At 31.5% G+C, this 72,089-nt stretch overlaps 2 protein-coding genes across 2 annotated transcripts; both read right to left on the reverse strand.

The window, feature by feature from the left end:
- Window positions 1–21,578: 21,578 nt before the first annotated feature.
- On the reverse strand, window positions 21,579–31,443 carry LOC132732916 (uncharacterized). The gene is made up of 6 exons (XM_060719444.1): window positions 30,935–31,443; window positions 30,304–30,343; window positions 29,431–29,496; window positions 28,448–28,873; window positions 27,123–27,240; window positions 21,579–22,625 (listed from the first exon to the last, which is right to left on the reverse strand). Exons 1-6 carry the CDS (start codon window positions 31,136–31,138, stop codon window positions 21,764–21,766), a joined length of 1,716 nt encoding a protein of 571 aa, XP_060575427.1. The 5' UTR covers window positions 31,139–31,443; the 3' UTR covers window positions 21,579–21,763.
- A 266-nt stretch (window positions 31,444–31,709) lies between these two features.
- LOC132732915 (uncharacterized) lies at window positions 31,710–53,837 on the reverse strand. The gene is made up of 7 exons (XM_060719443.1): window positions 53,702–53,837; window positions 35,581–35,643; window positions 34,693–35,323; window positions 33,527–33,790; window positions 32,862–33,131; window positions 32,092–32,645; window positions 31,710–31,898 (listed from the first exon to the last, which is right to left on the reverse strand). Exons 2-7 carry the CDS (start codon window positions 35,590–35,592, stop codon window positions 31,710–31,712), a joined length of 1,920 nt encoding a protein of 639 aa, XP_060575426.1. The 5' UTR covers window positions 35,593–35,643; window positions 53,702–53,837.
- Between the last annotated feature and the right edge of the window lie 18,252 nt (window positions 53,838–72,089).

Raw genomic sequence — 72,089 nt, forward strand, 5'->3', positions numbered from 1 at the left:
AAGTATATCTTTTTAAAATAAAATCACAAAACATTCTTAATTGTATTAAATTCTTCTCCTAAATAGCAAAAATTCTTTATTATATCTTGAATAATTATCAAGTTATGAATAGCGTCCACGATATTGGAATAATCGATTAGCTTGACAACATCTAAATAGAATTTATCATAAATATGTCGTCGTAAAAATAAAAAATAACAATATTTGATACAATATTCGAAGAATACTTTACCACTATTCTTGAGTTAAAGGGAAAAAAGATATGTTAGAAATAAGTACCCTCACCATGCGCAACTAATTGTGTTTGCCGTCATTCAAAATGATATATTTTGACTCAGGCCACCTATAATATGTATTGTGTTGACACTCATATTTCGGGGGCATTTTTCATTTAGGGACTTTTTTCATTAATGTATCACATAATTAATTAAGGTAGACCATGGGTAATGGGCAATATAAGGAATTATGAAATTAACAACACAGGACAGTTATGCTTCTTAAAGTTCACTTGTATTCAAAATTTAAATAAAAATTACTGGTTAATGAGTTATTGATATATTTCTGAACGTAAACTTTGCTGTTAGAAGGGTTGGTTTTAGAAATGAGAAAACTCTAAATAATCTATTATATCATCATAATTATGAAAAATGATTTCCTATTGACAATCCTATTTCCTAATCAAATAATAACATTCAGTAAACAAATTTCACGAACACAATTTTTTTTCATTAGTATAAAAATGTGTCCCTACCCTACCCACTTAAACACTTTTTTGGCCATTTAACTTTATAAAAAGCCTTATTCAAAACGTCCCTAAAATTAACCACAATGCGGTAAAAGTTCAAAGTTTGCCTAAATATTTTAACAGTATATTGGTTGCTCATGTGAATTATAATATACTTTTACTGTGTAGTTTTTATTTTATCAAAGTTTGAAAATATCTGGTATCATATTGCTACTACATTTGGCATTATTGAGCTAATAGATACCTACAATAATTACATAATTAAAATCAAACACTCTCCTCAATTTCAAGGTAGTTGACAAGTGATTCTAGCCTATTTTAATACACTGCAAAGAGGAGGTAATGCATTACCCATGGCCTACCTTAAATTATTGATAATTACTGAAAGTCACAAATTTTCCAGATTAACTGTTGGAGGAAGACATAAAGTGTCCATTCGTGCATTTTCTTTTCAGGCACAAGCTAGCATCTGATTAGCGACCTTCTGTAAGCAAAGCAGAAAACTAGCTCCCATCAAAGGATCCAAAATCCCTGATGCGATTCGTATTTGCATTGTTTTGAAGTCGGCGGCCATAAAATGAATTGGTCAATAACGGAAGGTCTGTAATACCATATATTACAATTATGTTGATAGTATTTAGTTTCATACGTGATAACAAGCAAAAAAAGAAGTATTAGATATGATTGCTATTGTTTAATTTGAGATACATGATACGGGATCAAATATTTATATCTATTGATGATAATATATTGCTTTAGCATAACATTTTGTTAGTCGTCATAAAATTGGTGAATATACTGAATCATTTATAAATATTTTAACATTTAAAGAAAATATCAAAATGAAACTTTTTAATTGTTTTTATCAATATTCAAAATACTTCAATTATTTATTTGCTAATTGATAACATATTCACCTAAACAAAACGGCCACGGAGACCCCTTATATTTTATAAAATGCTTGACACTGAAGTGCTAAGTATTTTTGCTGACATTTTCCATATATTGACCTTCTGCTGGTGAATATGGTGTCATATGTACCGATTAAATGTTGGCCGGTCGGTGCTTTTTCTGTCAAAAAGCCTTTTGAAAAATCGAAACATTCCTAAACTATCAAGATAAAAATGACAACATAAAAACTTCTTTATTATATTTCAGCTTCAGTGTCTTGCAACAACTTCTCAACATAACATATGTGACTCTATCCCATTTGACAGATTCAAGAAAAATCTAATAATAAGATATATTTGCTCTGAAAATGTATTTTATAAAACGAATGGTGACACATTTTAAAAACATTAAGATCACTCCTATGATATGTCTAACAATAGAATAATAGATTTTCTTAACCTTCCAAAATATACACTTAATCAAAAAGTTCTGCATATTTTTTCTCATGTGCTACAACTTTTCCAAAGCCATTTCGAACGATTTCTCTAAAACCGGTCCCATTCTTCATCTAACACTCAATTTAAATAATCATTCATAAAATACAAATAAACACAATTATCCAGGTAAAGCAGTCCACGTGATCACATATGATAGAAGTGTTATAAAATGTTGTGTTATTTGTTTATTTTTTAAACAAATGAGTACAAAATAGGGGGACTTGTCAAATATTTAATGAATTTGGATATCAAAATAAAATGCAGGTAAATCAATAACGTTCTTTTGTTTTATCACCCTTCAAGTGAACCGTGCAGAACTTTTTATTTTAAGTCTAAGTTATTAAATCAAAATCAAATCTAGATTAGATCATTATATTTCGAAACCATCAAAGAACGTATTCCAACATATGAACATATCTGCCAAGTCTGGCCATTTTACACATTCATATTATAGCTTATAAAGAATAAAAAAAATAAACGATACGCATTCCCCTTTAATAATTATAATAATTTAATTTGTAGTTTTCTTTCTTTATACGGGTATTTCGCATAATAATCCGGCGGCGTCGAAAAGTAGAGTATTCATTCGTAGTAGACTCCGCACCCTTTTTGAACGTTGAATTACGAAAGGATAGTTGCGAGATTTCAATTTCATTAAATGCCAATTTTAAATTGAATTTCGTCAATTTACAATTACAACTTTGTAGGTAAAATCATTTATTTAGGCTTAAGAATATTTCTGGGAGAAATAGCATGTCCTTTCAAGCTTCATAATACCTCTGTACTATTGGCATTTAAAATCATTGGAGCTTTGTCTTTTAGAAATATTTTTTTACAGATAATGTAAAGAAAGGAAAATAACTAATGAGAAAAACTGAATTGAAAGTGGCAAAATTGCATAGATATTAGCTTCATCAGATTTGTAAATATAAAATATGAAAACAATTTTGAATCTATACAGAACGTGTTGGTGTTGTCTCTGTCTCTTATATGATATTTTTTTTGTTAATAGTTCTGAGAATATAAAACGTAATAATTTCAAGATGTGCTCAAGTGAATCAAATAGCAGATTAAACTTTTAGTCGAAAGCAAAGAGAAATGTAAAAATAAATGTCAAGCATATGGAATTTTTATTGGTCACTTTATACCTGACATTATAAATCAGTCAAAAAGCTGCAATTAATTAAATAATGAGTTCCTTTAAAATGCGTTAATTTAAAAACGACTTCATGGATTATAAGCATAGAAATTTCTTTCAATTATTATTCAATTATTTTTTTCTTTGTTCTAGTTTATTCTTGTTTCTAAATTAAACAAATAAAAATACATCTTTGAAAGAAATAAAAACATTAAAATCTATTGTCAACTATTGCTCAATCTGAACACAAGATACCTGTTTATGTCAAAAACTCATATACAGATACAGATAACCCTTTTCGTGCTAATACCGTTATATTTGTATTTATTTCGTTTCGTACAATTCTTAAACAGTAAACATTTTTAGGTTATCACTTTCTTAACTTTTATTTTTGAATTAGTTTATTGACTGCCATTTGCTTATCGTTTTGGTTTAAAATTAAGCCTGATACAAGTATCAGTTTGCAATATGTCTTTGTAGGAAAATTATTGTGTAAAAAAGAAACATAAACATTTACAAATCAAAATAATTAAAAGGTTTAACAACTATATTAATAACGGAGAATATCATAAATAAGCTAGTAAAACAAATCTGCTTACTATTTTTGCAATTCTTCTCTTAATCCTGGTGCCGCCATTGCCGTTAGTTCAAGTGCGATTATCATCTACGAAAAAGACGTAGAAAAGAACAGCGAAAGAACAAATAAATAAATCACATACGCTTATGAGCCAATGAAAAAGTCAGCTCTACATGTAGTATTTATCTTACATTTTAAAAATAGACACCAGTAAAACTGTTAAGACGTCGATCATTTACCGTGCCGTTGCGTTACTTACATTATTATCATAAAATGTTTAAGCAAGACGAAAGTGTTGACAGTTTTGTAGTTTTATGATCTGTCAACAATTTCGTCAAACATTGTATTTTATGATAATAAAATTTCTCCATATTGTTGACCAGTGTTACCATTTTTATCATAAAATGTATTTTTATGCCCTAACACACTTTTCAGAATAATAACATTATCTAAATTAATCAACATTTTCAATCGAAGAAAAGTACGTTTATAACCGATGGAACCGGACTTTTTTCGGTACTCTTATAGTTGGCGGACATTATCTATTGTCTGTAGCTAGCTTTTGAAAGAAATTTTAAGTTTGCATATCGACAAATAAACATGCTTACAATAACATGTATTTATTAGGAATTAAGGGAGAGCATAAATGATACAAAAAACAATATAAATTGATTATTTAAAGCCAAATAACAATGATATATACGTGCAGTGAAAAAATAAACAATTGGTAAAATACAGTTTTCTGAATAACCCCCTAATACAATTGAATTTAGCTAGGGTAAATATAGCAGTCTTTGAATCTGACGACAACATACATGGACTATCAAGTTTATTCATAATCGGCCAATGTCAGTGGATTTGTTTAAAATATTGTGTTCGTGGGGACATATAAAGAGACATTGTTATTAACCTTCTACTTAACTTACATTGCATGAAATACACATTAGCTATTCTTTAGGAGCTTTATCTTATCTACCAAGTAGGATAAATAAATAAATCATGAGTGGAAGTTCTGAATTTGCTTTCTTGGACACAATTTAAAACTGCTGCATTCCAAAAGAATGTTTAAATATGCAGTACATATGATATCTTGGTGAACTACAAGTAGATGTATACCATCTGTACTATTCTTTATGTATTGGTGAGAGTTTGTACTAAAACGACCGCAGGCAGTACCAATCTCTTACCCATATAACTGACAATCTAACATGTCGATATCAGATAAAAATAGAGAAAAAGTCATTCTTAATTAAACTTAACGTTGTTTTCCCCCAGCAGTAGCGTACAAACACGCTCCCTTAGGTCTACAGGTGGATGGGGCCCAATTATTTAATCTGAAAAGAACGCGTACTCACATTTTCACTATATTTAGGATTGTTAAAGCAGTTCATTCCTGTGATGTAAAACAAAATAATGTTTTGCTTACTTTTATTAGAAAATATAAAAAGTCAGCATTTATAACATAATTTTACCTAGAGTTAAAAGGATATCAAAAAGTTTCTGTTGAATTATTTGTCTCTACGAGCTCCACGTGTATTATCTATGTAATAAATTTGAATGTATCCTCACATTATTACAGTGTTATCAGCCTGACTTCGCGTAATGAAAATCTTCGAATCACAATTATCACTATTTCACTGGTCTTTCGTGCGAAAAGCTGCTTCACTCATTGCTGCCAAGTAAGAGCCTTTTTGCAGTTAGTATGGTATATATATATTTAATTGATTGTTACAAATAAATAAAAAGCCAAGACTTAATAAAGTACTGTGATAAAAGTCCATATATGTTCGACCAACATCGGAGTCGGAATAAGAAGCAGATAACTTTCTGTACAAGGGATGTATCAATTAAGTTAAGTAGTTTGACAAAAAATCTAATAATATTGTTTTCTAGTAGTATGCAACTGACAACGACAAAGCTCGTCATTAACAACAGCTATTTTGTGTGTGCTGCGTTGGTGTAATGCAGATCATAGCTTTAGGCACTGGGTACTTTTTCTTGAAACACAAGCAAAATTAATATGTTATTAATTGTTCTATAATTAAACATTTGCTACATTTTATATATAACCTATACTCTTGTGATATTGAAATAATTGCAAATGTCTTGCCTTTATCTTATTCAACATAAAACAGTTATAAGGCGCTTAACCCCTCTGCTTAGCTTGGTAAGTAAGAATGTAGGTCTATAGAGCTTGAGCCTTAGGCGAGGTACACGTTACTCAATACGTTTTGAAATGACTATTATCTATGGAATAAGTTATACTACACTTTAATGACGATATCTTATGCGATTTATGTAAAAAATATCACTTATGAATGTTCCCTTTCGGTTTCGATACAAAAATCCCATATAAATAAAATATTTGTTTTTGCAAATATCATTGGTGAGTTATCATTTTTGTTTTTTCTGCATATTGTTTCTCAATGTTAAGTTCATTTCCTAATTAAATTTTTAATCGAGTATGCATTTGTTTCCTTTTAACCATTATTTTTTCTTACTTATCCTGAAATGCTTGGAATGTTTGACTTATCCAAATAAGATTGCGTGGCATAGTTCTCTACGTAACAGGTTGCAGAAACTAAAAAGTCAAGAATTACTTAAAGAAGAAAAAAAATCACGTTTAAATAAAACACATGTAGGTTAAGAGCAAACACACTGCTAAAATAAGACATAGTTTGTAAGAGAGCTTTTCAGTCGACATGTTTATTGTACTTCATAATATCTGTCATTAGTTGAGAGGTCCTCCGAATGAGTTTATTGTTTTATTACGAAACATTTAAAGTATTCAAATATGTACACTGAAAAGCAAATCTTATATATTAGCTGATGTCATAAAACCTTGTAAAAGGCATTAAATTAATGTGCGCTATTAATCCGTTCTTTTTCCTGTGTTAAGACCTTTTTGGTTAAAATATTTTCCAACTAAAATTACAAATTTGTATCGTTCTGTTTAACACGAAATCGTCTTAAATAACTATTTTTAATATATATGAGGCAGTTCTGCAAACAAATTTTTAACAGATCAATATTCAGTATTTCTTGATTTCAGTTACATCTTATGTTTACACCTTTTATTCGGAACCCTTTATACTTGGTAGAAAAATAATAATAATGAAAAATACTAAGTGACATACAAATTCAGAATAATTTTCAACTCAGAGCGTAATTACGCAAAATTTTCTAAAATCGTGAATAACTCGTAGCTGTTTAATATATAGTATACTTTTTTCTTTTTCCATAATTATATATTTAATATGTTAATAATTTTAAAATATTTGAATAATTGAAAAGCTTAACACAAATTGAATGCATATTATCATAAATAAGTCGTTGAAATAAAAAATACCCCTTTTTAAAACTCAGCACTATCGATACAATATTCGAACAATACTTTAACTACTGTGCACAATAAATTATTTTTGCCGTCATTGTAAAATAATGTTTTCTTTTAAACTTAATGAAAAACTTGGACCTTCTATAAGCAGGGAGTCAAATATGTTTTATGATGACACTCAAGTTTTGGACGTATTTTTACTCATAAATTCAATAATTATCAACTTGGTTAAGTATTTCTCAATTGAAAGTCGCACATACACTTTCCAGATTAACTGACGGTGGAAGACATCGTGTGTCCTTCGTGCATTTTTTTTCAGGCAAAAGCAGACTCAAGCGGGCTCTTGATGAGCGCCCTTCAGTAAGCAAGCCGAATAGCTGTCTCCAAATATCCAAAGTTTCTGGTGCGATTCTAATCCAAAGAAGCGAGCGCAAAATGTTTTTTGAAATTGACGGCTTTAAGTGAATTGGTCAATAACGAAAAGTCTGTTATACCATACATAATAATCAAGCTGATAGACTTTAGGATCATACGTGACAAAAAGCCAAGTAAGAGGAATAGGTTTATGATTATAATTGTTATAAGTGTGATACATGATCCCATATTCTAAATCTATATCTTTTAATGAAAATATATTTTCTTGAACAAAATGTTAATATTCGACACAATTGTTTGCCATACAGTTAGTATGTCATACTAAATCACTTCAACATTTTCAAAAGAAATATTCTTTATTTCTCTCTATTTTATAAGAATAATAATTTAAAATAAAACATTACAATTGTTTTTATCAATTTTTAAAATTCTTTTAGAAAATGTGCTAATTTAAGACCAACCCATTTAAAACGCTCGAAGGGATTAAACTATTTAAAAAAACATGATTTAACGCACAGAGTATGTCTTAGAATAGAATAGTAAATTTTCTAACCTTCAACAGATGATACCATATCTTTTAATCAAAGTCACCTATAAATTAAATTACGATATTTCTTAAGTAATCTAAGTTATAAACATATTTGCCAAAGTATTGCCATTTTACACATAAACAGCTTAATATATTAGCTTATAAAAGAATAAGCGATATGTTTTCCTTTAAAAAAAGAGTATTGACGTTTCTAAAGAACAACCACTTCGCACGATTTGCACGAGCACTTAAACTTTAGCAGGTCATTTAAATACATGTGGTTTTGTATATGGGTTGTAAACATGCCTGAGTTGCATGGTGATTTTAGAGAGGAGTAAATGCTTATTGAAAAATCATGGATTATTTAGTAAATGCGCGTCAATATAACTACAGATCTAGATTTAGTTTATGGAGAAAATATCTTTACATGTCCTAAAATTGACTTGTGGGTGTCAATGTATAAGGAAGGTAGAACTTATTCGAACCTTTTATAACGCTTTATACCTTAAGTTCATTTTCGTGTACAGCATTGTAAAACGCTTTATACCTTAACTTCATTTTCGTGTACAGCATTGTAAGGAAAAATAAATTTATAATGTTCATGATAATGATATCAATTGTAAACAATTGAATCATTTGCTTTTTAGCTCACCTGAGCATGCTCAGGGTGAGCTTTAAGGATCGATGATTGTCCGTCGTCCGTCGTCCGTCCGTCGTCCGTCGTCCGTTCACATTTAGATGTTAACACTCTAGCGGTCGCATTTTTGCCTCAATCATCATCAAACTTGGTTAGGATGCTTATCTAGTTGATACCTCGGATGAGTTCGCACATGGGTCATCTCGGATCAGAAACTAAGTCACAAGAGCTAAAAATAGAAAAACCTTGTTAACACTCTAGAGGTCACATTTTGCCTCAATCATCATCAAACTTGGTCAGGATGTTTGTCTAGGTGATAGCTCGGATGAGTTCGAACATGGGTCATCTCGGATGAAAAAGTAGGTCACCGGAGCTAAAAATAGATAAACCTTGTTAACACTCTACCGGTCACATTTTTGCATCAATAATCATCAAACTTGGTCAGGATGCTTATCTAGTTGATAGCTCAGATGAGTTCGAACATGGGTCATCTCGGATGAAAAATTAGGTCACCGGAGCTAAAGAAAGATAAACTTTGTTAACACCCTAGCGGTCACATTTTTGCATCAATCATCATCAAACTTGGTCAAGATGCTTGTCTAGGTGATAGCTCGGATGTGTTCGAACATGGGTCATCTCGGATGAAAAAGTAGGTCACCGGAGCTAAAAATAGATAAACCTTGTTAACACTCTAGCGGTCACATTTTTGCACCAATCATCATCAAACTTGGTCAGGATGCTTATCTAGTTGATAGCTCGGATGTGTTCGAACATGGGTCATCTCGGATGAAAAAGCTAAAAATAGAAAAACCTTGTTAACACTCTAGCGGTCACATTTTTGCATAAATCATCATCAAACTTGGTCAAGATGCTTGTCTACGTGAAAGCTCGGATGAGTTCGAACATGGGTCATCTCGGATGAAAAACTAGGTCACAGGAGCTAAAAAAAGAAAAACATTGTTAACACTCTAGTGGTCACAATTTTGACTCAATTGTCATCAAACTTGGTCAGGAAACTTGTCTAGCTCATTGCTTGGAATAAATCGAACATGGGTCATCTCGGATGAAAAACTAGGTCACAGGAGCTAAACATAGAAAAATCTTAACACTCTAGTGACTACTGTTGTGATCCAAATATTCTATTAATTGGTATGAAAGTTTGTTTTGATGATTTCTAAGTCAAGATCGAACATGGGTCATCTTGGATGAAAATGTAGGTCACACCGCCCAAATATGGAAAAACCTTGTTAACATTCTAGTGGTCACATTTTCGACTCAATTATCATCAAACTTGGTCAGGATGCTTGTCTAGGTAATTGCTTGGATGAGTTTGAAATCACATGTGAAACTAGGTCACCGCAGCTAAAAATAGAAAAATCTTGTTAACACTCTAGTTGCTACTGTTTTGATCCAAGTATCCTGGAAATTGGTCTGAAAGTTTGTTTTGATGATTTGTAGGTCAAGTTTGAATATGTGTCACCTGGGTAAAAAACTAGGTCGCATTGCTCAAATATGGATAATCCTTGTTAACACTGTAGTGGTCACATTTTTGACTCACCTGTCATGAGACTTGGTCAGAATGCTTGTCTAGGTAATTGTTTGGATGAGTTTGATAAGTCAGGTGAGCGATCTAGGGCCATTATGGCCCTCTTGTTAAGATTAGTACAAAAACAAATGTTTTCCATCTGATATGATAATGTACCATCATTTTCGCCAATCCCTGTATGAGAAATATTTAATATATTTGATAATGATTTGATTTAATACCTTGGCATGTTTTCTTTGTTTTAAATTTAACATTTTAGCGTACAACAGCATATACTCATTATCAGACTTGTCTGCTTTATATTTGACATTGTGACAGAAACTGAAAGTATTTACATATGATACAGAATATTCAAGGGAATTTAAACTTTACTTTCCCAGCTTCTGATGATTTTGTACTATTGACATTTAAATTCATGAAATGTTATCATTTTGATATCATGTTTCACCGGTAGTCCGTTCTCCTGTCTGTCCTTCCGTCCTTTTATCCGTCTCTTTCCGTCCGAACACTGCCCAGTCATTAATGAATAATCTTAAAACAATTATAAAAAATATAATTTAAAGATAATAATTTACAAATGTGTACTTCTTTGGTAAAATGAGACATGTGCAACATCTAGATCTGAAACTCAAGGGTCAAGGTCACTAGAGATTAATCAAAATGCACTGAGGTTCGTTTCCGATCAACAAATTATTGAATTGCTTGATAGGTTTGAGAATTATTAATCTAAAACATAAATGTTTGGACATTATGGTGTCGTGTAAAGTCAGGGTCCGCATGTAGATCACAGACAAGGATATCAAAGTTCGCTGATTGTGTATCCAGTTATCCAGTTATCAATTCTGTCATACCAGAATTGGTTAAAAATAAGGCATAAATGGCAGTATGTTGCGAACATATATCAAATGTCAAGGTAACACAAGTAGATCAAATGTCATTACATGAAGTTTTACAAATACACAGGTGTTCGTATACATAAATTCATGTGTTTAATAACGACATAATGACAACGTGTCGCTAGTATAACTGGGCCCCTTGAAAGGTCAAAATCCTAATACATGTATAACCCTCCTGTCTCTGAGCATCATATGTCACATTTTGTTCGGCCTAGCATCGTCACAAAAGAGCATATTGAAACGGCATGTGACAATCATGGTACACAGTCCCATATTTTGGTCGACAATAGTATACAAAATAGTGATGAAACTTTGTTATTAAAACCGATGAACGATAGTGTTGCTACACGTAATAATGTGCATAATCAAAATGACTCTCTTTTAGAGGAAACACATGTAAAATCCACTGAAACTTACACATTACAAAATCATGTCAACACAGCTAAATCACCAGTGCGTGGGCGGTCAGTTTCTAAGACAGTTCGATCAACTTCACGGGCTGATAAGCGCACACAATCATCAAAACCTTACAACCGGCGAGAACAAAGTGTTAGTGCATCGCGTGTGGGAAAATCCAAGTCTAAAAATAGACACTCTACACCTGTGTTACAGTCTAGTGACCTTGAAAATAGGCAGGTAAATGACGACGGAGTTTCAACTACGGAAGCGCAAACAGACCACTAGGCATGCGACAACCAGAAGGTGAAGCTACGTTGTGCTCTGTTGAACATTCAGGGTCTTATCACAAAACGAACAAATAAATTAGACTCTCCGGAGTTACAACAAGTGTTCAGTTCTAATGATTTGGTGCTTCTTACAGAAACATGGGGAAATAGCATGTTTAACTATAACGTTGAAAATTTTGAACTTTTTTCTGTAAATAGAACTGATATTCACCCAAATGCGCATAGGTCGTCTGGTGGTGTTATGGTTTACGTACGTAATACATTTGTCACAAGTGACATGATGGTGTTTACTAGCAATGATGATATAGTCTGTATAAAGATAAGTAAAGATAAGTTGGGTCTTGAGGATGATTTATTGATTTGTCTTTTATATGTTATCCCAAAAAATAGTACTAGGGCTCCATTAATGGATACACACACATATGATAGACTTTTAGATAAGCTTGTTGAATTAGATTTAAAGTATGAGGGAAATTTAAACATTGTGTTATGTGGTGATATGAACTCACGCACATCTGACAGTGCAGACTTTGTTGTAGATGATAATTTTTCTAATATTGATATATTACCTGATGAATATTGTATTGATAATTATTTACCAAGGGTATCACAAGATAAGGGACATTTAAATGACTATGGCACTATGCTTTTAGACTTATGCAAACAAACGGGTATTAGAATTTTAAATGGTCGTTTTGGTAATGACAAAAATGTTGGAAAATTTACTTGTATTACTTCAAATGGAAATTCACTTGTTGATTATGTGTGTAGTACACCGAACTTATTTGAATATATTGAATATTTTAATATCAGTGATCCTAACTTATTGTCTGACCATGCACTGATTAATTTTAATTTTGTTTTCAATGTCCCTACTTATACACCATATACTGATGGAAATGACAAAATCTATGAAAATGTTAGCACCAAATATGCGTGGAAAAAGGAAAACACGTTATTGTATAAATCTAGATTAGCTGAAAGTAGTACATTAGAACAGTTGAATAATTTTCAATTGAATGTTGATATTGCAAATTGTAATTCAGATATCGATAAATGTATCAACCAGTTGGGATGTATTATTGACGGAGTTGCGTCGCCTTTATTTAAATGTATTATTGGAAATAATGCAAGGGAAAATACTCGTTCAAATTTTAATAACAAATGGTATACCATTGAATGTGATGATAAAAGAAAATTATTTTACAATGCCTTAAATATGTATAGATTAGATAAAACTGATATAAACAGGCAAAATCTTGTTTCAAAACGTTCTGAGTACAAATGTTGTATACGTAAAGCTAGATTTAATTATGATAAACAAAAAACAGATTTGTTAGTCAATGCTAGGTTGAAAAATGCTAAGTTATACTGGAACATGTTGAAGGAAAAATCTGGAGTTAGTAATTCAAATGTACCTATGAATATTTTTGAACGCTATTTTAAATCTGTTAATAACCCTGTAGATTGATTTTTTGTTCCAGATGAAGATATTATACATTTTATGGGACGTTATGAAAATAACGATTTTTGTTTGATGTTCGATGAAATTTTAATTTAGAGAAGCTAATTAAATCAGTTAAACAATTAAACTCAAATACAAGTGGAGGTCCTGATTTATATTTAAACGAATTTTTATATATGGTAAAGATACATTAATGCCTTTTATATTGTCTCTGTTCAATAGAATTTATGATTTAGGTTATTATCCAGATAGTTGGTCTGAGGGTTTTGTGGTGCCATTACACAAGAAAGGTTCATTAAATGACGTTAATAACTATAGAGGGATTACGCTTTTAAGCACTTTAGGTAAATTATTTACTAGGGTACTCAATAATCGTCTGTGTACATGGGCTGAAAATTATGGAGTTTACATTGAGGCCCAAGCGGGGTTTCGAACAGGAATGGGTACAACAGACAATGTTTTTGTACTTCATGGGCTTATTAATCATGTCATAAATAGTGGAAGAAAATTATTTTGTGCTTTTATAGATTTCAGAAAAGCTTTTGATTATGTAAGTAGGGACTGCCTTTGGACAAAACTTATAAAATTAGGTATTAGGGGAAATATTTTAAATATAATGCGTTCGATGTATCAAAGTGTTAAATCTAGGGTAAAATACTTAAATCAATTAAGTGATAGTTTTGAATGTATCTTAGGTGTGAGACAAGGGGAATGTTTATCCCCATTTTTATTTTCTATGTTCTTAAATGATATTGAAGACATTTTTGTTCATAGTAACCTTGATGGCATTAGTGTAGATACCTTTAAAATGTTCCTTATTTTATATGCAGATGATATTGTTATATTTGCTGATAGTGAAAAAGATTTGCAATCTAGTTTAGACTTACTATATGATTACTGTAATAGATGGAAGTTGTTAGTAAATGCATCAAAGACTAAAATACTCATATTTAGAAAAGGTGGGCGCCTTCGAGCAAATTTGCAGTTTAAATATGGTGAAAATAACATTGAGATCGTTAATCGTTTTGTATATCTAGGTATCGTATTTACGACATCTGGTTGTTTTGCTGATGCACAAAATACTTTAGCTGGCCAAGGGTTAAAGGCAATATTTAAAATGAACAAATATTTATATAAATTTACTGATGTATCTGTAAAACATAGATTAGAATTATTTGATAAGTTAGTCCTACCTATTTTTAATTATTGTTCTGAGGTCTGGGGATTTCACCCCGGTGCTACCATTGAGAGAGTTCACACACAATTTTGTAAACGTTTATTGGGTGTAAAGAAATCAACTCAAAATGATTTTGTTTATGGAGAATTAGGTCGCATGTCGTTACAAAACATAAGACTTTATAACATTATTAAATATTGGATAAAAATTTTGTATATGTCAGATCACAAATATGTTAAAAAAGTATATAATATGTTATATAATGATGTTCTTTATTATCCTAATAGGAGAAACTGGTGTTCGTTAGTTAAAAACTTACTTTGTGAATTGGGTTTCATAGACGCATGGATATTTCAAACAGTTGGTGATGTTGATCTGTTTTTGTTTAATGTCAAACAAAGAATAAGAGACCAGTTTGTTCACAAATGGAATGATAGACTAAACAATTCCACTAGAGCAATCTTTTTTAGAAACATAATCAATTTTTTGCATTCAACCCTAAATTTTAAAAAGTTTCGTGTATCTTTGTCACGATAACGTATGTCATCACACAGACTATATGTTGAAACATGTATATGGCACCAGCCAAGAGCTATTCCTTATGATGATCGCAAATGTTCTGAATGTAATGTTTTAGAGGACGAGTTTCACTTTGTTTTACAATGTAATAGATATATTAATCAAGGAAGCAGTTAATACCGCCATATTATTGGAGACATCCAAATATGATAAAATTTATTGCTCTTATGTACTCTGAAAATGATACTATTATAAAACGTCTTTCATGTTATATTGAAAAAGCTTGTAATGTTAGGAACAACACTATTTTCATTCAACGTAATTAAGGGAAAACTTAGTAACTGTAAAACGATATTAGCAAATATATCTTTTATTTTAGTGTATACATGATATTGCTAAGCAAATTTCTGTTTTACCATATGTCAATCTTGTCGCTTTCGTTTTTCGGACAAGGCTGACAAATATGGTCTTCTCAGATAATATATTATCTTACTCATTCAGCGAATCATTGTTACCAGAAATACTAAAATCGTAATATGCTTTATTTTCGGTAAACTGCATATATCACTTAGTTATCTATGTATTTTGGACAGTTTATATTCATATCTGTCACCAGTTTTCATTTCTATATGTTTGTAATTATGTAAACTGTTATATATGCAAAACTCTATACCTTTTGCTAAATAAGTTTTGTTTACTGTTACGTACACTGATACGGAAATATGTTCGTTAATATTATTTATGCAGGTCTTATATGCTAGTATGTAAATTGCCATATTTGTAATTTGTACTGTGCATTTTGCCACATGGGTCGTTGACCTTCTGGTTTGATATGAATAAAACTTTGAAACTTTGAAACTTTGTATCGGTATTTCACAACTTTTCTACTATTTATTCATTAATGCAACCAGGATTCTATTTTGACATGAGAGTTAAAAATGTGTTACCTCTCATAACGTCCTATAAAAACTATCGCTATTTCTTGTAAGTCAAAAATGCACACTGTGTTGACACGTGTTTAAGAATTTTATTTTGAAAGGATTTTGTTTTAGAATCATTGAATTTAGTTAAGTTGATAATTATTATTATGTCTAATTAGACGAAAACAGGATGCACAAGAACTTACGTACTTGGGACTATAATAATGCGCAGTGACACTTTTGAAACAAATTGTATTTCGGATAAATCAACGGAATATGTTCTCTATTGTTTTCAAAAAAAAATTAATTAATGTTGGATTTAAAGGATCTTTGCATTAAAATGCAAGTAATTTTTCCATAAATTTTATTCACACAATTTGTTTGATATCTAACCGGGGAATAGTTATGCTGGAAAAGAGGTAAGGGTTGTGAATAAGGTTTAGAGTGATTTTCCGACGAGATATTATTCGCGGTATTCACAACAAACATATGCTTATTAGAGGTTATTAACAATACACATTTTTTAAAGTACGTAACAATTTCACGTGACTCTGGCAGTCAAAAGTAGGCTTTTTGTTTTACCATGAACAATTATTTTAGCGGCAAAGTAGAATAGGCACGGGAGCACGAAATGATATTATTAACTGTCAGCCAATCAAGTACAAGCTGCTTATCTTGGTTGTCACCATTTCTAAGAATCGGACAGTCGTCAATGCAAACAATTATATTTGTCATAGGGAAAAGCAGACCTATTGAACATATGGTTATATATAAACACAAAACTGAGAGAATTATACGTGAAAACATAGTGCTCATTCATTTTCATAATAGATGCCGGTTTCATTTATCCACGCCAGTGTTAAGTAAATTTAACCTATATTTCTGCAAGCTTTATAATATTATATAATGAATCCATACCAGAAATAAAAAAAAATAAGGGTGGAACTTTTTTTATCCCATTACAAGTAGATACAATTTTAGCGGTTAGATATAAATTACCAAATAAGTTAACAAAAATGATATTCGATAAATAATTAAAGGCACCAGTTGTCATGACACATAACATATAAGATATTCAGACGGATATTTCCTCCCAGGGCCTCCGCTGATGTACACATTTGCAATGAATAAACGGTTTTAAATAAACACAATACTTTTATGCCCTAGAAATTTTACCTTTTGTGATTTCACTGGATTTCAGACTTTCACTTTCATTTTGAGAAGCTTTTACTGGCGACAACACAGTATATCATGTGGTGTTCTAATGAAACTTACAGGACATCAACTTAAATCTACGTATTGTGCCAGCTATTTAATCTTTCCTGATTTTCCTTAAATGTTAATAAAGGGTAAAGGGTCTACTCGGCCCTATACCAACTCGGCACAGGTCAACTCGGCACTCTATTAAAAACCTATTAGGATATAGATTGTTTAAAATGTTTAGTTTATAAAAAATAAGGAGTAAATTACTATAAAGTATTCAGAGGTATGATCACTAGCAAACAGAAATTGAAAAAGTTGGAAGTGTACATGTACGTATTATTTGAAATTATCTTTGTTAAGAAGGGATATCGAGACGATAAATGTTAAAAATTGATATTTAAATTCAATTTTTATGACTATTAACACCACGGATTTATGTTACAGCGATCGGACACTCCTAGTTAACCCTAGGCTATATAAATGCTTTAAAATCTTGTCGTGCACCCGATAAAGGTACATCGATCGATAATTTACCGGCGCTAAGCGTAAATGCTCGTTCGCAACGGATACTTACTTTACAAAATACCATACAGCTTTTCCATTTATTATCCGATTTTGGAAATTTAAAGTTTATTTTGAAGAAAAATACTTGTTTAATTCAAATATCTAATTTGTTTTTAAGGGTACAGTTCATCTGTCCGCAACGACGATTAAAAAATAACTTGACGAAATCCGCTGTAAATTTACATTCTTAATGTAAAAAGCAGGTATTTGAAATTTATTATTTTATAATAATTTCAATTTCAAAATAAAAAAGCCGATGTAAGTTATTCACAGATGATCAAAGATGCAATATTTAAGAATTATTGGGTTATGTAGTCAAATTTATTAACGGACAATTGTTTTACGGGTAATGTATTGCTGCCTTTACAATTCGCTCAACACGTGAAGAAAATTTATTCATTTTTTTAGTACAAAATATTGCCGAGATTGTCAATATTGCTATATTCATAGAATATTTAAAGTTCATTCATCATTTATATCATTATTATTTTTTGTAAATCTGTTGCTGTGAAGTAGACAATCATCGTAACAGTAAAGTACTTACTTGTGGCTTTCTCGATTCCGGCCTTTTTAATGTCACTCGTATATTTTAATCCGTATATTTTATTTATTCTTTTTATTTGAATGCCTGTAGAAAGATATGTTTGATACTTTTTAATGTTACGCCTGAAAAACAATAAACATTTTTACAGTTTGAGTCAGGACTTTTCGAAATAAAAGTGACTTTTGATTATTTTTTACACATCGCTTAAATTTCTTTCAAGTTTAATTACTTTTGAAGGGGGGTAATTACCAGGTAACAAGTTTATTTTCAAACTGTCATTACCAGGTTACATGTGATAATTGCAACACTCAATCTTAAAAAAAACAAATAGAATTTAAATGTATATTTTGTATGTGCGCTGTCTTTAACTACAGTCCATGGCATGTGTGGTAAGAAAATGATTCTGAAGAGGATATATATAAATACAATGTAAATCTATTTTCTTTATTAACATTTATAAATGAAATTGAAAATAAACAACTCAATTTGTAGAGTCCTTTCTTTGAAAGATAACGAAAATAAACATATGACAAATAAATCATTTGACGTGAATTGTGAAGGATAACTGAAAAAAATCTGTTTCAAAATAAAAAATATTATAAAACAGCTGTTCTGTATGCCAATAAAAGTTTCTTCCTTGCCAATCTAATGAATTCATCTATATATGAACGTTTGTCTAGAATGATCTGAAAATATATTTAATACACTTATTAGTAGAATATTTACTATATTTATACAAATATACAGGTAAATCAAATAAAAATGTACAAATCATTTGGAAATAATTCACAGAAATAAAGACACATTTAAAACATGAATTTCTTTAAAAGTATTTTAGCAATCAAGAAACATTTTTTTTGCAATGCTACCATTAAACCATGTAAAAATAATTATCTTAATTTGAATCGCGGTAATAATTTATGCTTGAAGTAAAAGGGCGTCAAAATGTAGAGAGTATGCCTAAAGAATAAGCGAATATTTTTTTTAATTAGGTACTTTTTTTTTTTAATTAGGTACTTTTTAACTAATCGTCACAGCGTTCTATCGGCATATTTTCATATATCAATACTTTAGCGACACAAAATATTACTGTATCAATACATTCATATGTGTATATTTTTTCACAAAGCTGCAATAACACAACATACTCTTGTGAAAATCTGTCATATTTCGCACTCCGCGCGTTCCGCCATCTCCATTTCTGTCCACCTTTATCCGATGTGCGATACCGCGCATGAGCGCGACGAGACTTTAAGTTAAACGAAAGTGTCCGATCCTTGTAATATAAATCCGTGTAAACACTGATAAATGTAATTGTTTTTAACACTATTTGTTCTTTACCGACCAATGCTGTTTGAGCGATACATTGCAGGGATTTTTTGAGCTTATTTTATAGCCGTTATTGGGTCATATTCCCAATTGAAAATAGTATATTATTTTCCCAATCAACAGAAAAAAAATTCCCTAATTGAAAGTTACAAAATAAAAATATTAAATAAAAACTTCTAAAAACTTTGAAAAAAGGGATTCTTCACTGTAATAGCGCTAAGATGTTTGACGATGCCATCCTAGACAATAATTGTTTGCATTCATTTAATCACTGCAAAATTTTAGTGATGCATTTTCTCCCCAATTTTAACAAAACACCGCTGAAATTCCCAATTACATGGGTATGGTTAATGTTTCCAAATTCCTGGAAAAAATTTCTTGCATTGTACAAAAAGCATCTGAAGTAGGCAAAACGTGCATAAAAATCGTAAATTCACATGCAAATTGGTACTTTCATCTATAAAAGTTTTCAATAACCTTGAGTAGAGGTCTGTTACTGTGAAAATGTTAAACATTGAAAGTTATGATGAAAACATATTTAAAGTAATATAAGTTATCATTACCAGTAATATATAATTATGGGCCGAGTTGACCCGTGCCGAGTTGGAATAGGGTCGAGCTGACTCGGGGGCCGAGTACGTTTAAGGGCCGAGCTGACCCTGATTCACGTAAAGTATAATAATTTCTCTTAGGTGAAAAGTTTCACTGTTTCTTTGCCATCTTACCACAATGTTTGATCATAAGTACGAAATTTACCTCCGGCTCATCTAAATATAAATATGCGAGGACAGTTACTAATGCCATAATTGTTTTTACAAATATCTTTTTCCACAACTATAAAAAGTGTTTTGCTGACTAATATTGTCAAGTTATACAATTTTGTTAACTGTGTTCTTGGTCCAGAAATGATTTCCCTCCTGAGCTGACACCAGGCAGTAATCAGGTATGGAATGTGCAAAAGTAGCGCAGAATAAAGAAAAGGATGAGTTTCACGGTTGTTGATATATTATTATTTAAACTTCATTAAGCATGATTCAAAGACACAAGTCTACATAAGAATATTTTTCTTTTAATTGAAATAAAAATGAAGTTCTTATTTTTAGCTAGACGTTTTCGGAGAAAAAAAGAGCTATTGTTACAGCCATGTTGTCGTTGCTGCCATTGCTGTTACGGTTGCCTTCCGAAAATTTTAGGGTTGGTTCTATTTGCAATTGTCTTATGGATAACTTTCATACTTGGACAAAGCAGCACTTTGGACAAGACGGTCAAGTTGAACATACTGAACTTGACCTTCTCTCATAAATGACATTGATCTGCAAGGTCAAATGTTTCAAGTTTGCTTTATTTATGAATGCCAATCTTTGTGTCTTTTTTCGTTGATAAATTGGAACCACTTTTCTCATACGAGCTAAAACTAATTATTTATATTTTTCCTTAAACCTATTGCTAAGATAGTAAGATAATGTAGACGTGTAGGACTGTTAGGCTTAAAATAAACTTATGTTTGTTTCCCCTTCCCGACCCATTAAAATTAGGGTTTGGTAGGTAGGTAGGAAAATTATTTTTTATATGTGCATACTAATAACTAAATGCTTATATGTTAATGAATTATTAAAATTAATTTATTAAGTGTAATAGTATATGTACATGCATTACGTACCATATTCACAACTGACATATGCAACATTTTTTTAACTATGCTAGCTGTCTTGAATATCAGATTAGATTGTACCTATTGTATTCTGAAAGAAAAAATACTTTCAACCCCTTTGAACCTGAAAACATCTTTTGGGTAGGGGCAAATGTGTTGGGTACAGTAGGTAGGGAAGAGGAAATAAATTAAATTTTATTTCAGGCCTTAGTATTAATGACAATATGCGGGATAAATCAATCTCAATATCAATTCATTCGTTAGTTCTTTAACAAGATTGACTTGTTGTTTAATTATCTCGATAAGAATTTAAAAAAGTTTCAAACTTGTAACTATTCAACCTTTATTATGAAAAAAGTTATCTAATATATACATGTCCTTACAAATACATTCAAGATATTTACGTACTACATCAAACTATTAAGCAATGGCACGATGAAGAAATAAGCAAACATACAAACTTATAAATTTAAATAAACAAAAGTAGATAAGCGATGCATTTTTCATTTGGTTCTCTGTTTATCAAAATTTTATTAACTAACTTGGCAAAAACTCGCATTTGTAAACATGTATCTTGTCTTCACTACCACCAACAATAAGTCTACATCTTTCTCTGTCGAAACACATAGACTGCGGAAATGAAATATTTAATGGCATGTTATCTACAGTCCGATGCTTTTTTCCATTATAATCCAGCTGATGAATACTGTTTGTTTCATCTAATACAAGAACAATACCTTCACCAACCATACATATATCACGTAAGCGATAACCGTCAAATTGTTCGTCGAATAAATGATTTCCTTTGTCATCTGTTGTAGTTAGATCGGTTTTTGCCTTGAAGTAGAGTCGTTCCCCATTGTCACTTATAGCAATTAAGGGACTGTAGGTTTTGTCCGGATAATGATAGAGCACATGCTGTTGTGTACAGTCTTTGTTATAATTGTAAATTGTGTATCTACTGCAAATATAGAGTGTGTCACCGTGACAAGCTAGATCGTAACATTCATGATCTAGCTTCACTAATTGTGTCAGGTTAATATTATCTGATATATTCACGTACTGTATGGAATTGCCACTTAAACTAGCAACAGCTGTATCGTTGCCTATATAACATACAGAAAAGGGATGTTCAGTTACATCACAGTGACTTATTACCTTGTACGAACTGTCCAATTTCTTCAGTCTGTTATTCAAGATGTCAGCAAGGAGAACTTCACCATTAGGAAGCATACACATACTAGTGATAATACACTCATCTTGATCATTTTTGTTTCTATTTATCAAAGTATTATCTATCCTAACGCTATAAACCCCTTTTATACTTTTGATGTTGAGACGACGTTTCTGTTCAACGTAAGACCTTTCAGATGTAACTTGTTTTATTCCAAGACATGTGCTGTATGAATAGAAAAAAAACAATTATTTTTTTGACCTTCTTTCCATTTATGATTATGAATACAAAATATATCACAAACAAAAATATCGACAAACACTAGCTTTACAATTATCTAGCATAGTGCAGAAACTTCTATAGACTTTTACACATGTTTCAATGACATGACTTTAATTATAGACATTTAATAACATGGCTCACATTTCAATATGACATATGTGTATATACGAGGGGTTATCAAAAAATTCGTTGACTTTCTTTGTTGCTTAAAATATATTTGAGATATTGATTTGAAATTCTTACACTGCTTAGAAGAATAAGAAACAAATAAACATAGAAAAAATCATGTAAGTAGCTTCATATTAGCTTCATATATAACAACAATATTTAATTTAACATAAACACATGTCGGTGACAGCGGCGCACTCCAAAATAATTTTGACGTCAACGTCATAATAAAGTATAAAATGTACTTCAACGTTACGCAGTCAATGACCGTTACTGCTTCTCAAAGTAATGTCCATCACTAAATTTCTTATGCCACTCACATCACTAATGATCATGAAATTTTATTTTATCTGTTCGCCTGCTGATTGTATCATTCCCAAATTACCACAAAATTTTATGATTGCGCGATTTTCTAGTTTTTGCGTGTCCATTATTTTCCCGTTGTTAACAATAACGGCGTTTTGGCGTTTCTAGCGATATCAACAAAAATTAAAAGAAATGACATCCATAATTTTAAAGAATTTTATTTAAATGACGTCCTAGAAGAAACATGCGATGTTTACCGGGTTTCTACTTAAATTATTAGTTTTTAGCAAAAAATATACGATGACTAACTGCACTTTTCTACCTTGCGCCGGATGCCGAGTATGTGCTTATCAAAAGCAATATAAAATCATTATTTATTGACGTATTTAATTGTTCCTGATAATGTTCTACAAGGTATGCTGATAAAATTCCATTAAAGTACAAGCTGACGTTCAAGAGATGTTTAAAAAATCGACGAATTTTCGGATAACCCCTCGTACGTTGTGTATATATGGTGTATATTTAAACTGCTTTTTTCACTGTAATTATGTTCTTCAGCTTAACTGTGAACAATAACTATTATTATAATATGAGCCGCGTCACGACAAAACCAACATAAATGGGTTTGCGACCAGCATGGATCCAGACCAGCCTGCGCGTTCGCGCAGTCTGATCAGGATCCATGCTGTTCGCTATTAGTTTCTCTACTTGTAGTAGGGTTTGTAAGCGAACAGCATGGATCCTGATCAGACTGCGCGGATGCGCAGGCTGGTCTGGATCCATGCTGGTCGCAAACCCATTATGTTGGTTTTGTCGTGACGCGGCTCATATATATTTAAAGGGCGTGAACGTAAAGATTTAAACAAAGACAATAACGATGGAAGGGAATATTTGCCAGTATATTTAATATACCTTGTGACATTATAACTGAATTCTTATGATTTAAATTACTATCCGAATTTCATTGTTGTTTCCTGATTTAGTAATTTATATCTAATAATTAAAATAGGTCGCTCATTGTTGCCGTTTACAATAATTTCTCCCGATTGAGAGGTATCGGTGCCATCGGTAAGTATCACAGGCAGTCGGTTCGTGTATAGTATACATGTACATGACCACGCCCACCAAGTGAACTTCAAAATGCTAGTGAGACATTGACCTTTAAAGGTAGGGACGTGATAATTGGACGCGACACATCGTCTTGATGTTGTAGACATTTATGTTAAATTATTTTAAAATCCTTCTATGCATGACAGTTAAAGCCCGGACACGATTGTGTGTACCTATTTATTCTAATTGTGATTATGTGACATTTATGCCCAGTTTTTTTTTAAATCATTCTATGCATGACAAAGTTATAGTCTGGACACGAATGTGCGTACCTATTTACTCTAATTGCGATAATGTGAAACTTCAAAATAAAAGCGTGACCTTGACCTTTGAGGCAGGGACGTGGTTCTTGGGCGCAACACATCGTCTTGATGTAGTAGACATTTGTGTCAAGTTATTTAAAAATGTATGACAAAATTACAGTCGTGACACGAATGAAGTGGGAACTCGCAGACGGACGGACGGACAGACAGACGGTGCAATTATATTATGCCTCCCTTCTGGGGCATAAAATGAGTGGGCGTGTTCATTGACATGTATACTATCCAAGCCACGCACCGACTGCCTTTGGTAAGTATTAGTCCGTTAGATCGAGCGTAAATCAGGTCATAATTATTCTGTATACGTCATTAATGAAAGAATCAGGGCAATCTGTTTCACATTAAGAATGCTTATATAACCAAGTTTATTTAACATTAAGAGTATAAGTCATTTTTGAATGTACATTGTTATACATGTACCCGAGATTAACAGACATAAAAAGTACATATACACATGTATGACAGACAGAAAACGGTTATTGAAATTCTGTCCCACGAAAATTGAAAAGGTGTGTATTTCTGGGTTTATGCATACACATTCTATCAATTTCTATATATTGCACGTATAAAACTGACTGTACGTTTATACAATATCAATTTCATATATAATCGTATGCACTTGTATTTGGGGAAAACTATATCCACACCTAATTTCAATTAATTTCTGGTATTGAATCAATTTTAAAGCGCTCAGAAATATGTGTTGAATTTGCCAAAAACTGGTGTATAAAAAAAACCAGCCTGTATTATAACCAAATGTATGAACACTTTGTTTGTACCTATAATTCTGTAAGTTTCGTGTTTATTTATAAGCATATGTGCAAAAGGTCTGCACTCCTTCCTTCTATCAATTGCTATTTTGTTAACTGAATGTTAGACATATTTGTATAAATTGACAACCTGAACGTTTCTTAGAAATCGCGACAACCAAGATTAGCGGCGATATTGAAATGTAGGTATTTATGGAAAACCGTAAGGTCTACGTGGTTATACGACGGCGCGATAATGCGATGACGACGGTCCGATAATGCGACAATGTGATAATGTGATGACGATAATACGATAGTGCAATACGTTTAGCTGGTCATCATTTTTTCGAATGACGTACAGTACATTAAATTTGCTGACCACGATGACATCAACGGTATTTCGTAGGTTTTAAAAACGTTAATAATTGTTTCCTACCGGCCGTGTGGTGATATTGGACACCGAGGTTCTGCGGTCCTCTTGTCATTATGAACATCGTCGGGCCATTATCGCACAATGGCGAGCAGGGGAACTAAGTATTAACCTCTAAGAAATATGTTGTTCAAAATCGAAGTGTAAATTCCTCATGGTAAGAAAATGGTTGTTACTTTCATAAGTTGTACAAATTATCTGCCCTATAAATGAAGGGCCAATTACAGCGCAAAAACAAAAAACCAATGTATTAGTAACTAAATTACACAGAAGGCTGTTGATATGATGTTTGAATCAATGGTTGTTACTTTCATAAGTTGTACAAATTATCTGCCCTATAAATGAAGGGCCAATTACAGCGCAAAAACAAAAAACCAATGTATTAGTAACTAAATTACACAGAAGGCTGTTGATATGATGTTTGAATCATAGGTGCATCGCATCATTTTAAAGAGCTAATTTTGATAATTGATAAGATAAAAAAAATTAATAATAATAATCATGCAATAATAGTTTGCATGTTTACAAAATAAAATAAATACGATCAGTTTCAGGAAAAAAAGACATGTATAAAAATGTGAAAACAGCAATTACAAGCTTAAAATAAAAATTTTGGTAAATTGTAAAGAATAAGCATGTCAGAATATCACAAAACAAAAGACAAACCAGCGCGTAATCCCTTTAATAAATACCTTGCACTTTTTCAGGAATTAAGGTATTATAATTCTAATTAAAAGTTAACTGTTAAATAAATACAAAGAACTATTAGCAATGCTGGAATTTGCCGATATAAAATATTTTGTTAGCTTTGTTTGTTTGTTTGGTTTAACGGCGTACTGGTCAACACAGTTTAGGTCATATAACTCCGGAAACAGAAAGGGATAATTTTGGCTAACCTCGGATGCTACAAACGTCAAAGCAACAACGGGGGTCAAAACCAAAAGAAACTATTTAGTCGTCCACTGTATCTCAGTGTAGACCAAATGATACATCGGCCAGTCGCTATAACGAAAAGACTTATTATTCTGCCAACACTCGAATATTTATCAAAGGTGATGACTATAATATATTTCATTCGTCTTACTTACCAAATAAATTTAAATTATTTCAATATGCTAAAATGAGGGATACAATTAAAGTGTCGGGTCAATTTAAAGTATCAAATGATTATCTTTTTCCAAACTATAAATTTTCTAATTTGTTTACAAATTTTTTAAGAGATAATCAAACTTAAATGCTTCTGACAGATAAGTTGTCGGTCATTGTTGCACGATTTTAAAATTCGTTTGTTTAATTTGATACTTTTTGTTCTATATTAACCACTATAAATTACTGATTTAAAGAAGTGTATAATTACCCATGTTTTGATTCTCTGCATGCTGTACATAAAAACGTGTCATGGTCTGGACAATAGAGAGTACATTGTGTATGTTGATGCTCGGTACAAGTCATAGATCTGGTTACGCCGGTAAAGTCTGAGGACAGTAGATTTACGCTTTTAAATATTTGTACATGTTTTTGTGTTTACAGAATAAAAATTATCAACCTATAAAGTTTTTCAATAATCCTTACATATTTTAACGATATTGCGCAAAAGATTTTTAAAAATTAATTTTGATTTAGTCATTTAATACATTTAAGGTGATTCCGCTTTGTCAGCCATGTTTGTTTTCACAAAGTCTGTCCAAAGTGAAAGTAGGCCAAAATTCATAACAACAAAGCTCAAATTGTTATATGATAAGCCATTTGCAAGTACACTTCAAGTTCTATGTTTTAAAGACTATTTTAAACAAAAATAAAAATGATAACAATAAGAAAATCTACCTTAAATGGGCTAAATTTCTGAAGACCAAAAGCATTCTGTTGCAAAGTTTTATGCACATTTCATGAATGGTAAAATCCAGTTTAAGGTCTATTTAAGTGCCAACAAATGCCATTTTTTGCAGAAAATACAAAAAACTTTTAAAAACTTAAATGTTAGGAAAGTGTTTTATCTGACCTTGAAAAAACAGGGCCACCATGACATGTGTAAAAAAGTAGTACCATGAAAATAAACATCATTTACCTATTTCTTGTGTACATGACAAACAGACACACTTCACTGTTACACATAAAAGGTTAGATTTTAAAGTTTGATTGTGTTTTCATTTAAATTGTAGTTCATAAGGCTATAAATGATGATTGTTTTTCTTGCTTTTTTTACAAAAAATAATGGAGGCCATGTGCTTAGAAGGACATGAGATACTGATTTATTTGGAGTTAAGTTTTGAAAGATTTTTGTATTTGCTGCAAAAAATAGCTTTTGTTGGCACTAAAACAGACTTTAAAAAGGATTTTGCCATTGATGGAATGTGCCTAAAACTTTGCAACAGAATGTTTTTGGTCTTCAGAAATGTAGCACATTCACGGTAAATATTCTTATTGTTATCATTTTTATTTTTGTTTATAATTGTCCTTAAAATATAAACCTGGAAGTGTACTTTCAAATGTATCATCATTTTACAATAAGAGCTTTGTTGTTATATGAATTTTGGCCTACTTTCACTTTGGACAGACTTTAGTGAAAACAAACATGGCTGGCAAAGCGGAATCACCTTAATATGCACTGATTACAAAAAAAAACAGAATACACTGTTAAATATAAAATATATCATATATCATAATTATTCATATTTTACTTACACAGACGTTGTTTTACTTTCTCTATGCCATTTGAAGAGCAATTGGCAATTATGTCATGCGATTCAATGTCACATTGCACAAGTAACCATCGTCTAAGCTCAAACAGTTCTTGATGAAATCCGTTACTGCTGATAGCCGTAAGAAAATCTTCCATGGCCTTCGAACTGGTGCAGTTGATTTGTATGTCTGTTGACGATTGGTCAGTGGTAGAAATATCAACGATGCGGCATTTCTTTATGGCCTTGATGAAATCTACGAGGTGGTAGACTGGTGTATCAGTTGATATTTCATCAAAAGACGAACCAGTCATATCATCGTTATCTTTAATATAATCTCTCATTACTTCATAAATTCGTTGATTCCCTTCAGCACTTTTTTCACCATTTTTAGCAATAACATTTATCTGTAGATCAAGCAAGAATTGCTCTGAAAAACAAAAAAAAAAAACATAATACATGTAGAGAATCAATGCACGGTTTAACGTGCATCAAAATATGCAGATATTAATGCACACTCAAATTGCATGTGTATTAGCTTTTTTCTCAAATAAGTTACATTTCGTTCCGTTATTTTTTTTCATATAAATGTTACACAGGTTTCGTCATGTTTTCCCTTTTTGCGCGCTGAGTAATGCATATTAAAAACAAAGGGCATGCTTGCGTAATTAAATCGGTAAACATGTTTCCGTCTTCGTTTATATATTCCTACGTGCGCAGTTTTTATGAAAGAACAACAAGGAAAGTTAGAGAATTAGTATTTTAAATATGAATAATTGATATAAGTAAATGTATTTCAAATATAGCTAGTTCAACAGTCAACTTACTTTAGTAACATTCTTATTTAAGTCCTCAAACAAGTAAATGTATAAAATAACAATAATGTTCTAAATGTGTTTTTCCTTTTGTCTTCTTTTCAATGCTAACAAAATTTTATTGATAAGAGTTGTGAATTCACAGGGTTTTAAGTATTTTTTCATTATGTACCTTTAAGACTCTTTTGTTTTCCTGCAGATCTAAAATTTAGCATAAGCTGAAGCTCATTTTCTTTATCTGTAAATAAAAACACAACTCGGGAAATTACGAACATTTATGTAAAAAATATTCAATAATGCTTAACAGAATATATGCGTGTCCTATTTTTAAGTAATTCGGCATGTATATGATGGGAAGAATACATCTTAGACCAAATATTTTACAAGTTATTTTCTACATGAACAACACTTGTTCGTAACTTTTAAACAACAACACTGTTTCTGTCCATAGTAACAAGTCCGCTAAAAAAGAAAAAGTATGCAAACTCCGGAATGTTTTCTATTATAGACAAAATAACTAGAGATATTAATTGATTATTCTTTCACAAGCAATACGTTTTTTTTAGAAATTTGATATTCTTTTGATTTTTTTATAGAAATAAAAACGTTTCTTGCATGACCTTTTTTATAGTGTCAAATCCTAAAACACCCCTTTTTGAAATATGTCTATTCAAACATCATTTTATTTCAAAGTCTGATTCTTTTTCTAGCTTCATTATTTTAATTCTTCTTTCTCTTTGTAGCTATTTATACATTTTGTACGTATATCAGTATAACATAAGTTAAAAACATTATGTCAATTTTGCATAATGTTACTGTTTTGTCAAATCCAACAGTTATATCATAAAAAGGAACCAATTTATGAATTTGTGCAATTTAAGGGAATAAAAGTAATTCTTTTCAAACGGATACAGAATTTTTGAACTACACTGTTACGTATCTCGATAATACTTATGTTTGATTTTAAATCCTTGTCTAATGACCTAGTAGAATTTTCGTATAAGGATAAGCTCTTATTTGTTCAAATAAATATTCAAGGACAAACCTTTTATCTGTTGCTCTATCAGTTGAAGTTTCAATTCATGCTGAAGAAAAAAATTTAAAGTGTTACATTATATATATTATTCGAACCATTCGATTATTGTGCATAAACATTACGAAGAAGGAACTAAAATTTAATTATATATATTTTGGTAATATTCATTTAATTCCTTATTTTCTGAAACCCAATATAATACTTACAGAACACTGGAATAGTTCGGATACCATCGTCTAAAGACTACATTTGATTACCTAAGATAGAAGTCAGTAGGTAAGAACTGACCACAAAGTATATGTACGTAATAACACTTATGTCATTCAAAATTGTACTCTTTTCCATTACTAACGAATGTTATGTTCAAGAAATCTAAACAAAGCTATATATTCAAGCGTGCATGATGGTTAACAGAGAGACATGTAACAATGACAGGTAAGAGGCATCTGTTTTAACATCTGTTTCTCAGTAATGATTCGTATACAATAAAAAGACTAGCAACTTTAGAATCGCAGTATTTTTAAAAGACCTTTTGAACTTATTATCCATTGTAATAGACTTGAAAAACAATATTGCCTTACTTTATCGGCCGTAAAAGCATGTTCTAACAATACTCAAATGCATTAGCTATAACACTTGCCTGTTTTTGTGCTGTTTCGTATTTCTCTTCTAATCTAGACATCCCATGCGCTCTCAGCTCTCTCATCTCATGTTCAAGGTTAATCTCAATCTGATTTTGTTGCACCTGTAAGAAATTTATGATAGGACTCCGGTCCGTAAACTCATTTGACGAATTTGTCTTTTTCATACAATACACACATGTCTGAATGCATATTAGGCCCATTTTATTTCATAAGAATGGAAGGACCTTTAGTATCACTTGACATCAAAGTATGTACTACAAGAGAAGGTCAAAATGAACTTACGTTTATCCAGGTTAATTTTTTTACAACAAACTCCCGAATTATTTTCATGTAATAGGCTTTGTTGATAATTTTTTACATTCTGTATTGTTGCAATCTTGTTAATACTCAAATATTTGACTGTGTATATGTGTGAAAAGCCTAGAATTAACGAACTCACGTTTGCAAGATGATACAGATTGATCCACTACAATGTTACAACAGATAAAGTTATTGTACTTACTATTATAGACAATAATGTTCTCACTATTATAGTCAATAAATGTGTTTCACAATTATGCAAAAGACCTGAACGCACTATTACAAATTATACATGTATTGCAAAATAACAAGTTGTTAAGAATTTAGAAATTGCTAAAGTATATTTTGCAACAAATATTACAAAATTGATCAATATATTCTTAATTAATACATTTAGAAAGGAGACGATTTATTACATAAAGAACCAATACAATGTATCCCAATCGGCAAATTTTGTCTTTATAATTACTCTTATAGGATAGTTACCTTATCTAGTAAATGTAAGGCATTTACAACGCCTGGCTCCCCTTTCAGAGGTGTATTGCCATGTTTGTCCTTGATTTCTAGTACTTCTTTAAACATTTTGATAAACTTGTTTAGTTGATTTTCAGAAAGTTCATAGTTTGGACTGTGAAGAATATCATTCCGCGCTGCCCGTGCCTATAAAAATAAAACTTCAATATTTTAATTCTCATTTTAATTTGTTGCTAAAACACTCTATTTACAAATTAAGCAACTTTAAAGCCAATTCGAAAAGGCTTTTCTAGAATTGCACTTTAAAGGCTAAATATCAAAGAATGTTCAATTGAGATAACAACCAACAACAGATGATAACTGTGGTTGAGATGTTTACCTGTGCAAACGCATCTATTTTCCCATCGATGATAACTTCTCCAAGCATCATTTCTATATAAATGTTGTTTATACACATACTAAGTAAACCAGAGCAGTCGACGTCTTTAGCTGATTGTTTGTCTTTGTAGCCAGTAGTATTTATAAAGCATGTAGCAACACTCCATGGATCACTGCTCCATTTCTGGACATCCGTGTTCGTGAATGATGGATCTTGAAAGCGATGATTACAAACTATTTTATTATAAACGTTGCCACAAAATCCCCCATTTGGACACAATAGTCTTGACTTTTTTTTCTGAATCTTAGTACATAAACATTGATGTTTTCCTTGCCGTGGGCATTGATCTTGTTTATGTGGGAGAAGACTTCTCTCTGTACAAGTGTTGCATGTATTTCCAAGAGTTTTCATTAGATCATTATGATGTTTGGCAACAACCTTTTCGGAAAAATCCTCTAAACCTATTTTCAAATATTTTAACGCTAGAGCTCCTCTCATCCAATTTCTGTACACTTCTTGTGTTATCTGTCTTCTGTGGATAAGGTCTGTTTCCACTAAAATACATTGAAGAAAATTGCATCAATGATTTTCTGGTATCTGTCGAATTGGTATTAAATTAATTGCATTGTTTGCTTTTAAGATTTATCAGCTATTACCCAAACCTATTGAATAAATTAACGACTTTTATGTAAAGGACCTGATAGAGATTAAAACCAACTATTAATAGTGTCGGTATTACAAAAACAAAGATAACATTTATATATGTTTACCTTGTATTTGAACTGTTGTTTTAGATGAGACATTTCCAAAGTCAATTGTATATTCACCCTCGTCGTGTAGTTTTACATTCATGATCTTCAATTTGTGGGTAGTACCATTTGCTTGTATAACCTTTCTACCAGATGATTGTAGAATTCCCCCTTTGTATCGCCAAACAGGTTTACTCGTGAGAAGGTTCACCTTACACTCTATATCAATGTTTCTATTCTCGCTAACCTCAATTTTGGTAGGCAAATCAACGACCACACTTAATGCTTCATCTGTCAAATGAATTACATAATGATAATTAAACGAATCACACTTGATTTGTAATTAATTGCTTCGATCATTATGGAATAAACTGTTGCTAACATTCGCCAATGTTACCTGTCATACAATTACATTTCACTTAATCAATTACTATCTTGATTATTCCTATTTCGATTTTAACTGTTCAGTTACAAATTATATTTAAAAATGTTAGATTGCCAATCAAACTAAAGTTAAAGCCTAATCAAAGATCTCAATGTTATAATTAAATTTTTTGCTTTCTAGATATAAAAACTTGAAAGTTATAAATAGTAAATGCCATGGTAAGGTATAACTATTTCTTTATCTGTTTCTAAGCATTGAAACAGAACACGAGCATTATTGTTATAATTCGATTAAAGCGTACCTATAACAGTAAGTTCAGCTGTAGTTGAAATATGGCCACATACACACGAATATTGACCCGTATCTTCCAATGATGCACGGGAAATCGCTAACCAATGATTGCCATTCTTGCTCATGACCATAACATTATTTGAAATTTCAACCGGCTTGTTATCTTTCCTCCACTCAACATTTTCATCTGTTGGAAGGTTGAGTTTACATGTCAAAATAGCCGAATCATTGATGTAGACATATTTGTTCTGAAGTTCTTCAGTGAACATTTGGCCTGAAGTATATTATATTTTGTTTATAAGATTATAATTCAGCTATATCAAGTTATTGTTTATTATTACCCCTCACTTTTTGGAAATCTTAATTTCCCATAAGTCACTGGCAGTTATTCATACAATCAATGCAACTGAAGTACGTAAATAAAAAATGTGTACTGTTACATAGGTAATATTACTTTTTAGAGTATAAAATCGGGTCACTTGGTTTATTTTCTTAAACAAATATGGAAGCCATTCGTTTTTCTCTATTCAACCTCTTATTTTTCGAATTTCACCACGAAGGGCAATTACCAGATAACTTATTGAAAGACAGAAATTTTAGTTGTTTGCATCTTGAAAGTATTTCTCGTACTATTTGTCTTTTGGTTGAATTATTGATTGTTTTGAGTCCTCTTACAACTTGTAAGGCAAGGACAGTTGAGTTATTGTTAATCTTAGTTCAATTTTGTTACAGGTAGATTTAGTTGAAGTTTTCAGATCATTGCATTATTCGTTCGGGGTAATAAAATAAATAATAAATGGCTTTGTGAGAAACAGTAAAAATATCATCCCTCGTAAAAATACTGTTACCAGAGGCGTTATACTGCTTGTGTCATTATCAAATTGAAGAATGTCTCATATTTTATGATATACTTTGCATATAGCATATAATTGTATTATATATCATTTGATTGACCATGCATTGTATCAGTTTGACTCATGTTGAATACAAATTTAGAATATACACACTCACTTAATTTTATATTCGATCCTGGCTATCTAAAACAATAATATCGCTATAGCTAAAGATTAACACTATTTGAAAACTTGCATATAAACATGTTCATGAAGTAATGTATTTGGATACAAAATAACCATATGAATAAAATTAAATTCATACTGTAACACAAATACATACCATTGGTCTGGAGCTTTTGGTGGTTCTCTTCGCCAATCATACCATTCTCTGTAGCGACATCTACATCAATTGCAATTTTAAGATGTGTTTTAATATCATTTGTCTGTGTTATTTTGTCAATCAGTGTTTCGCTTAATTTCATTGATTTTGATTCAAATGAAAACATCATACGTTTACAATCAATATTAGCTTGGGCGTCTATGAGCGTTATCAACTCGAGTAATTGTTTGTGCAATAAATTCTTTTTCTCGTTGTAGGTATTGAATGTTAGGAAGGCACATTCGGCGTATTGTTCAATATCTTTCCTCTGATCATATATACATTGAATGGCTTTAACTCCTGGTTCAGTTAGATCAGATTTAAACAAAACTAATGTCACAGCACATAATTGAAGTGTGTCCCACGTATCAATGTCGTCATTGACATCATCTTTTTGAATTAATTGAAGAAACTCTGTTTCGTACTGGGTTTTAAAAGCATCTCTATTCTCATTTAGCACAATACCAATACTTTTTCCACATTTTGTCTCTTCCCTTTTAATTATGGCCTTCAATGCGATATGCGAAGCTTGTTCCAGTAATAATATATGATAAAGGTAGTGTTCATGCCCTCTAGTGATATCACAGCTCTTCTGTAACAATGATTAGAATAGTTTTAGAGGTTTGATTTCCTATGGATGAATTTCAAAATTCGATTTGATATTTCATTTTGTGCAACCTTGTCCGCTTTTTGCTTGAAAATACCATAAAATTCCGTTTGGATAATTCAAAAAATCAGCAAAACAAGCATATCAATAAGGTAAGAAAAAGTAATAACAATTATTTTGCAACTATATATTATGCGTAATCTATAAAGGAATGTAAATACAAAAATTATGATAAACATTACCGATGGTTCCATCTCATTTGTTTAAATTCCCATTTGTCTGATCAAGATGATATGTGACTGTCTCTGAAGATAGAACAATCATCAATATTTTATTTCACTAATAATAATAATAATAATAATAATAATAATAATTATAATAATAAAATGATAATAATAACAATAACAACAACAAAAATTTAAATATATGCATAAATTTAAATGTAAGTGTAACTTCTGGAGTTCAATAGTGCATTGTAAGAATTCGTTTAATGCATGTTCGGATTTGTAACAGTTGGTTGAAAATTCGGTATTTATTCGGGGTAATGAAATGATAATAAAACACATAGGTTTGTGAGAAACAGTTAAGATACCGTCCCTCGTAAAATTCTGAAACCATCAGCATTTCCCCGGGATGATAGTTTTATTGTTACAAACTTTTATGTCCTTTTTACAACCGACTTTGGTTTTAAACAACATTGTCTTGGATATCAATACTTTTAACAGTTCATACATATATTCTACAGTTTGTAATATAAAGTGTATATGGTTATCTGTCATATTTTCCTGTTGAAGAAGCTATTGTTTGAAATCGTTTAACCAAATAACCTATAAAAGTCAGTGAAATGTAACTCCACTACTTTACTGTTATATCAGCTCAAATAAGGTCACAAAATATTGTATCTCTGATTGAAACTTTTGAATTGCTATACTGAAGATTTTGCTACACATATTTTCATTCACAGTGACGTTTCCCGTGATATTTTCGTTACAGGGCAGTGTACTGTGTTTTTGTTTTTTATCTCGAACAATTTCAGAAAGACTGCAGTTAATTCATCGCCTGTATAGTTCATGTCAATTATAATATACCAAAAACAAACATGTATCTTGTATGAAATCTTTCCGTGAAAAATACAGTTTAAATGAAATGAAACAAAAAAAGATTATGTACCTCCGAAATTGTAGCTAATATTGTTTCTTGTTATGAACTTTTGTTAAATTTGTAGAGTATATGTCAATTACATAAGTCACGGGCCTTAACCCAACCATGTGTATAACTATAGAGAAAATGTTCAAAAACAATTTTTTTATTGTCCTCGTCAAATGATGCTGAAGGGTCGAGGGCATCCCAAACAGCATCTTACAATGTCATTTCATGTATAATTATAAACTGTATACAATGACAAAAAACAACAACAACAAACCCCCCCCCCACACAAAAACTTGCCCACCTTTGTTACATGAACCATTGGTAGAATTTTCTTTGCTAAAAGAAAAATATTTAAATATAAACTTAGTCTGAGGCGTCCTGAAAAATATTTTTGACAATTTTCCATTCTTTTTCAAAATCTGATAATGTATTTCTTTTGAAAGCTATATTTCTGATTAAATTTTATTAAAATTGAAGAAAAAATTTGAGTCTAGGGAATGTCAAAGTTCCATTTAAAAATCTACTTTAAAAAATGAACTGTTTTATTAATAGTAATGTATTATACAGTGGTATATTGTTTGTACCTAGGATAGTTTTTCTTTCATTCACTTGCATTTGTACATTATTTCTGTCGCATACTAATTTTACCTCTATTGAGAAGCCTAGATTGGAGTCTAGATGTATGAAACATGACCAAAAGAGATGCTCAATGCTTTCATTTTCTACATTACAATAAGAACAAAGTGGGGAGTCTTTCAATTTTAGTTTGAAAATGTACTCATTTACTGATAATATTCTATGTAGTATTCTAAATTGTAGCCATTGTGCACTAGTATTTTTGGTGTTGTTAAACGGCAAACTATAATAAGATTTCCATTTGTTTTGTTCAACTGAAAATTTATGTTGCCATTTAATCTGATTTGTTGGTTTTTCAGTGTTATTGTTAAATATTTTGTATATGGCATTGGTACCTTGTTTATTCTTAATAAAAAACAATTTCACTAACTAAACAGTATTCCTTTCTAATTAAAGGATTTAGATTTTTATTTCGTATACATTTAAATCAGGCGTAGTACTATTTATTTCAATCACAATGTTTTGAAGTGTTATGGGAAACATAAAGCAGGCCTAGTCTGAATAGCAGGAACTCGTTTTATATAGAACATCATTACTACTTATCAAGCTAGGTAAGTTGGTTTTACTTTTTATATAGAATTTAACTGTTGAAGATCTTGTCATGTGTACTGAGCAAATATTTAACAATGCATTTTCGTCAAAAGCACGCCAGATAAACTCTTAATTCTAAATATTCGTAACATTCCCCTTTTTGAACAGCAAAGTGATTTTAAAGTTTCTCAACAAAACATACATTATTTTATTAATTCTTGACAGATTTAAAAGGTAGGAAAATAAAAACCGAATATTTGCTTTGAAAATGACAACATAGCTCGTGTGTTATAGGAGGCGACGGACCACTTTTAAAAAGTGATCTTTAAAATAAGACATAACACCATTCGGTTGGCATTCACTTATTTATATGCATTGTATAACTTTAAGATACAATTAAGATTTTGCTGTAAATATCACATCTTTTGTAGCATAGAGTGATAGTTTATATAATATATACTTGTGATAAAATGAATGTGTTTCCAATGCATTTTCTTGTTTGTTTTACTTTTGTAAATGTGTGCTGGAACAATAAAAGTACTATCATGGCAGATATCTACTAACTTGCCATTTCAAACTTTAAAAATATTTTATTTGGTTATATCTTGGTTCTATTTCCACCTATCTAGCTTTCATGAAAATAAGTAGTTCTGATTTTCTCCGCAAATGGTTGACTACTTATCCGACATTATTTTTGAGCCGCGTTCGGAAACAATAATGGCGATTACGATGGTCATTCAATAGGTTCTGTTACTGGGTCAAAATTTTGTATCTGTTACGTTTTATGAGAATGGTGTATGCATCCCCTACCAAACTACATTTTTGTTATCTTTCGGTCCAGTTTAGAAAAGCTGAATAATAGTATTGTTTTAGGAATTGTTGCAGACACTGAAACATTGCGTTGCTAAGAGACGTATTTCTTTTACCAGAAGGTATATTTTAAGCCTTGAAAACAGAAACAAGTCGCAGGGACATACATCAAGCGCATAAGGAGCATGAGACTGTATGACGAGATTAATAAGGCAATTGAGCGTATTCTCCATTGGAACAAAAAAATAATCTCTGTACTATCCCTTTTTGAAATAAAAGACCTTTTTATCTTTTCGAAAAACACTGTTATCGACCCTTTTTGTAACTCAAACACATGCACACAACTTTAATCACCTGCCAGCAATGAAGAAATAGCCTGAAAATGGCGGTTTTTGTATGTTTTTAGAATACCATGGGCATACTATAGGCGGGCGCTGTTACTTTTGCTCCTTTGTGGGCAAATCGGGTACTCATCTGGAGCAAACCTTTCTTTGACCAAACGCTCGGTTAAAATGAAATGAATACGTCTTTCTGATATTGCAGTACAAATAAATCCGTAACCATGCTTTGTTATAACCTTCACAGCAGCAATGCTTGCCATGGGAAACGATGTTGAAGGCCTACCTAAACGGCAGTCATCCCTGAGACACCATTTCCTAGATTTTTAAGCTTTGACCCATCCAAATACCGTGCGCTTTGAAATGGCCAGAGGTCCATGTATGACAAACGAAATATTATATATATGCATTGCAGCAATATCATGTCTAATGCGACATAAAATATAGAATCATATTTCAGTATTGTTGTTCAGTGTACAAAATGTTAATGGTCTGTAAATTTGTCAGTGAACATGACTGCTATTGAACGCCCCAACAGCAAAATGTTCTTTAATAATATTTGGATAAAAGTATTGAATGATCATCGTTATACTATTATGAGTATGATGATGATAGCAACGGCGACGCTTATTATGATTAGGATGATGCTTATGATGAGTATAATGTTAATGATGACGTTAGTTATGATTAATTTCAGTTCAGAAAATTAGACAAAATGCTTTTTAAAAAATCGTGTTATTTTAAAATTGCCGTTGCAAAAAAAGTTACAAGAGTTTTCAATAATGATTATAACAATGGCTCGTTAAGCATTTGTTTGAATTAAACGTTTTAAGCACTTTAAATAGCAAGACAATGACAAAAGTATCCATGGTGAATGCAAATATCCATGCATTTTTACAAAAAAAGTGAAACAACAACAAAACAATTAAAACAATAAAACGAAACAAAACTTTGCAACGTTTTAAAGGAGGCCTTAAAAGAAATTAATATACGTAACAGTTATCTAAAGCGAGTAAAATATGGGTTACATTTTCCAAAAAAGGGCCCGGCAAAAAGAAACCGTTAGCTTTTTACATATAAATCACTAATATCGAGATGATTAACTAGGTGCTTGGGACGAAATAAGCCAAACATAGTATCCTTAGAGGGATTTGTTATTTGAAAGCTATACATAATCAAAGTTCAAATTGTAGGAGTGCAATTGATTGAAACACCCTCCATGTACACTGAGATGGGCATAATTTCAGTTTAACCTGGACAGGGTCAATATTTATTCAATGGGCATGATTGATATCACATTTGTAGCTCAGAACTTCGTAGTTTCACAAAGAGAGACACACGTGTTTTCCAATGAAAATGTATATAAATCGAGTGATCCCCTGGTTTGATTTTTCCTATCTTTATTTCTTAAATAATATATATCATTATGAACAATTGTACTAAAGTGAAGAGATATTTTTGAAAAAAAAATTCTTTATTATAGATTTATAGATTTCAATTCTTATATACCTTCTCATTGTTCATTGTCCTTATTTGAGATTTAATTACAGATTAAAGTAAATGCATATACATTGATCAATAAAAACGATTTTAAATTCACTCCAATCTCTTGAAAAACAACAATAGATGATACATATATGAAATAAGAATGGACGGATGTTCTGTAACAGCTTTATCTTCTTAACACAGGCACCATAAACCATAACTAAACATATTAAAATAAAAACTATTGCTTTTATATACAGATTTGTTGCACACGAGGTAAGCGCATCCATTTTGACTTTTTTCACCCATACGTATTTTGAGTTCAACATTATGAAGTCAGATACATTCCTCTTACTGACACAAGTTCAGAGAACTTTTATTTGCCAATATAACATGTACTAGATATAATCATCTAAATGTATATTTTGAAAAGTTCTACAAATCTGCGTCGACAGACATTGTTGAATATCAAACGGCGGTAACGATCGAAAGAATGTATGCACGTTTCAGATGAATGATGATGTTTAGTCTGCTTGTCTTCTGCTTGAGATTGATAGTTGTTTCGTCAGTTTGATAGTTATAGTTGTACGATAAATAAAATCAATGTTAATAAAATGTGCAAACACATTTAAATTGAATTTGTATTGAATTCCACAATTTCAATTTATTGCTGCAGCGTTAATTGCGATTTATTATCAACAGGCACATAAAATTTGTTTTAGTTGTCTTATTAATTGTTATTCAGTTTTATATCAGATATTTTTAGATCCACGAACTGCTAGTTATACCGACTGGTCACGTGATGGATCATATTGAAGTACCTTTCATAATATTATGTATAGAAACTGCCTGCTATAATTTGTCATACTAAGACTATATTGAGTTTCTGAAGGCGTTGTAGTTACAATACGTACCTTTACTCATGTGGCAAATACAATAATCATGGCTGTATAAACTTTGATAAGTTAGCGATTTATATTTTTCAAGAAGCTTTAACATCTTTCCTTTAATTCTTGCTTATGGCTAATTTACTTATGAAAGGTATCACCAGAACCCACGGGCGCTAATTCCATTAACTTTACATTTATCGGCCGTGAATAAAATCGGCCGAATAACATAATGTCCTAACCAATGATATCAAGTGTAAAGAAAGAAAAAACAAGCTAAGTTCTAAGTATCTTGAAAATGGCAGTGACAATACTTATACTGTTTATTGAACACGTTTAAGCTCCATACAAAGTTCTTAGTAACATACGTGTTTGTTCTCTCCATTCAAAAAACAAGCAAGCATGTTCTGTAAAAATTACTTAACTGTATCTACGTCGATACCGTTAAAATGGCTTGAGTTTGTTAATGAAGACTGTCTTTTTAGCTCGACTATTCGATTAGAATAAGTAGAGCTATTGTAGTCACCCGAGCGTCGGCGTCGGCGTCTGCGTCGGCGTCGGCGTAACCACTTATGTTAAAGTTTTTGTAATAGTTCAAATATTTTCAAAGTCCATCATTGACATATGGCTTTGAAACTTTGCACACTTGTTCACCATCATGACCCCAACCTGTAGACAGGAGGAGGTAACTCTATCAAGCATTTTGACAGAATTATGCCCCTTTTTTCGCCTTAAAATTTACGTTAAAGTTTTTGTAATAATTCAAATATTTTTAAAGTCCATTGACATATGGCTTTGAAACTTTGCACACTTGTTCACCATCATGACCCCAACCTGTAAACAGGAGGATGTAACTGTATCAAGCATTTTTTTTACCATCAAGCACTAAGAATAGTCGGGCGTTGCTGTCCTACCGACAGCTCTTGTTTCAATTTAAGGACGAACACACTTTTGTTACGCTCGATTTGAGTTTTAAGAGTTGTAACGGTAACAATTATGCAAACGTACCTAATTAGTCGAAAGAAAGTACATAGATCAGATTTCAACAGGATTTGTCCGCCATTTTCAAAAACGGACGGAGGATACTAGCCGCTTTAAATCGTGTTAAATCTATATTTATGGCGAATGTTAGTTACAACCGATCATTGAATTGTGGATATTAGAATACGGATCAAGTTATTATACCTTTATTCTTTTGAATAAATGTGTATTGTTATGAATAACAAGTTTTACAGTGAAGTACCCTTTCGGGCAAAATTTTCGGGTAATTTGACGTAGTTTTCGGAGAAATTGGCCATTTTCAACTACAGCTTAAGATTAGTTCTAGCCCATTTAGAAATAAAACAGTGGACAAGAAACAAAGTTTCAATCCCCTGACAAGTTTAAAAAGCATTTATTTTCATCAAATTAATACTTTTAGAACCTTGCATGTTTTGTTTCTTTTTCAAAATGCCCTATGAAAGATGCAAATTTATGCGATTTAGCTCAATTTCACGCATATATTCTGAAGAAAATAAATACTGTCAGAATACTCAAATTCATGCACCTAAACAATTGTTCTATGCTTAAGATTTATACTAATTTTCAAAGGGCTTTGTTTGTTAACAAAGTCACAGGCAATTTTTAAAAAACATGTATAAACCGTAGTAATATTACGCCCGTGTGATTATCACGCGACACCGGCCTTTCGTAGATATACTAGTCTCCGGTACGGTCGCTTCCGGTCTCCGGTCTCTCCCGGTCTTTTTTGACCGATATTTACGAGATACAGAATAAAAAAATTAATGTATATATACATGTCTTGGGAATACACTGAATGCAAAAAGTAATAAGTAAATAAAAAGATGAATAAATCAGTACACAAAGACATAATGAAAAAATAATGAAATGACAAAATAATCAATTAACTTAATAGATAAAAATAATATATATAAAATAATTCCTTAGATCTTTTTCGGTATATGAATATTTTTTATCATAATCACGTTAAATGGCGATTTTTTAACATTTTTAAAATGATAAAATACATGTATACTGTTATAAACGTGTGATACTATTCGCCGGTCTCAAGTAAATCCCGGTCAAAAGAGACCGAGAGAGACCGGGAATTACCGATAGGAGACCGGCGAATAGTACATCCCCCCGGCCTTTTATGTCTTTCTAACCGCAAAATACCATAACCTTACTGTGAATAAATAGTTAAAGGAAATAAAGTTTAATTTTGATCTCTTGCAACGAAAGGACATGACCTCTTGTTGCGTAACATTTTAAGTAAAATGTGAAAAAATAATTAATAATTATTAACTCTTCATGTTTTATAAAGCTGGAAATATCTGTAAAACAAGAAGGAAATACTTCTTTCCCACAAATTAATATATCCATTAAACTACCCTAGAATAATCACTCGTCCGGCTTGTCAATATGTATTTTCCTAAGATTATTCTAGTATTCATGTGTCAATCCAAAAATCGAGTTCGACCTTTACTTGAACACGACTTCGACGTTTTATTTATCAAACTTCGCCCAGCGCCCTCACTAATATGCGCGTTTTTGCTCCGCGCCCTCGTCATTTTAACTTGTTAATTCTGTCCGGCTTTCACTGGTTAAACTGCTGTTCGGATTTCAATGAAACTTCACAGAAGTTATCAATACTATCCCTTGTTTACATATCGTTGGCACGTCCCGCTGCACAAAATGGATGCCAGAGTGAAAGTAAGAAAAATGTTGTCCGGCTTTCACAGGACACTGCTGGTGGGATTTGAATTCAACTTCATAGGAGTCATCAGTTCAATCCCTAGATGTGCACATCGCACATAACGTTCCGTTTGACTTCACAAAAGACCACCCTAGCTAGAAATTGAAAAATATTGTCGACTTTTTACAGGTCAAACTGCTGGTGTAATTTATATCAATGAAACTTCACAGAGGTGATCAGTACCATCCATAGTTGTGCATTTCACCGGAACTTTCCGTCCGCTGCACGAAATGACCGCTAGGGCTATAAATAGTATAACTTTGTCAGGCTTTCGCAGGTTGAACTGCATGTGGGATTCAATGAAACTAGATAGTTGTGATCAGTACCATCCCTTCATATGCATTTGACCGGCACGTTCTGTTTCACTGAACAAACTGGGCGGCAGAGCTATAAATAGGAAAATCCTGTCAAGCTTTCACAGGTACTACTCCTGGCGGGATTTAATAAACTTCATAGAAGTAATCATTACCATCCCTTGTTGTGTATATCGCCCACAGCTTCCGCGTGGCTGTATATGAATATTTTTTGGTCAAAACCATACCATCTCTGTCCCTTCGTGTAAAGTTATTATTTTACTGGAAGATACGGAACTTAAAATGAATTAATATTAGGCGATAGTGTCTTAAGTAAGGGAGCAGGTCAAAACATATATATAGTTAAAAATGAAATCTAAAAAAATCGCCTTTTTGACAGTGCAAAGCCTATAGCTTACTTAATGTTCTGTGTTCAATTTTATCTTTAAAAAAAGCCTTTGTTCAAATTATATACCTTGAGACTAAATATTCTCCGACCCAGGGAGTCGTATTTTGTCCTTACAGTAAATACTTAAAAACGTCAAAAGGCTATATCGTAGATATATGGCACGAACCATCGCTTTAAGTGAAACTTCTTAAACTTTCTTCAAATTAAAGCAATTGTGTCAAAATTGGTCAGTAACAGGGGACATGTCTTTACCTTATTCGTTTATAGTAAAAACATAACAAATGCCCTTCCATTAAATGCCCCATCGGCTTATCGGATGCAAATTAACCCTCTTTCTGCATTGTTTGTAACTTTTTATCAGTGATAGACGGTCAATAAAAGCTAACTAAGTGCACTGTTTCTTCAAAACTTCTCTTAGAGAGTAAACAAAAGTACGCCAAATTTATGACCACCACTTGTAAGTTTTCTGTTTTTTAACTTAACTTTAAACATTTCACATTGGTGCTAAAGGTTCAGATTTATCATTTCTTGTAATTGCTTACCTGTTTTGATCCTGAAAATCAATTATTCAATACATGTGAAACGACTATATAGTATAATTTTTGATATATATTTTTATACCCCCGGTATATTTTAAATAGAAAGCGTATTTCTGTTTTGCTTTTATCACAGATAAAATGAAAAATCACATTTCTGTGTTTAATTGGCATATAAAACTATGATAAAAAAGCAATGACAGTGCTTGTTAAGTCTTATTTCGAATAAACGTGTACATAATCTAATAATTGCAGAGTTTCTGGAACAAACAATGTGAGAAAATTGTTTTCTGATTTCAAAGATGACACCAATTAGTTACTGACATAATGATATTTGACAATAACTGTGACTTCATATATATATTTGTATCTACCATAACTGACATATTTTGCATCTTCTATATTTAGATGACCTTTTTTTGTGAAATCAGGGAGGGGTTTGGTTTAGTTTTGCTTGGTGCTTTCACTTATTTGTGTTATTCAATATAAATGTTTGGTTGGACGTTAACTGGTTGTAACTCTTGTCCCTTAGAGCAGAAACTTACCATTGACCTCTGTTTAAACTCAATACTTGGAATTCTTTAAGTGTGTCACTAATTTAAGAGAAACGAAAGCTACGAAGTAATGGACAATGCTCATATTATGTCTAAGGAAACTGGAAATATAGATGGAGCCGTCATAGAAACAGCTAATCATAGTACCAGTACAAGACAAAGTTCAGATGAAACTAATGTTTATGATTCTGATGTTACTGATTCCTGTGAATAATGTTCTCTTTCCTCATGTGAAACTGTAAATGGATAGTCTTGAAGGGAAAAGAGGTCAAGGCCAAATCCTACTCATAAACTTTTATTAAAAAGAGATCAAAACAGTTTTGGTCAATGCTGGAAAGGACGACATGTGTTGTGTATCGTCATCAAAGAAATGTTAAGATCACTGTTCTCGTTCACTGCTCCCGTTCAACAATACAAACATGCAATGCAAGATTGTGTTTTAAATGCGTAAGAAAAATGATTCTAATCCACCAGTACACTGGACACTGTTTCAGACCTTAGTCAATTAAGAATTACTATTTAAGGTGACAACGGAGTAAATTATCACTAAAAATACCTAAAATGAGATTTTTTGCTAAGTAGATTTATTAATCTTTTCTAAATACATTGAATTTCATGATTTAATTTGGAAGCAGTTAGTCTAGATACTATGTTTTTAAACGTTTAAAAACGATACCTATAACATTTTATCTGTTATGCGCGTAACCTGTTAATTATCCATAACGCGCCGCCCCCTATTGAGGCATCAATGAGGAAAATCGGTAGTTCCATATATCCATGAATTACCGGTGTATTTGTTATTAGTCGATACTACTCGTTATACATGTATCATAAAACACTGTACATCTTTTATAAATATTTGAACATTATATCGCCTACCATTTAAGTAGCCATTTTATAAATTAGGAAATTGTTGGCCCAAGATGTAACAAAAAAATTAGCATAGCGGTAAATCGCACGCATATGGAGATGGTTAAAACAATGTAGCTGTCTTTATCCATAATGTGTGAAATAATTATTTATTTATCCCGTAACCTGATAGACATTATATTGAGTTTATGAACTTAAGTACGGATTCAAGAGCTTGCTTTACATTCAACCTCGTTTTATAACAATGTCAAAAGAAACAGACAACATTTTTATGTGAACGCTTTACAATTATTTTTGCGATATCTTCGGATGATTAATTCTTTATGAATCAATAAAACAGATATCAAAATATATTTTCAGTGAACCGTTTGAATATATTGTTCACCAGTAAATCGAGCACAATTTATTATATGTCCCAAAGGAAACTGAATCTATGTATGCCGTGCATAAATAAAATTCGGGATAATAAAAGTCAAGAACGTCAAATCATATTGATCGAGAAATACCTTTTATTTCTATTAAATTGTGTCAAGCATTTGTATGAACTGATCGGACAAAAATATATAATATCCTGTTCTTATTTATACAACGTACCATAAACGGACTTTAAAAGTCAGTTTTTCGTTATTTTAAATTATATTTTAACGGAATTTCATACACGAATACACAGGTATTAACGAATACATTGATATAATAATGTTATAATAATGATGATGATGCTAGATAATAATAAATTGAATGTGAAACAATTAGATTACCCGAAAGCAGTACGAACGTAAAATGCGTTCCATTTTACCCCACTGAGAGCCTCAAATTTTACCGATAGTCACGTGACATGTGCGACAGATACCAGACGGACAGTAAATCACGTAAAGATTTGAAGAAATTCTGTTATAAAATGATATTTATCAGCAACTTTTTAATTGGTCGGATATAACTGGGCCATAACAAGTTGTTATAGTATGTTACCGCACCGTGTCACCCCCTTTAGTGTGATATTTGTGTGTTATGCAATAATTTAACGGAAAACGTATTGGTCTGAGAAAAAACAGCCGATTTATGACACTTCATTTGATGCGCATCGGACTAACTTTGAATCGGCATAACTTTTTTAATAAACAAGCAATTAACATGCGGTATAAAGCACATGAAAGGGAATTCAATTACGAAGGGAACCGTGTCATGGATTTTTGTTTGCTCAATCAGCGACTTAGTTATCTTTAATTACATAATATGTATTGTGAAAAAAGTCGCATAAAATGTTTGACGTTACGTAATATTTTTTTGAGAATAGATAGAAAAAAAACTGAGACACGGTTCCCCAGATTTATAATAATATTTATATTACAAGAGTTTGATGACAAAAAAATGACTTTGATATGACCTTATAAAATTATAGAATTTTTTTATCAAAATCAATAATTTACAAAGGCATTTTTTTCAAATATGTTATTTTTTTATGAAGATCAAAGACATTTAATGCATAAAATTTAAATAAAAAACAATTATTACTAAAATAAGTTGGTTTAAATGACATTTATGGTAGTACCACGGAAAGTGTCTGTTGTCGCCTTAAGACTAGAATTTAATGTGCCTGTAAAATTGATGAACTTTCAATAGTGGGAAATAAAACCAAGTCGTTTCTGTTCATTTTCATTGTGAAATGTACTGAATGTTTGTATTTTTAATTCATATTAACTAAAATCTATAAGATGCAAATTTGATTTTATGACAAAATTTAGAAGGAAAAAACATTATATCAAGTAAGTTATACCTTATTAGACGTATTGCATGAACATGGATTACCATGTGGTCACATTGTCACATTGCTATGTTTACAAACAATTTTAACATAATGTTATTTACACAATAAATTATCCCCTTTCTTCAAATTTGAATTACTGCTATCAATTGATTTTTAAATTATAAGAACCAATTGTTTTATACATTTTGATTTTATCTTTCCTAGAATGATAAATTATTTATTCTATTTCAAATTGTTTTTATTGTTATAGAACAACATTTTACATCGAATATAATATTTTGAAAATTTCTCCCCGAAAAGTTAAATTTTTTTATAGAAAACCACAATTATAACCTCTCTTTTAAACGTAGGCCGGGTCCTAAACAATTAAAGCTAACACTAAGATATTTGGCATTAAAATTTGTTTTGATGACCTCTACCAAGTGTGTTCAATTGTAGCCCTGGGGTTCAGTTAAACATAATATCGGTGGGTTCATGGATATCCCTTACTTGTATATAGTTGAAGCTCATATAATGAAAGTCAAAGCTTATATTATTTAGGATCAAGAATTTTATAATGGACCTCTACCAAATTTATTCAAATGATAGCACTGCGGTCTAAATTAGTTTCATTGCGAAGATGGGTCATGTGTTTCCATGTAGGTTTATACAGAAACAGCTTAAAAATTCTTTTTTCTCTAAAGAGCTAAGATATTCGGCATAAAACATTGTTTACCAAGTTTGTTCAAAATTAAACCTGCCTAATAGGGTTAAAAAAAACCTTATTTGTATACAGAAAACACTTAAAATATATTTATCAAGCCTTGACGATAATACAAATCTGATATAAATTTGTCAGAAATTGTGTCTTGTGGACCTCTTACAATTTTCTTCAAATTATAATTCTGAGGCATAATCCGGGTCACCGCGAGGATCATTGGTCTTCCTATTGGTATATAGTTCAAACTTAAGGAATTCAACTTCTCTAATACCATGAATGTAAATTTGTCACACAATTTCGCGATCTTGTAAAATTAATAATAAAAAAATCGGATAGGCCATACATTTTAATTAGATCGTTTATATTAAATATAATATACTTAAATCTATTTCTCATACATTTTTATAGATCTTTTTAAAAATAGTGTTATTGTTTATTTATTATGTGATTGTTAGTATATTTGTATATATAGAATTTGTGTTTGTAAATACTTTGTTACTAATATTGAATTGACTACATTGATTTGCAATTATTTATCTGGGTTATTTTTGTAAAAAATTGATAGAATAGATATACGAGGGGTGTCCCAGAATTACGTGGACTTTTGCTATTATAACTTTTTTATTTTTTAATGCATTTTTTAGCAAATTTGTACACAATACCTTTAACATATCCTTAATGAATATGTCCATTATTTTTAAATTTCTAACATTGCTTCTCTATATTTTACGTCGCTATAGAAACGCAGTATACGCAGGGCGGGGCAGTCCAATATTTTGTAATAATAAGTTGTCTTTACTTTCGTATATCTTGCGTATTTATACCTAATAAAAGGCGCGACGTCGTAAGCATATGCAGTGACGGCATATGAACGTTCAGTTGAAATTTTGACGTCATAGCTGTTTCCGTTATTGTTTACCAGCGGACAACTGACAACCGTTGCTCTTGGATATTTAACAAAAAATGACGTCCACGGATTACGCGGAAAATCGGACTATCATCAAGTTTTGTGTTAATCTTGGGGAGACGCCAACACAGACGCAGGAAATTTTGAAGATTGCAAAAGTGAGACCTACTGTTTGTCGATCACTCGTTTTCAAGTGGCATAAGTGTTTTCGAGACGGCCGAGAGGACATTGAAGACGACAAAGCTCGTGGGAGAAAGTCAACGTTGGCTGCGGCTTCAATTAAGGAAGTCAATGACGTCATAGATCGGGACAGGCCTTACTCCAAGGTCAATGCTGAGTACTATTCAAGGGTAAGCAATAATTTTGTGTTTAAAATAATGATTTTTAAAAATTAAGCTAATCACAATTTATTATTTTAAACGTAATTTATCCGCTTCAGCTTTTAAGAAAGTGAACTCAAACTGCTATAGTAAGCAGTGCGCATGAAAAGTTATTTCTCTTGTTAACGCACATTGTCTGTGCGTACAAAATTGACTCCACAATAATAATAATAATAATAATAATGATAATAAAATGAATAATAATAATAAAAATGATAATAATAAAAATAATAATGATAAATAATAATAATAATAATAATAATAATAATAATAATAATAATAATACGGCGTCAGCATTATCACCGTCGTCTTTAACACTATTATCGTAACAAAAGTTAATAGTATGCTTTATTATTATTATACAGGGCGGTGTACGACCAGTGGATATATCGACACCATAGGTGTATTGAGTTAGGCGGCGACTATGTTGAGAAAAACTGACATTCGACGCCACGCATTTATTAACAACTAGCGACGCCACCGGAATGACGTCGTAACGTCGGAATGGACTGCCCCGCACCCGCTACCCCTTGTCTCATTACCCTGCCCACAGACACTGATCCAGTTGCCGGACAACTTTGAAATTTTTTGTACTAATGCAATAAAGTTGCATTTTGTTCATGTTAATTTTGTTTGTTTTTATTTTCAGTAGTTTTTGAGTTACAGCAAAAGTCCACGTAATTCTGGGACACCCCTCGTATTCAAATAGATATTTAGAAAACTTTCTTTGTCTTTGAATAATTTTTGTTTACATTGAAATTGATATTTAGAAAACCTAAGGCTCTTATTACTGCGTTTATTGTTTACATTGTGTAACAGTGTATTGAATTCATATATACATAAAATCTACTTCTGATCTTTCTGTCTGTTACTCTCCTGAACTAACAAATTAACACCCAGTACCAATTCGCGTGAAAGTATGTGTGCTTGAGTTGAAAGTAAGTGCTATCGTGTCTTTGTTTCGGTTTGTTTTGTTTTTGGCGTTTGTTTGGTTGGTAAGTTATTTGGTTAGACGGTGTAGCATTGTCAAGTCATTGGTAATTGATTAACAGAATCAATTATTGATATTTTTCGTTACATAAAATTACTTAGATTTTTTCCCTCAGACATTTTGATTTGAACTGTCATTTTTTTTTGATATATTGCTTTTAAATTATCCAAGTACTGGTTATATCCAGGAATTACATTGTAATTATTATTCTGCATTTTTTTGTAAATTGATTGGTGAGTACTGTTAGTTGCCAGGACTTTTAAAGAGATACATGAAGCAGATAATAATAATAAATGTGTGATTTAAGTAGGTGTTGACTGGGTATCAGTGGTTTTCATAGAAGGGTCAATAAAGAATAAACCAGTGAACTGGGGGCTGAGACTGGTGGTCTTATTGGTGGATAAGAAGAGTTATTTTAAATCTAGATCATAATATTGACATAAAGAACAGGCGATGAAGGTTATTAAGCCTGCATATCACAGATAAGTTGCCAGAAATCAATTTGAAAAAGCAGGCAACATATCATAACGTGATTATACAGTATTCAAATGGACTACTGTACCATCCAAGCATGGAAAACAAGGGAGAAAGAGCTAGAACTAAGTACCACAAACCATGTAGGCATATTTTTGCCATCAATAACCATATAATTATCGCGGTAACGATCTGACAAACTACTTACTTTTCGTGTTAACACGATAAATAACATATATTTATCAGGCTAACTAGATGTGTTTTCTGTTATATAAATAAAGTATCTTACTTCCAAAAACACTAAAACGTCCCCAGTCTAGCTAACACTTACCAGTTAAATAACATATATTTAATTTATCTGTTTATCCGTTAAATTTTTGTGTATGATAATCTAAGTGTCAGATAAGTCATCTATGTTACTAGATAAATATTTAGTTAAACAATAATGTGGAAGATTTCGGACATATCCCTTCGTTTCTTAGTATTATTTAACACATTCAGTGGTAATCTAGAAAAGTTTTCTGTTACGCGTTAAATAACAGATAATTATATTATGATCTACATAAATGCTGTATAAGTTAGTTAATAAGAAAAATATCAGATAATTGTCTGTATATCTAGATAAATTTTCAGGAAACAGACACAAGGGATATCGGAAATATTCCGCATTACATATTACCTGAACATTTATCTATATAAATTTTCATTGAAAAGATAAAAAACAGATTTTCTACGGAAGCGTATCAGGGCCTACAGTTAGTGAGATGTTTTTCGCAAAGTCGACTTATTTTTATTCGCATTGATACGATGTTTTTGCATTTCTCAATAAAATTTACTGACAAAGATGAGAAGGTTTTAGGAATTGCAACTAAATTTTTCTCGATATGCTTGAAGCTTTTGTCTCTTCGACAAAAATCCTGTCGAAACTTCTTGATTTCACGACTTTGCTGAAATATTTAGTAAGTCGCAAATACGTTACTCGCATTGACAAATAGCTCACGTGATTCAACAAAGTTTTTTTTGCAATGATTAAAAACTTCTACGTATTTCGTATTAATCATAACGTCTTCATGGAATGTTTTATGTATTACGTATTAATCATAACGTCTTCATTGAACGTTTTTGGTCAAAACGAGAAGAAACAAGTTGACATGACGTGAAATTTTTAGATAAGTGAAGGCCCTGATAAGCTTCCGTAATTTCCGAAACATTCCGCATTAGCCATTAATTGAAAATTCATCTAGATAAATTTTCAGTAAACAGACACAAGAAATATGTCAAAAAAATTCCTATTTACCTTTCATATATAAATTTTCATTTATACAATAATAGATAAAAGATAAGATTTCCGAAACATCCCGCATTATCTATTTACTGAAAATTTATCTAGATAGATATGCAGTTAACAGATAGCCGACAAGAAACGCTATGGACATGAAACCAACATTCATTATTAGCTTTTGACTAAAAATTTATCTAGATAAATTTTTAGTTAACAGATAAAAGACAGGAAACGCAAGGGATATGTACTCCCTTTATTTATTAATTAGTCGTCGCTACTAGACACTTTTGGGTGCGGGCGATGGTGCGTTTTGTTGATTTATCTTTGATTTATACAGATTTTTTTTTAGTTTGATTGTTAAGAAAACTACTTAAATACACACTTTCGAATCTTTTCCTGGAACCAATCAGTACTGAGTAATGGGTGCTTTAGAAAAAAAAGACTTGGCCCTGACGGGGTGAACCCAAGCGACTAGCGATTTCTAGAAAAACTATCCCACGCGTTAATCACTTGGCAATGCCGCGACTGATTTATCTTTTTTTTCTTCATAATTTACATAAAAAAGTATTTCGTTCTTTAATGTCGAAAACATTAACTAAAATATTACGTACCTTGCTATTACCGTCCAATCATGATAAATGTGAAGTGTCAGTTGTGGGTTAAAACATTTAAGTGTTTGTCATGAAACATAATTAAATTCAAACGCAAGTTTAGTTTTGACCAGATTATGTTTGAAACGTGCCTTGCATACGTCCAGCTGAAGGTGAACACACAAACATGTATAAAATCGTCGCATTATCATTACATATCATGTAAGTTACTTTATGCCTTTAAAGTAATTTTGTTAATTATTTAAACACAATACACTTTACGACAATTCAATGCAATACTGCTCTGATAAGGTAAAATTAGGAAATAGATATCATTTCTGAGTGCATTGTTGTAGAATAATGCACGGTTTGAGTTCAAATGCGTAGTAATATAATCAAGAAGGCCGATAGGACTAAAGTATTTGAACGACATACGTGCATTATTATACAATAATGATAGAAGAATTAATATCTATTTCCATTCTAACACGTCAAGAAAAAATATAATTATTATTATTAAGTTGGACTTTATGTTTGGTGGTTAGATTTGTTTTTACCTCAGAGTTTCCAATAGAAACGATCTTTAAAGGCTGTTCCTGTGGGTTGAAACAACACTGCCGTTAAATCTACCGTGTGTAGAATAACGAATTTTGAAAACGTTGATAAAACTTTGTTTGTTTATTTTATTTCAATTTATAACTTTTCAAGCGAAATACATATTATTAAAAGTTGAATAAATGTAAAACTTAACTCGTTTGCGACATTAAAATAGCGTACTTGATTTGATTGTTTTACACTTGATGTTTGGCGCTACATTGTGACGTCATGTAAACAACACTTTTAACGTCTGTACAGCGTTAACGACTGAATTAAAGATATTGGTGTTTGGATTCATTTTCTTAGTTAGACCATTGCCCTCAAAGTGAAAATACACAGGGAGATAATAAGACTGGCGAGTGCATTGTTGTGAAATAATGCACGCTTCGGGCCTTCTTTGTAATACAGAAAAATTTCCGATAGTGTTAGAATGAGGATTTTAGGATAGCTAAGCATATTATTTGTTTAATGTAACTGTAGTTCGTTAAACCACTGCAATATATTGTTGCAGTACGCTGCCTTGGTAGGTAAGTGAATATACTTCGTAAGTAAGAATTTGAACGGTAGTGGCACGACAGGAGAGTATTTTAGCAGGTACATTGATGAAACAATACGAGGTTACATTGACCGTACATGTATAACATGAATAAAGTGTACAATGACAGCATTTACAAGAATATGTAATAATACAAGAACAGTTTTGAAGACAAGCACCTAACAAACACATAATAATGTACACTGATATTATGTGTTTTTTTCCTTTTCATTAATAATTATGTAGTCCCACCAATGACTCGTAAAGGCTGAACATCTTTATATATATCTTCACTCAAAGTCGCTTTCTTATAAAGCTAATAATTATATCCGGTTCAATACAATTTTAGTAAAAAAACTATTTTGGCTATAATAAATAAAATAAATGCAATTTTTAGTAATTTTGAAAGGCTCAACTGTTCACGAGTTTGCAGTTTCAACCTTATGAATTCACGATTTCAATATGCAAAATTTACGATATCATTATTTCATCTTCGCGAAATGAAAATTGTAGAGATGGACCCTAGAATTCAAGAAGTTGAAATCTCACTACAGCTCTTTCGTAATATTTGTCCAGGTTAATATACTGTATTCTAATGTCATTATACTCCCGCGAGTACTCATGTATGAAATTGAATTTGTAACTTCTTGTTCGCCGAAGAGATAATTTATATGGTCGTTTTATAGTGTTCCTTTGTCTATCGTGTTTAAATATCAAGATGATAAGTCAGTTTTTTCATAAATAAATAGAGGATATTTGTTTAGTTCAGTGTAAGATCGGAATATATTTCACCGAGTGAGCACCAAAAGGTATATTTCACGAGTGGCGCAGCCACGAGTGAAATATGAACTTTTGGTGTTCACAAGGTGAAATATATTTCGATCTTACACTAAACTAAACAAATTTTCTTTTTATTATATGCAAAGAAACGTTTTAAAAAGACATTAAACCTAATACTGAATGATAAGCGCGCCAAATAATAATACAACGTGACGTCATTTACGACGTCACGTCATTAAGTTGGTACCCAGTACTGTGCACGGCGGTATTTCACTGAAACAACGTAAGGGGCTTAAATTCAAAACAGTGAAATTATCAAAGTGGTAATTTCACTGTTTCAAACAGTGAAATTACCATTTTTATACCACTGATATATTTTTATAAACCACCGAAAAGCATGTAATAAACGTCTATATATTATTCATTTTAGATAAATATTAGATATAATAATTATGCTTATTTTTAATTCTGATTTTTTTTTCATTTGTGAAAATAAACGGTGGCAAATTCACAACATGTCGCTTTTGATCAGCAAATTGTGTCATATCATCTTGTGTGATTTTTCATATTTCCGTTGTGACAAAAGAAAGACGAAAACAAGTCATATCAAATATTTCAACTGTCCAAATTTCATGTGCCGTTTCTTTGTCTATGACGAAAATACAAGAAGTCAAACTTTGTAATGCTTTCATTTTTACGAACTGTTGCATTATTAACTTCGATGCATTGTTGCATATCTACCCTTTTTTGCATTGTCCCATTTTCGGGTTCTGGTTGTACAATCACATGTGAGCATTTAATGCAACGAAAATTATCAAAATGTAATAATGTGAAAACCAAGATTTTTTTAGTCGAAAATTTCATCGTGTTTACATTTTTTTCCACATTTATAACACTATATCATTATTATGTATTACCAATAACATATTTCCTGTATTTAACTTTTCGGTATTTAAATACCTTTTGAGCTATGTCCGGCGTTCGTCGTCGTACGTTGTGCGTTGCGCGTTGTTTACATTTTGGTTTTTAACACTCTAGCAGTCACAGTTTATATTGGATCATAATCAAACTTTGTCAGAATGTTTGTCTCAATGAAATACAGGTAAAGTTCGAATATGGGTCATCTCCAGTCAAAAACTAGGTCACAGGAGCTAAAAATAGAAAAAGCTTGTTTACACTCTAGTGGCTGCAGTTTTGATCCAAACATCCTGGAAATTGGCCAGGAAGTTTTGTTGATGAATTCTAAAAGAAGTTTGAACACGGACCATCATCTGTCAAAAACTAGGTCACAAAAGCTAAAAATAGAAAAACATTGTATCCAAATATTCTTGAAATTTGTCAGGAAGGTTGTTCTGATGATTTCTATGTTAAGTTCAAATATGGGTCGTCTCCGGTCAAAATATAGGTAACAGTGGCTTAAAATTGAAAAATCTTGTTAACACTCTAGTGGCTGCAGTTTTGATCGAAATATCATGGAAATTAGTTAGCAAAGTTGTTTAGATTATTTCTAGGTCAAGTTCACATATTGGTTGTCTTCGGTCGAAAACTAGGTAACAGGGGCGAAAAATAGAAAAATCTATTTAACACTCTAGTGGCTACTGATTTGATTTAAATAACCTGGAAATTAGTCAGAAAGGTTGTTTAGATTATTCCTAGGTAAAATTGAATATGGGTATTCTCCGGTCAAAAACTAGGTCTCAATAGCTAAAATATAAAAAAAGTCTCTCTTGTGGCTGCAGTTTTGATCCAAATTTTCTGGAAATTGGTCAGGAAGGTTGTTCTGATATTTTTCTAGGTCAAGTTCGAATATGGATAGTCTCCGATCAAAAACTATGTCACAGGGGCTAAAATAGAAATTTTTTTAACACTTTATTGACTGCTGTTTTGATCCAAATAGCCTGCAAAGTTGTCAGAAAGGTTGTTTTGATGATTTCTATGTCAAGTTTGAATACGAGTTGTCTCCGGTCAAAAACTAGGTTAAATGAGCTAAAAATATAAATACCTTGTTAACACTCAAGTTGCTGCAGTTTTGATCCAAATATCTCGAAAATCGGCCAGGAAAATGGTTTTAATGATTTCTAGGTCAAGTTTGAATATGGGTTATCTCGGTCAAAAACTAGGTCACCAGAGTTAAACTAGTAAAATCTTATTAACACTCGATAGTAGTTTTGATTAAAAATATTTTGAAAAGTTGTCAGGAAGGTTGTATTGATGATTTCTAGGTCAATTTCGAATATGTGTCATCTCTGGCCAAAAAACAAAAGATACTTTTGACACTGTAGGAACAAAACCAAGATGGTGAGACACTTTGCATTGACTATTGTCACAACTGACATTAAATCGTCTTATATAGGGGTATTGTTTGTTTCTAAAGGTCTACGCCAACTCAGCTCACATCTTTATTCAAAATTCTCGTTTAACATGAAACACATAATCGAACCGATTCATGCTGGTGTCTCAGTTAATTGACTATGTATTGTTGTTTAAGTTGCAAAATGTTATAGTTGTCATAAAAGTGCATTAATTAGCCATAATCACGATTTTATCAACATGAAGGTCAATCAGATATATGAAAAAATGCTTGTCTAGGTTAACCTTACGCAACCTATGAAATATCGGATTAAGGTCCATTGACGCATAGCCGACCAAACCAATCATCAAGAACCTTACAGGCGTATTTAATTCATCGGCTTTTAAGATTCATTTCACAACAATATCTCACAGATTATTTGTATCACAAAGGACAACGTGCTTTTAAGGCGGTAGGGCTGCAATGTATCACAGTTAGTAAACGGATAATATTTCATCCGAATGATTCGAATTTAACTGAAAGAAGCTTGTTTTAGTGCAAGCAATTATATTTTCTTCATTATATAAATACATGACAATTTGTTAACGACTGGTTTAATACAATTTCTTAGGAAAGAGTTCCTTATCATCAGTGTCATTTTTACATATATTTCGGGGCAGTCTCCACGAAATTAAGTTATATCACTAAACTAAACACACTTACGCGTGCGCGCATGCACGCATGTTATATTATACACATTGTGAAGTATTGAAATAAACAAATACGACTTATTTTTTTAACCTGCATTATTTTTTATGAATGTCTTTGTTGTGTACTAATGAATTGTAATGAAGTTTTGACTTCCATGTTAGCAATTAATAATCAATTATTTAGGTATATTTTTCCTTGTACCTATTTTTTAAATATGACAATGAGAAACAATAAGACGTATTTGTTTATTTCACAACAATATCTCACAGATTATTTGTACCACAAAGGACAACGTGCCTTATAGGCTGTATGGCTGCAAAGTATCACAGTTGGTAAACAGATAGTATCTTATCCAGATTATTCGAATTTAACCGAAAAAATGTTGTTTTAGTGCAAGCAATTATATTTTCTTCATTATATAAATACATGACATTTTGTTAACGACCGATTTAATACAATTTCTTAGGAAAGAGTTCCTTATCATCAATGTGTGTTTTACATATTTCGGGGCAGTCTCCACGAAATTAAGTTATATCACTAAACTAAACACACTTACGCGTGCGCGCATGCACGCATGTTATATTATACACATTGTGAAGTATTGAAATAAACAAATACGACTTATTTCAACCTGCATTATTTTTTATGTTTGTCTTTGTTGTGTATTAATGAGTTGTAATGAAGTTTTGATTTCCATGTTAGCAATTAATAATCAATTATTTAGGTATCCATTGTCAATATATAGTATGTCACCGTGGCACACTTTCTAAACTAGTTACAGCTGTATCCTTGCCTATATACCATACAGAATAGTGATATTCAGGTAATCAAAGTACGTTATTATCTCGAACAAACTGGTCACTTTCTTCAGTCTTTATTTGTGGTATCAGCAATGAGAACTTCCCCATTAGGAAACATGCACATACTAGAGATACGACACCGTATTTTATTATTGATGTCTCTATTTATAAGAGTATTACCTATCCTAACGTCATAACTTCCTATCGTACGTTTGATGGCTAGAAGACGTTTCTGTTCAACGTAAGACCTTTCAGACATAACTTGTTTTATTCCAAGACATATGCTGTAGAAATAGAAAAACATCCTTTGACACAATATTCATTTATGATTTTGAAGTCAGCAAATATATTTAATATCGACAAATACTAGCAATACAATAATCTAGCACTGAGCATACAAAGTTCTATGTTCTGTATCACCAGTGTTTATGACATGATTCTTATAAAAGAAATTTAATAATATGGCTCATATTTCAACATGACGTTAGTGTATGTATTTTATGAATATGTTGTGCATGTGCAAACTGTTTATACAATAATTGTATACATCAGTTTGAGCCTACTTGGACGATCTGGAAATCGAATGTGTAAGCCTGTTAAATAAAGTCGTCACTCACTCACTCACTCACTCACCCACTCACTCACTTACAAAACTTCAAATAAAATTAACTTAGATATTGAATATAATTGTTGTTTCTTGATAAAGTAATTTGTATCTAATAATTAAAATAGGTTGCCCATTATTGCCGCTTACAATGATTTCTCTCGATTGGGCGGCATCAGTGCCTTATTATTACCCAGCTAGATCAAGCGTCAACCCGTTTCTAATGAATTTAGTGTCAGTCAGTTCATAATAGATCAAGCGTCAAGCATTTCATAATAATATATCTGTCATTACCGGAAATAATCTATTCCACATTAAGAATGCATATATAACCGAGTTTGTTAAACATTAAGAGCGCAAGTTATTTTTGAATGTACATTTGTATTCGTGTACCCGAGATTAATAAAAATTAATAATACATATACACATGTTTTTTTAGAAAAAGGTTGTAATTGCATTTCTGTTCCGATAACAGTTCAACCCTTACTTATCAGATATAATTTCTGGACATATGCATACACACATTTGTTCAATTTGATATGTATATGCACGTCAAAACGGGCTTTTATATTGTATCAATTCCCGATATAGTTATATGTACATGTATTGGAAAGAAACATTCACTCTTAATTTCTGGTATGGGTTCAGTTTTAAAACGCGCAGAAATGGGTTGAATTTGCCAAAAACTGGCGTGGAAAAATGAAACCGGCAGGTATTATAAACGTTTTATAAAGGTATTATAAAGTTTCCTGTTTTAATTATATATCAGCATATGTTCAAAAGGTCTGCACTCTTTCCTTCTATCATTTGCAAGTTTGTTAAACTTAATGACAGATATATTTGTTTATATTGACAACTGTCCGATTCTTAGAACTGGCGACAACCGAGATAAGCGGCGATATTTAAATGCCTTATTCCTGGAATAGGAATTTAAGGCATTAATACTTGGTTGCTGCTATTTGGGGATAATGAATACCGATGATCCGCGGTCATCAGTTCATTGTGGACATCTTCGGGCCATAAGCATCAAGTATTAACCTCTAAGAAGCCTTTATAAAAAACGACGTGCAAAATAGTCCTTATGTTTAGGGAATGGTTGATACTTTACAAATAGTTGTACGAGTTATCTGCCATATAAAGCAAACACATAATAACCTCTATTCCAGCTGCTTTCCATGTAACTAAATTAAAGAGAAGAGAAGGTTCTTGATTATGATGTTTTAATCAAAGATAATCATATTAATTTTAAATAAGTTATTTCGGTCACTATATAATGAATAATATATCAGATTTTAATAACGTCAAACATGCAATAATAGTTTGCATTTTTACAATTTGAAAATAAAATGGATATGATCAGTTTAAAGAAAATAATATGCATAAAAACATTGATCACAGCAATTACAAGTATGAAAATAATTGTAATATAAGCATATTATGAAACAAAGTTCATGATTATCATAATCCCAGAATAGCTGGTAATACGATCTTATATTTAAGATGTTATTCCGATTGAAATGATATCATTCATATACTAAAGACATGTTTGCGTACAAACTATCATAATATGATAAAAACTAGCATGTTAGTATTGCACAAAAGACGAACTGACGGGTGCTGCCTACAATAAATAACTGGTACACTTTGAGGCATAATAAAATAAAGTATTACTCTCATTACACGTTAAGTTATTAATAAAAAAATAAACATGGCGGAATTTGTCGAAATGAAAATAATTTGTCAGTTTGTTTGTTAGGTTTTATGCCTTACTGGTAAACACAGTTAAACTTATATATCGCCGAAACAGAAACAGATAATTTTGGCTAACCTCGGATGTTATGATTTGAGGGTTAACTGCAAAACTGCAGTAACTTATATGAAACAAAGAAGGACTAACAACAGTCTTACGGTCAGCCCTCAATATAATATTATCTGAAACTCAGTAAATTTCATTTGTTCAAAACAGTATTAAGTAAATGAAGACGGAATAGGAGAGTATGTCAACATGATGATGAACTTTATATGTTCATTAAATTGTTGATTTGCAAATGAACATTGAATATCTGTTGCAGTTGATTTATGGCAAATATTCATATGTCATTACTTCACTAAAATACTTAATACAACCATTGCAATGATGACTAAAATCGTTTATTTCTTTTGTTTACATTTGGCGTTTTTGTGTCATCTTGTTAACGCACGTTTTTCGCAAGTTTTAGTGTAAAATCGTTAAAAATCAAGGGGTTTTCTTTACTTGATAGGTATAAACTAGATAAATAAAAAAAAAGATAAATAAATAGAAAAAAAAACTATTTAAAATGTGGGTTACGTGAATATGCTAAATAATTTCATATAAAACTGAGAAAAAAATCCACCTTTTTAACTACGGACATTACAGTTTTTCCACTTCTCAAAACAAACATAAACCCTTTAAATATCTTCCATGATGTATCATATAGGATTTTCCTTTCTACTCTATAAATGCATTTATTTAAAATCGAGAGAACACCCTGTGTGATGGATGGCTGTTGGCACAATATGCACTTAAAAATACGAATTGCCCAGCAACATTCCTGATTGTCATCCAGGAGGTGATAGACTGGCAAAACAGTCATATCATCATTATCAATTTCTTTAATATAGTCTCGTCTCTTATTACTTCATAAACTTGTTGATTTCATTTTTAGCAATAAGTTTTATCTGTAGATCAAGCAAGATGTGCTCTGAAAATAAGAAATAAGCACATGAAAGAGGGCTTATGCATCTTTTTTTACGTGCATTACCATCTCAGCAGCGTGAGGATGCATTTAATGTTCGAGACCGCAGGTGGGTAGGGGAGTTATATATATATATATATATATATATATATATATATATATATATATATATATATATATATATATATATATATATATATATATATATATATATATATATATATAAGTCCTAGGTCCTCTCCAGATGCATTTTCACGACAAAATGTAAAAGCACCATTCTTGCACAAATTTATTATATGTGTAAATAAGACAACGGATTTGTCCGAATTTAATGGTAATAGTAGTAATTGCAATTATTTTTACAAGGCGTTCTACGTCATGCATATTCACATCGTGCATAGTCGCGTTACCTGTTAAAACACGTCTTGTTTCTGTTAATGTACATCTACGTAAGCAGTTTGTATACAATATATACAAGTAAAATCAAGGAAAAGTAAACAAGAGGGCCAAGATAGCCCTTGATTACTAAACTGACTCATCATTTCATTGTAGGTCAAGCGATATAAAAGATATCTGAAGTAGGTCAGCTGATATCAAAATTCAATTCAGCATCAAAAATTACACTTCTGGTCCAAATTTTAAATCTGTATGACATGACACAAAACAAGAAAAACAAGAAAGTAGGTCAAATGATATCAAAAAAATCAAAAGTATGTCAACTGATATCAAAATTCAATTTGGCGTCAGAAATTACAACCATTATTCAAATTTCAAGTCTGTATATCAAAAAACAAAAAGGAGGTCAAGTGATATGAAAAGATTCGAAAGTAGGTCAGCCGATATCAAAAATTCGATTTGCATTAGAAATAACACCCCTGGTCAAAATTTATATGTCTGTACAACAAAGAGAAATTAGGTCAAACGGTATCATTAATATCGAAAGTAGGTTAGTTGACATATAAATTCAATTTGGCATCAGAAATTATATTTCTGGTTCGAATTTCAAATCAGTGTTGTGACAATTGAGTAAACAATTAACAATGTTTTTCCATATATTGGCGGAGTAACATACTTTTTGACCCCATACGACCCATATTCAAACTTGACTTAGATATCATTTAAACAAACATTTAGGCAAATTTCAAGGATATTTGAATCAAAACAGCAGCCACCAGATTGTTAACAAGAATTTTCTATTTTAAGATCCTGTGACGTAGTTTTTTATCCGAGATGACCAATGTTCGAACTCATCCGAGCAAGTACCTAGAGGAGCATCCTGAGTAAGTTTGAAAATTGAATAAATAATGTGACAGTTTGAAAATTGAATAAATAATGTGACAACTAGAGTGTTAACAAGGTTTTTCCATATTTGGGCAGAGTGACAAAGTGTTTGGCCCCAGATGATCAAAATTCAAACTTAAACCTAGAAATTATTGAAGCAAACTTTCAGAACAATTGCCATGATATTGGCTTCAAAACAATAGCCACTATGAGAGTGTTAACAAAGATTGTTCTATTTTAAGCCCCTGTGGACTTTTTTCATTCGAAATGACCCATGTTTAAACTTATCCTAGCAATTACCTAGACAAGCATCCTGACAGAAGTTTGATGATGATTGCGGCAAAAATGTGACCAATAGAGTGTTAACGATTTAATGGGATGGACGACAGACCACAGACGACGGACATTCAACGATCCCAAAAGCTCACCCTGAGCTAGCTCTGGTCAGCTAATAAAACTGAAATTTGGGCTCTGAAATACAAAAATCATATATCAAATACAGCTTGTACAAGTTTTTGAGTTACATTTTCTTTTATTCTTTTTAATGCTCAAACATGTAAACGAATGCATAAGAATAATGATCTAAATCTGTTTCACTTTGTCTTCTTTTCAATGTAAAAACATTAATTTATTGATAACATATAACAAGACTCAGTTATTTAAGTACTTATATTCATTAACATACCCTTTCAAATTATTATGTTGTCCTGCATTAGCCGAAGCTCATTTTCGATATCTAAAGATAAAACCCAACACGTAAAATTACGGAAATATATGCAAATAATATTCAATAATGCTAAACAGAGGATATGCGAGTCACATTTTAAGTGACAGGGCGTGTGTATGAATGGTAATAATACATCTTTAGACCAAATATTTTGCAAGATAAATTCGACGGATCAACACTCGCTTGTTTGTGACTTTAAAAACAACATTGCTGTATATTTTCACACTTTGAAAATAAAGTCTGCAAACTCTCTTATATGTTATATTATAAATATATATTAGTTTATTATATAGAAATATTATGTTCTTTTTGTCGTTTAATCCCTTTAGAATAAAAACGTTTTTCTTAAGAAATGGTCCTTGCATGGGATCATTTACACAAACTTTTCATAGCGTCAATGTAGAACCTCAAACGGTCATTTTCTGAAATAGGTATGTAAGTCACACATCTATTTTACTATTTCAAATTCTTATTCTCTTGGTAGCTATTCATACATTTTGTACGAGCATATCAACTTAACACATGTTTGAAAACCTTATTTTAATTATGCATTATGTAACTTTTTTTCTCATATCCAATTTTTGTCATCATTTAAAGTTACCAATACATGTGCATTATATATACCTTTGTGCAATTCAAAATAATAAAACTTATTCTTTTCTAAAGGTTAAAGGATTTTTGAACTACACTGTTACATGTATCTCTATAGCATGTACCTTCCGATAGCAATTGTTTCTAAAATTCAAATCATGGTTTTATTACCTAGTAGGATTTTAAAAATTGAATACAGATCTACCAAATTTATTAAACTGCAAGAAAACTTCATATATGGATAAACTCTTATTTGTTAAAATCAAAAGTCAAGGATTCTGTTGCTCTATCAGTTAAAGTTTCAATTCATGCTGAAGAAAGAAAAGTTTAAACTGTTGCATTATATGTTATATTCCAACGATGAGCTTATCGTAAGAAGGAAACTGAATTTTAATTATTTTAAATTAACTCATTTAATCCCTTAATACTGAGACCAAAGAGAATACATATAGAACGATGGAAAAGTATTACGGCTGGATATCGCCGCTAAATGCTACCGTTGATTACTTGAACGGTGAGTGCATTATTGAGAAATATATCACGCTTCGGCCTATATTTTGTTATATATAAAAATTTCCAATGGTGTTAGAAAATTATTTTATCTGGAAGTTTTATCATAATTACTGATAATGAAGTGAATAACTGAAGTACTGACTGTCAGAAATGGAGCTGAAAGAAACATGAGAAAGAAGTCCCTAAAAATAAATATGAGTTTTGACACCGCACTCTCTCATATTTATATTTTATATTCATTGTTAACAAATATGAAATATATTTGACCATTTTGCCCGAGTAAAATTAAATAATAAAATTTATTTCAAACAATTGATTTTTAAATGTTATAAATTGTAGTCAACTAGTCACATTTACATACAACAAAAAAGCAGTAAGATAAAATATTTAAGTTTATGTTTATTTGTATTGCTTAAACGTATGACGTAATGACTGGAGACAGCTTATTCGGCAAGCCTCTTCTTCACAAAACTACTGAAACTGACAGTCGTTCAGGGCAAAATGTTTTCGTAGGTAATAAAGACGAATAAGAAGACCATCATTGTACAGACTCCTCTGGATTTATTGAAGCCTTTGTTCCAATGAAAACTGAAGAATTGACACAAAAGCGTTTGTTATCTTAGCAAAATATATCAATTTTAGTACATTAATGTAGAATATTGTACGGTTCGAGTGACAATGCACAGGGATACAATCACGAATGCCGATATGCCTGAGTGATTAAGAACAAAGCATTTGAACGGGAAAAAATCAACAATGCAAACGCCCGTCACAATCTAGCAACCATGCATTATTTTACTTCATGAAAGAAATCAATAATACCTGTTTCCCATTCTTACATGATAATAAAAAGAGAATTGATGAAAACATGTTAAAATACATAGTGCATAAAAGTAATTATTGTCATTTTATAATATCGGATGAAGCAGTTTGCACTTCCTGCAATTAAATAAAAACGAAAACAACTGATAACACATATTCACTATGTAAAATCAACAAGGATAAGTATAGGATTTATGACCTTGGTTTATGTTACTTTATGTAAAATAATGCTCTGTTTTTTAACCATTTCGCTGGTAAAATCTAAGGACAGTTACAAAGTGTTTAGACCTTTACATAAATGTTCTCATTTTGGGTATTTTATTTTTAAATAACGAATTGTAATTTCATGAGTCCGATGAATCGAAACTAAGAAGTGAGGAGAACAGGTCACTGGCAGGTTCATTGAAAGACAAGAGTCATAGTGAACATGCTTTACCGGTTAATACGAATTCAACTATGAAACTCTAAATGTTTTACATGTAAATGTTGAAACTTTTACAAAGAGTGGATTAAAATTTTAATATTTGGATGACATTTATTATACACATTAGCATTTTTGTCGGTTTGCTTTAAAGTCCAAATTTCTCCCAAAACTATGAAACTCTAAATGATTAATATCTAGATGTTTAAAACGTTTACGAAAAGTAGAAAAAATTCATTTTTTTTGATAGTTAGATGCTAGTTTTGAGAAAAAATAGAATTAATTTAAATTCATACATACATAATATACACAAAAGCATTGTTTTATTTTTGATTTATGGTCCAAATATTCTCACACAGCAGACGAAGGACACTGAAAAAAATATGGAACGGTCTGAAAAAGGTTTTATCAAATCAACCGTAGACTTTTAGTGTCGAATTATTTTTTTCAAAAATAGGTTTAGTTATGTCAAAAGTGTTAAGGTGGCACTCCAAGGTAAATTTCAAGTTCCTGCCGGCAATGCCGTACAAGCAGTATGTCTGATAATTATGATACAAAACTACACAACCTTGAAAAAGAAAACATGTATTGTTGAGAACATATATGTCATAACATTGCAAGTTAATAATGCAATTTTCCCATGTTCAACAGTCATTCATTACAAAATGCAATTCAATCCGTTGAATCCCAACATCTACTCTGATCCGAGACCCAAAACAACACATTTTGTCCATCCATCTGGCAAAACATACCTAAAAATAAACGGACTACATCCACATCGATCTGCTTTTGCAACTTCGTAAACATGCAAAATATCACAAAGAAACAGGTTTCGAACCTTGTAGATTTTTTGCTAATGCTTTGTACCTCCTGTAAGCAACTTGTTTAAAAGCAAAGTTTACAAATGTTGCGGCCTTGGCATCTATAATCAACAGCATGTGATTTCTGGTCATGTTTTCGAATTTGCAATTGATCATGTTTGATGTCACGAAAACGAAGTTCATGCTTTAAATGCATATTAAAGACAACCAGTCATTTAAATCCAGAATAGTCAATGTATCCAAAAATTCCTCCCTGGCCATTCGCATATGAGGCTTCAATAACTCTGGTGTGCTACCTAAAAAGATCAATTATACACTTTTGATTAAATGAAAAATAAGATCGCAGCGATGGCTTATAAGTTGATATGTTTGAAACAATCATAGACTAGAAGTATTGATTTTTCCGAATGAACAGCGTAAATCTTCTCTTATATATGATATACATGTACATTTTTAAGGTTCTTTAAATACTTAACTTAATATTGGTTTGTATATATGTGAAGTCTTTAAGCTAATATTTTGATTAATATTTTGGGGACCAAAACCTAGATAGTGGTATCATATATCAGTGCTAATAAAAATTCTATTGCCCCGTGAGCTCATTATTTCAGCAGCTTATCGGGTGTTACTCTTATATACTTAAATGTTATTAAACAATTAATCATAATTATCAATAAAATAATTGTGACTTTTGTTATTTACCGCTAAATTCATTCAAAGTGCTATAATTTGTTCACAATCCAGCGGCGTACCTACCGATAAGCCAATACGCACGGGCGTATAAAAAGAACAGAGTAAAAAAAAATGATATCAATTATTTGGGAATAGATCAATCAACATATTTGTAGCTGCTAATTGATTCTATAGGTATGCGTAGGATGTTACCTTATTCGAATATGTGTTACCTATTTGTATCATGTGTATACACAAACAATCAATCAAAGGTTATGAGAAAAGGGAGTAAGCACATATGAGAAAATAAATACAGGGCTTGGTATATCAATGGGATGCAGTTTTAGAGAGAATAATTCTATCGTTGTTTCGGTCTGGAATCCGAGTAATCAAAGATTTTAAGAAGGTATGATTTAAAAAATGTAAACTCAAAAACAAAATGTTCGGTCTTTCTACAGAGCCACGGGGTGACGTTCACAATATAAATTTATGATAATTATAAACTTTTTCTTTGGAATTTTCTCTTTTTTCAGATAGAGTTATGCTTTGAATAATCAATGTCATAATGCTAATATACCTCGTCAAAACCCAAATAGATAAAAAAATGTCCAAGTTTTTATAATCATCTTCCCAGCAGAACCAAAATCAGTGAATACAAATATCTTTTTAACATTTATATACAAAATTAAGTCTTGTCTTCAACGTGCCGTTTGTAGCTCAATGGAAGGGAGCTGATCATATGGAATTCCTATTTATATTTAACCTTGAACTTCAGTATAGTATTACTATTATTTCTAAGTTAGCAACCAACATTCATTCATATAAAATTTATTTCAAATTGTGCAGAATTATTTGGGCACTATGAATCAGATTTTCGCAGCGAACTATTACCCACATCTATCATCACAAACCGTACTCAACTTTATAGTTTACAGGACCGTTAAAAGAATATGTACAAAATTACTACTGTCTAATTTTATAGAGTATAGAAATAAATTGCATACATTTGCAAACAATGACATATAGATGTTTTCTCTATTATACAAATACCCACCTATACATATATAACAACGAGAATATATGTATCTTTTTTTGTTATTTTCGCCGACTTTTGATATAATGAGTTGGCCAGTGCTTCTTGTATGTGCGCGACAATGAACTTACTTAAATATTTCGAATGAAAATTGAAAGAGTAGAGTTGAGAAGAAAAACTGAAAGACAATTATAATTTTCTTTAACATTGACATAAAACTCATTCAAAAATATTTTTCAGGGACCTGAATGATCGCGAGATACTAGATAACGCATCGTTACACAAACATATTTAAGCTGTTGTTTTTGTACTATCGTCCGACAGATCATTTTGAAGCGATATTTTCCTTGATTATATCTCATTTTCAGTGATGATGAAACAAAAGAACAATAACAATGTTAAAAGCTTGTTAGAGGAAGGAAAAGAAATCCATCTTGATTACAATATAGACACCAGGCTATTTTTTGTTTTTCTTATAGTAAATATATTTTGAATTATTTAACACAGTGTACACGTTAGACGTCGTGACTTTGTGCAATTTCTCTTACATTCAATACATGTACGTGATGCTATTTTCATAACTTTAGATAAAGACAATATAAGTACAATTTAATGTCATTTCACCGCTTAGATACCCCCAAATCCCTGGTTAAAGCACAGAACTATATTCAACATAAGACTCTGGCGATCCTAAAGACCTGAGTTCGGCATATACTAAAAAGGCAAGGTACGCCCCTGCAAACCAGAAAAGAATTGTGATTTTTGAGTTACTTCCTCGTGTATGTCCGCCATTATATTCCTTCTACATCAACGATGATTACGTATTATCTGACGATATTGTCATATGAAAACATTCTTATTTTCGGAATAACATTGATTGGAGTATTTCGCGTGAATTCGCTTACCAACAAAAGAAAACAATTTTATTGGTAAATCATAACCACTTGCCTCATAAATTGTCAAATTTTAAAGACGGATAAGGTTGATTATGTTTTATTAAGCATACTTAATGCCTCATTTTTGTGTCGCCTGTTGCTAAGTAGCGGCGACATATAGGGATCAATTCTTCGTCCGTCCGTCCGTCTGTTCGTCCGCCCGTCCGCGACAAAATTTGTCCGAAACTACTATTGGCATTTTCCGGCTAACAGATTTTTGTCATAGGCCCTTCAATGATATTTATGTTTTAAAGTATGACCGTACTTCAACTCTTATACCGCTGATTCAATTTCAATGACATGTTCATGACTCAGTAGCTCATGTCATATTTTAGACGAGTTATGGCCCTTGAGTAAAAATGCGTTTTGACCTGTTATTGATTTTTGTATTACCAGCTTCTAGGAAGCTTTTTCCAGACTACTCCCAAGAAACCACTAGAGTAGTTGTATTCAAGCTTTACAGGTTTGACTTATACAAGTTTAGTTTTGCACATCGACAGCATTTCTCGATTCAAAAATTATGTCAGAGATATAGCCTTTAATGATGTTTCTTTTTTAAGTTTGTGTCGACTGCTCCTCTTATACAAATAGTGCATTTTTACAATGCATATGTATATCACTTGCGCAAATACTTGAACATTGATGAAGGATGTCATGCTTGATTATTTTTTTTATTCAGTTATAGCCTTTGAATAGAAAAGTGTTTTGGCCAGTCAATGATTTTTGTGTTGCCGGTGGTTGTCTGCAAATTAAATGAAACTTCAAGTTCTTGCGTTTATAGAATTGATTGGTAGCTCAAGTACTTGCGGAAGCTTTTGCTGAGTTATAGCCCTTGGATAAAAAAACGTGTTCTGGCCTGTTTATGTTTTTTTTGTGTCTACACAGTAGCTGCATCATGCAACTGGTGACATGTGTGATCACTGATCGGTCTTTTTTATATGTCTAATGACATAATTATAAACAAGAAATAGTCAAGATAATAAAAAGTACAAAATTTACGAAAATTTAAAGTTATGTTCAAATCTACCAGACAAAGAATATCTAATGGTAGATTTGATTTACATAACATAACATAACATAACATATTCTTTATTTGGCATAAAATGACAATATATAAATAACACATGGGTTTGTGGGTAACAGTAAAAATATCATCCCGAGAAAAATACTGTTACCCGAGGCGTAGCCGAGGGTAACAGTATTTTTACGAGGGATGATATTTTTACTGTTACTCACAAACCCATGTGTTATTTATTTTATTACCCCGAACAAAAATACTGAGATGATCTGAAATTGTCAACAAAATCTAACTGTAACAAAAATAAACCAAGAGTAACAATAACTAAACTGTCCTTACCTTTTCAGTTTTAAGTGTATTTACTGTATGCCTACTTGAGAAGTTTTCTTTTTTCTTTTATTTTTTAAGCAAATGATGATACCTACAAACATAAACATACAATAAGCTAGGTTTCATTTAGGAAACAAAACACTAACCCATTTACACGGTTATGATCTGTGAAATCTGATCCTTCTGTTTCAAGAATATTCTTAGCACGGTT

The sequence above is a fragment of the Ruditapes philippinarum genome, unplaced genomic scaffold (genome assembly GCF_026571515.1).
Source record: "Ruditapes philippinarum isolate M1 unplaced genomic scaffold, ASM2657151v2 ctg2619_1_1_1_1, whole genome shotgun sequence".
Classification (NCBI taxonomy): Eukaryota; Metazoa; Mollusca; class Bivalvia; order Venerida; family Veneridae; genus Ruditapes; species Ruditapes philippinarum.

Bases quoted from the DNA above. Each gene is read 5' to 3' on its own strand.
- LOC132732916 (XM_060719444.1), bottom strand. From the start codon at position 31,138: ATGGGCCTAATATGCATTCAGACATGTGTGTATTGTATGAAAAAGACA. The intron at 30,344-30,934 runs GCAAGTGTTATA...TTTTTTCTTCAG, and splicing joins ACGAAACAGCACAAAAACAG to CATGAATTGAAACTTCAACT. The intron at 28,874-29,430 runs GTACATAATGAA...TTTGTTTTTCAG, and splicing joins AAAACAAAAGAGTCTTAAAG to AGCAATTCTTGCTTGATCTA.
- LOC132732915 (XM_060719443.1), bottom strand. The intron at 33,791-34,692 runs GTATGTATTTGT...AATATACTTCAG, and splicing joins CCAAAAGCTCCAGACCAATG to GCCAAATGTTCACTGAAGAA. The intron at 32,646-32,861 runs GTAAACATATAT...AATGTATTTTAG, and splicing joins AACAACAGTTCAAATACAAG to TGGAAACAGACCTTATCCAC.